The sequence below is a fragment of the Humulus lupulus genome, chromosome 5 (assembly GCF_963169125.1).
Source record: "Humulus lupulus chromosome 5, drHumLupu1.1, whole genome shotgun sequence".
NCBI classification, from domain to species: Eukaryota; Viridiplantae; Streptophyta; class Magnoliopsida; order Rosales; family Cannabaceae; genus Humulus; species Humulus lupulus.
In genome coordinates, this window is record NC_084797.1 from 208,009,873 (window position 1) to 208,081,961 (window position 72,089).

The following is a 72,089-nucleotide window of genomic DNA, read 5'->3' on the forward strand; positions in this document are numbered from 1 at the left end:
CATATGAACAATTTCATGGCATAAGAACAATTGCAACAAATGATACATAAGAACAATTGCAACAAATGATAAACATATAACACATTAAAAATTATACCTTAACATAAATTCAAATATTCTTAATATGTTCGCTACATAAAGCTAAAATATCAATATCCCAAAAGTACGAGTATATTGCAAGACAAAATACATAAGCAAAAGTTTTAAAACAAACTGATTCATAATTTGTTGATCATGGGCGTCCCTCCAAAATATTACACTTCATTCATTAGTTGTGCACCTGTAAGAGTGAAAAATATATAAAATTAAGAAAACAAATGTAGCTAAAATAGTTGAAAACACATGTTCATTCATTAGTTAATTTTATGCAAAGATACGTACCAAAGATATCTACCAAGAAACAATTTAATTGCATCCATTATGTTCATTTCCTATATATTTTGATGATATAATTAGTTACTACAGTTAATTTGTTGTACTATTTATAAATCATTTTTAAGTTGCATGAAATTTTACCTCATTGTAACTTTATTAGAAGGCCAAGCAACAGTGCAACCAACCGCTTCTTCAATTGTACTCATATGTGATGTTGGTCTCCATAAATATGCAGTAGGTTTCTTAGCAACATCAACCCAAACTCTCATTGCATTAGGCCCAAGACGAAGATGATGCACCTCACATAAAGGATCACTAGAAGACCATCGACCTTCTGCAACAATTTCTCCACTTCCATTCCAATCAAGTAAATTGCAAGCATTGTTTTCAGGAGTGAACTTCAGATTATTAACACTCTGTTACATGATAAAACATATATTTATTTATAGATAATATTGATACTTAAAAAATTAAAAGTGAAATGATAGGCAGTAATTAAAATTGTAGTTACCATAGGAGAAGGCATGTGTGACTCCGCTTCACTTGGTTGAGTAAACCCCTACAAGTTTGAGAATAATTTAGTCATTTATAATTTTCAATGAATAGAGTAAAATAAACAAAAGTCAATTAATTTAATTTACCTGAATGTTTACACTTTTTGCAATAGTATTAATAAGATTCATCATCTCAGACATTTTATTCTTCATCTCACATTGACTTGATTCCAATTGTGAAATATGGTCATCTCTTGCTCTTAGAATAGCTAACTTTGTATTAGTTACTCCCCTCCCATTAGCTAATGATCTACCATTCTTGTTAGGACCAAATATGATAGTGAGAGCATCTTGTACAGTATTCTGTGTTGTGCATGAATCTGGTTTTTCATTTGCAAGAACTTGTAGCTTCTCCTATAAATCATTTCAAGTTGACTGTTAAATAAGTCTATGTGCATACAAATACATATGTTTCTACAAACAAAGGGTAAATTACTTACAATAACTTCAGCAGCTTGTGCATTCACAGGTTCACCATTCTTCTTTGTGTGTGTCTTTAAGAAAGCTTGAACTCTTGTTACAGGTTTTGAGCTTTCCCTAATCTGTATCCAAGTACATTTTTCAGAAAGAGAACATATATTTTCTTATGTTTAGCTACCAAAAATATTTATTAAATTTTTACCATGTCATCCATTTTTCGAGCATATCCTCTCCTGCTGCATGTATGTGGGAGTTGTTTCTTCCTCATCTCTTTAAACTTATTGCTAATCGCCTAAAATAAATAAGAAATGAACCAGCGATTGAACATACAGAATACCAAACACTCTAGCAGTAAAACAAAAAAACTAAACCAGTATTCTAGCAATAAAACAGTAAACACAGTACACATAATAGTTTTTCAACAATAAAACAGTAACTATGGCAGCAAAGAAAAGAGTATGTAATAAACACTCCAACAGTAAACACTCCAGCAGTAAAAGAAACATACAGAACCAGTATTCTAGCAATGAAATAGTAAACACAGTACAACTCCTCCTGAACAGGGATGGGATGGTTGGTGGACTGTGAATGGTGATAATAGTGTCTCTTGAATAGCTTTGTCAAATAAATTTAGAAACACATTTTCAAGAAGAGAATTGGAAAAAAATAAATCATTTAAAGTACAAAAGTTTCATGAAAACAGGGCAGCAACTGCTCACATAATTTGAATACAATTAAGCCAATTGTAAATTTGGAATCTGAAATTTGTTTGTGGTTGCAAGAGTTCAAATTTAGAGCATAAAGATATTCTAAAAACTAACCATAATTGTAGTCTCAATGCAGCTCTTGAGGCCAATAGAGTTTAACTTTCATATGTGCATATCAAGCCAAGACAATCTAATGTTGCTAAGATTATGCAGAAACTACTAAGGATTTCTACTGCCTTAATTTGATCAGACCTGAAATAGTTTTAATTGACTGATATAGCATAATGCATTGTTCTAGAATAAGAATATTATATACTCCATAACACCAAGAAAAAAAATATCTTACTTATCCAATCTCTTGATAAACATTTTCACCTAACCAGATATTGAACTGGGTTTTGTTTTCTCTGTGAAAGCCTTAAAAAAAGAACCTTTATCTGGATCATCAGGACTAAGCCATGACAAAAGAAACTACACCCTTGGTTGACTTGCTCTTTTTGCAACCCAAACTGCCTTCTTGTCCTTATCATTCTTAAACCAGATTCCTATGTACTCATTGCTTGAATCACCATAACTGAAGAATTCTAGCTCAAACACCCCATTAGAAGAAACCAAGGTTTCATAATTATACAAAGTCTCTCCATTCAGTTTAAGGGTATTTTGTCTGTTATACTTTTACATCAAATTCATTCCTAACAATATTTTCATCGAGTGTAACAAGTTCAAAAATAAAAAAATAAGCATAACAGCCTCTTAAACTATTTGATTTAGTAAATTAGTTCCTAAATTATAAAATATAACAATTAAGTTCCTGAATACGATTATTTTTACTGATTGATTGTATTGCATTAACAAATTGATAAATATGATTGAGCAAAAATACAAAATACATCAAACTATGGCATCTTAAACTATAAACCCAAGATCTCTATATTGACCCTTTAGCAATGTCATGCAATATTTTCCATCAATAATGCGTAAAAAAATTCACATACATAAGACTTAATTACCATTATTTAACGAGATTAGAGACTTAATTACTATATTTTATAATTCATAGACCGATTTGGAAAGAGTTGAAATGCTAAAAACCCATTATACTTAGTATAATGTAATTACATTATTATTATATAGTTTTGGATTGGAGATGCAAAATCATATCACTTTCCAAAATAAAAACAACAAGCCATTCATTTGGAGTTTCAACACAAATGAAGATCAATGTTACATTACAGTCCAGTGAGCAAGCAAGGCACACTAGTAGTCTCTACATGTACAGCTAACAGGCAAACTCTCTACCACAATATAGGCCAGTCGTTTTCCTACTTCTAAAGGCAAAAAATGAGTTAACCAACGAAAAATTAAACAAATTGTCACTAGTCAGTAATGAAATTATTGACTTGGAGAGAAAAAAAAAAAGAAAAAAAAGACCAACGGTGGTAAGTCAATTTCTAACTGCAAAATTTATGCCCTCAAGTAATGCATAACCTGACTTGACTGACCTCATTATATTTATTATACCAACAAAATCCTGCCCCCTTCCCAAACACTCCATGCTTTCTTAGACCGATATGGGTGATCAAACGGGAGAAATCTCCTAGTATTTTGGTATGAAATTTTTTTACTATGTTTTAGCCTAGTTGCACATGTATCATTACCACAAATCGGGCAAGTTGTCTTGCCTTTGGTTGTACACCCAGCAAGATTTCCATATGCAGGAAAATCGTTTATTGTCCACAACAACATTGCCTTCAAATTGAAGAAGCTTTTGTCGAATGCATCATAAGTATGCACTCCATTATTCCACAATTTGTTTAAGTCTTCAATAAGAGGCTCCAAATAAATATCAATATCGTTTCCAGGTTGTTTACGACCTGGAATCAATAATGACAAAAATGTATTTTCGTCCCTCATGCACAACCAAGGTGGTAAATTATAGATAACAAGCATCACTGGCCAACAACTATAAGTGGAGCTTAGACTTTTATAGGGGTTAATTCCATCAGCAGCTAGTCCGAGCCTAAGGTTGCGTGGTTCAAGATTAAACTCTGGCCATCTTTCATTAATGGAATCCCAAGCAGGTGTGTCCACTGGATGTCGCATCTTCCCATCAATACTTTTATGAGTGAAATGCCACCTTAAGTTTTCAGCCATTTCTTTTGATCTAAACAATCTTTTCAATCGGGGTATTATCGGAAAATACCTCAAAACTTTGGCAGCCTCACCAACTTTAACATTCTTTGTGTGTTTATCAACTTTCCATCTAGAAACACTACACTTAGGACAAACATCCATTTTAGCCTTCTCCTTTCTAAATAAGCAACAATCATTAATACAAGCATCAATCTTTTCATATTTCAAATCGAAATTTCTCAAAAATTTCCTAACTGAGTACATGGAATCAGGAAGTACATTGTTTTTGGGAAACATATCACAAAGGAGTTCTAATAGTCTAGTAAAACTTTTGTCTGTCCAACCATTCAGATTCTTCAACCTATATAAAGCTACAATTGATGAAAGTTTTGTGTATTTCTCACACCCTTCATATAAAGGAGTTTCCGCATCCTCCAACTTCTTTTGAAGATCTTCGTTAACAAATTCATCGTCTTCACCACCTCCACAACCTATATTATTGTCCACATCATCCATGGCAGCAGTCGTGTATAAATCAAATGCATCCATATCATTCGAAACTTCGTCAACTTGAGTATCAATGGGTTGCTCTCCATGGTGAACCCAAATACGATAAGTTGGATCCATTCCGGTTATAACTAAGTGCTCAAAAACATCATCAACACAATGATGATTTAAGTTTCGACACTTCTTACAAGGACAGATAATTTTATTTGGAAAACCATAATTATTTTCTACCATTTTCACAAAGTCCCATGCCGCATCCGTGTACTCTTTTGTAGCTCTACATATTTAAAAAAAAAAAGAGATTAACCTTAATATATTTTCTTAGGCCTTCAATATTACTTGAAATTTAAAGTTATTTTTGAAATAATACCTGTTTAGTTTCACCCAATTTTTGTTCAACACTTTCTTCACTTAGCTGCTATCTAAGCTAGCTATATAAGTCCTAGTCTTCTTCATAATCAAAAAAAAAAAAAAATCAGATCAAGAGAAAAAAGGACAAAGATATTTAGTTGTTTATAAATTTATTTATATGTGAGGAGTGTGACATATATAGGCAAAGATACTTTGCCTTATAGGATTCATACTTTATCAATTGTTCAATAAAGAATATGAGATCAAGTTCGAAACTGGAGTAGAGACAAAGATCACAGTGATCTTTGTTCTTCAACCAATATAATTCTTGTGTTGGTTTCATTATGTCTTTTCTTCTTCTCTATTTAGTTTTCTGGGCTATATTCATTTTGGTTCACTTCTGTTTTTACTAACATTACATTCTGCACTCTACACATTTATTTAAATGTGCCATTGAATATGTTGTTCTAGTTTTGAGAAAGAGTTTCCTTTTAACTACTGACTTTGTTATTTGATCATGAGTATAACATTTAGAACAAGAGATAATACCAATACAAACAATAAATTTAGTTCAAGTTTGATTTAAACAGAATAACAAACAAATAAGATCATTCAATCTCTATAAGCATATAAGCCCATTAAGGATTAAACCTGATGCTCTACAGAAATGTCTTCTCTCTCTCTCTTTAACCTAAGGTAGAAATGTCTTCTCTCTTTATCCGAAGGAAAAGTACCTGCAACAATGCACAATATGTTTCAATGGGATTAAAAAAAATATGAGGAACAAGTTTGAGAGAATACAATAATGAGCAAAGGAGAGAGTTATTGTGCAAACATTAAAACAATTAATAGGCAAACGAAACCAAATATCTTGAATGGAAATGAAAATTAGTTTCACTTTCTTATATTTAATATAACTTGTAAATACTATAGATAAGAAAATGAAATTCAACACAAATCAACCAAAGACAACAAGTAGCTAACATTCTTTCAATACATATAAATACACAGATATAATAAACCCAACAACTATTTTTTTTAGGAAGACTAGTAGATGTTAGAATTGTAGAACACTCAACAAAAATGCATAAACATTAATATCCTAATATTTAAGCTACAATTAGAACAAGTTTTATCTTTCTTTCTTTCTCTACAAAAAGAAGAAATTAATTAAAATATCTAAAGAATATTCTATTGATTGTTTTTGCATATACAACAGCGACAAAAAAAAATTGTAATAGTATTGGGAGGGAGGGAATGAGCTTTTGAATATTCTTGTTCTTGATGTTGATGTAGTTTGAGTGACATGAAAACATGCATGCACAGACACATTTTGTACATTGATATCAAGTGAAACTATCCATAAACATAACACTTACTTTTTGGCAAGTCCACCCGTTGTTTATGTTCGTGGAGTGAATCCTGAATAACTGAAATCGACGAAACAAATAAGAATCGAGTCTGTGCATCAATATTCAGGATTAGTCCAGCAGAATAAATGATCATTTAAGCTTGTTAAGGCATAAAGGACAATTACAAACTAGTATGAACAAAAAACGCCAAGTACAGAAACACTATACCAACTTCAACACCAGCAAAAACACTCTCCAGAAATTCAGAACCCGTGTAAATTGCTTTTATTGTACTCTTGTTGTCCTGAAATGATTGAAACAAAACTCATATAAACTGCTTTTATCATTAGGCAAAACTAATAAGATCTTCCTGCTTCAAACAATTGCTAACCCAGTAATTCAGAGAAAAAAACAGCAATAAAATCCAGACCAATCAACCCAGAATTCAATTCCAGCCAGAAAACAGTAAAGAGAGAGAGAAACAATTTAGTGCCCATCAAGTGTTCTTGTATCAAAGTTGGTAGATAACTTTAAGATGGAAGTACAACTTTAAGTTTTCTGAATCCAATCATAGTTTTGATTTGTTTTCTTTAATTAGTACCATATAATTCACTCCAAGTAGAATGAAATAGCTCACTTTACCTTTATATTTGGATATTAAATAAAACTCATCATAGAGTATATGACAAAAATAGAGCAAACTCATATAAGAAAGTAGATAATATGCCAATATTGTTTTAGTTAGTTTACATACAAAGTATTGGCTTATCAATGTATAAATCAAAATCAAAAGAACAAAAAACAAGTAAAATAATTTTCAACAGCCCAGAAATTGTCTATTTGATAAAAAATAATTGAGAACAAATAAATAATCCCATAATTTCATCACGAGAGAAACCTCTAAGAAACCAACTCCACCAAAAATTGACTTAATTTCATTTCACCTACGAGAATCTCAGCTCAGTACATTATTAAAATTTCTTGAAAACCCAAATGCTGATAAACATAAATTAGATTAATCAAAACATAGATATGGAAATTAAAGAGTAACATTAGATACCTGATAGAGATGAAATGCGGAGAACCAACGAAGAGAATTTAGGGGGTGAAGTTTTCTTTCTTTCTTTCCTTTCCGTTTCTCCTTTCCTTTTTTCCTGAGAATTCAGGGGGGAAAAAAAAAGAGTATGAAGAGCAAGCACTGTATTTGGGTTGAAGATCGACAAGTAAAAGAGGCCAATTTTTCTTCTTTTTTTGAGCAAAGCCAACTCAAAAGATGCTTGGGAGACAAATCATTAGGGCACAATTGGAAAAAACTTGAAAAGAAAGTTGAAATTTTCAGGAAGAGAATTGAAGACATGGAAATGAAGAGAGAGCAAAGAAATGAGATTTTGTCTAAATGCTTGGAGTCTCTTTCATCAGCAAATGTGAGCTTGGAAAGGATCATAAAAAATGTGGCTGTAGAAAAAACTAATGATGATGATGATGGCAAGTTCATTAAAGGCATAGAAAAGAGTGATTCAATGCGTTTGGAATTGGAATTGACTGAAGAGCTATTGGTAGTTACAAGACTTGCTTCTGAGGCTGAAGAGAAGGTGAATGAGTACAAAGAATTGAGGAAGAAGGAGAAGAGGGAGTTGGAGAATAGTGTGGTGAGTTTGACAGAGGAGAATAGAGATACCAACAGTTTGCTGAGAGCAGCCTTGTTGGAGAAGGAAGCTGTGGAGAAGAGGTTGAAGGTGAATAGCGAGCATAAGAGAGTTGCCCTTTTGCAGATTGCGGAGTGAGGTTTGCAGAGAGTTGGTTTTGGGTTTATGATGGGAAGTGGGAACACTGAGCAATCACTAGAGAGTTTTTCAGGAACCAAGTCAGATAGCAGTGAGTGTGAAGAGGATGCAATATTTCGTAACTGTTTTTATTCGTATCTATTAGATTTTGCTGATTTTTGGTTTGTATTCTACAATTGACTTAATTGGGTAGTTAATAAAATTTATATAGATCTGGCTCCCCATTCCCCATGGTTTGTCTCACCAAATCATACCCGAGAGAATTTTGGTTCAGAATTTTCTTATATGATCACCACGCTCCATGCTTCTTATTGATTTATTTTATTGGGTCTAAAATCTGGACTTGATTTCGAAATTCTGACAGGATGATTTACTTATTTGTATGTAAACTCATACTCTGACGTAGAAAATAGGTGAATTTTTACTTTTTAAATTTTAGGCGGATTGGAGATCTAGACATATATGTAATTAAGATAGTGGGGTTGTTGAAAATATATAGAATTTTCCAGGATTTTGATGAGGTATAAGGGTGTGGCTCTTCTAGTAATTGTGAATTTTAGCTGTGGGTTCATTTCAAATTTTATAGAAATTACTTGACCTGTGCGTTGTGGTGCCTAGTTGAGCTTGTTAGTGATATAAGGTTGTAAATTTTCTATCCTCTCCACGAATAAAAGCCTGGTATGTATGTACTAAGATTACCTTACTTTAGTTGATTAAGAATGGCCAACACCAATTTCATTATTAGCCTGAAACTGGAACTAGATGATTGACCTTTGAGAATCTGACAAATGTTAAAACTATCTAATTACTGTCATTTTGAAATTTTCTTATTAGGCATCAACTATGGAGAGGATAATGAAGAATTTACGGCTTGAGATAACTAAGATGAGGCGATCTTTGGAAGAATCCAGGTATACCCTTTACCATTCAATTACTAAAGAGAAAACTACAACATTTTTAAAAACAATTCTATTTGTTCACATCTTTCTATGCCCCTTGGAGTTTCTTTTTGGTGTTTTCTATTACTTAACATCAGCACTATGCCCAGGCCAGACACCGATTGCAGAGTCTTACAGAGAAACAAGCTCAAATTATTGAAGAAAACAAGTTATACATCAAGGAGTTAGAGGAAAGAGAGAGAATTGTTTTTAAAAATGAGTTTAATGTATACAATTAGAAGAAACAAAAATGCATGCACTTACTTGCTTGGTAGAGGTGTACTTCGGAGCTGCTTGATTAACTGAGAGAGAGTGATCGGACGGGAGAGGCACCGGCTGAGAGAACCGAGAGAGACCCTTGGCTGTGCTGACTGAGAGAACCGAGATGCGGGTGGGAGAGGCGCTGGGTTCGTCTGGGTTCCTCTAAGAGAGATTCACAATGCGCGGGTGGGAGAGGCACTGGGTTCGTCGGCGCTGGGTTCCTCTGGGTTCCTCTGAGAGAGATTCACAATGAGCGGGTGGGAGAGGCACTGGGTTCGTCTGGGTTCCTCTGAGAGAGAGATTCACAGTGAGTGGGTGGGAGAGGCGGGTTCGTCTGGGTTCCTCTGAGAGAGAGATGGATTATGCTATGGAGTGAAAATGGAGAAATGGGAGAGACGGGTAACGTGGGAAGAGAGAGAGAGACGGGAATGAGGGAGGGGAAATGGGTTTTTCTTTGTCTTTTCCTTTTTCAATTAAGCTGCTTTGACAAAAAAAAAAAGAAAAACAATAAGCGCCAATGAAATAATACTCCCGCCAATTAATGAACAGTGTGCTGTATAGATTATGTAACTTTTTAATAGCGTTTTTTTAATAATGTCCAAATGCAATGCTATTAATGAAGCTTTTTCTTGTAGTGTTTGCCTCCATTCTTGTTAACTTTGAAAATTATTTATCGCTTCTAAGTATTGTATGAGTTGTTGCGCTGTCCGCTAAACATATATTTTCACCATCATTCTTGGAATCAAGTAAGGGATGAAAAATGTCCATTTCTTTATTAACCAAAAAAATATATATAATAAGTTCTAAATAGAAATACTTAAACATAAGTCCATAAAATTAACATACCAAATTAAAGTACTTAAAACAAAATAAATAACGGACAAATATGCCAAACATGACCAAATAAAATAACTCTAATTATGGACTTTCTCATCGCCAGTAGAAATATTCATATTGCCATTGATGGGATCATCAGCAAAAAAATCAGCAACATCCAAGTTTGTAAAATCCAAGGATTCATTGAGGAGTTTATCATCTTGATAGGCAAAGTTTGCTTCTATATTTTTCTCCTTCTCCTTCAAAGAGGCTTGATAAAGATCAACAAAATGTTTGGACGTAAGACAAGTACATGACCAATGTCCTTTCATACCGCACTTGAAACATAAGTTTTCATAAGTTTGTTGATTCTTATTTTGTGGACTCTTTACCTTATGTTCATTGCTTGTAGTATCAGCAAAGTAAAGGAGTTGTTATTATAATCACCACGTTTCCAAACATTACTTCGACCCTTAGTATGTCTGTGTCCACGTCCATGACCACAACCACGACTATGGCTTTGATTATGGTCACGACCACGACCACGATTGTCGGATATTATAACATTCACTTCAGGGAATAGGGCAAACCCAGTTGGGCAAGATACATGATTTTTCATCAAAAGTTCATTATTTTGTTTTACTACTAAAAGACACGAAATCAAGTCTGAGTACTTTTTAAAACCTCGTCCTCTGTATTGCTGCTGCAGGAGCACATTTGAGGCATGAAAAGTAGAATATATTTTTTCTAACATATCATTGTCAATAATCTTTTCTCCGCACAACTTTAATTTAGAAGTAATTTTAAACATTGCAGAGTTATACTCACTTACTGATTTAAAATCTAGCAACCTTAGGTGCAACCATTCATATTGAGCATTTGGCAGTATGCCTTATTTTGACATGATGCTTCATTTTCATCTTTGATGGTGTCTCCAAGACCCTTAGGATCCAAGTGGATTTCAGCATCAAGAATCCATGATAAGTAATTTCTTCTTGAAATATCAAGTGACACAAAGTCGAGTTTTGTGAGATTTTCTATGAAGAAAACTATCATAGAATAATATTCAAAGTATTAGAAAAATAAAAATTTGAGAAATTATATTGCAAACACTATTAAGAAATAAGTGTGATGTACCAAATAATTTTTTCTTGACTAATAAAATTGAATCTCTAATAGCATTAAAGAAAAACAAGTTAACTAAAAAAAATATAGGTAACATATATATAAGTTCATACATATATTAACACATAATTTTAATAAGGTAATATAATTATAATAAGGTAACGTGTAATAAGGTGATAACATTACTAGTAATTGTATAAGTCAATCATAATTATTAAAAGAATAATAATAAACATAATTATGAAAAGAATAATAATAATGTGTACCAAATCATATAAGCATAATTATTAAGGGAATAATAATAATAATAAATATTAAAATAAACTTAACATTGACATATACATATTATTATTCCTACATAAAAATAATTAATAGACATATTTATAATTAAAATAGCTGCTTAAAATTGTTTCGGTCAAAGGAGGATATATATCTCTTCTATATAAAAAGTGTGTAGATAACGGAAATTTTTGGTTTTAACAGTTTTTTATTTTTTTCCGTTAACTTTAACAGAATATTCTTATATTTAACCGAATATTCTTTTATTTAACAGTAGATTGTAAACATAACTTAAACTTAAATAAATAAATAATTAAAAAAATTAAAATAAAATATTTTTTAGATATTTTACAATAACAATTGTTTAAAAATAATAAAACCATACATTTTATAACTTAAATAAAATTTAATTAAACTTAATATCATATTAAACATATAATATATAATCTTTTGTTGTCACTACTAAATTAAAAAGCTATAAAAAACATAAACTTAAGCAAAAATAAATAAATAAATTAAAATAAGATATTTTAAAAATATTTTATGATAATTTAAATAATTAAATCACATTTATTTAAAACTAATAAAGACATACATATAATTATTTTATCTTATAAATTTTTGTGATAGTTTATTTTTTATCAAGTGATTGTAGTTCTTTTTCTTCATAAAATTCATCAAATGACATTGTGAGATATATTAGCAACTAAAAATAGTTGATGTATATATACTTTTGTCTACACTATCACTTTTTATATTCTTATTTTATTTCTATTATTAATTTCTTTTTAAATACTATTGTATTTTATATATATGTCATATAGCCGTGGAAATATATATCTATGTCAATGTTGTGTTTAGATGTTATATATGTAGATATTATTGATATAAATATTTATATATACTATAGAACTATAATTCATTCTATTATATATATATATATATTTTTTAAAATAGTGAACCAGTTTTTATTAAAATTGTAGACAATATTTACAACTTTAAAACTAAACAAACGTGCATTGCACGTTGCTTCTACCTAATATATATAGAGAACTTAACATAAATATGGAAATGTTAACTAAACATTAGATATATATGGACAAAAAAATAATTAAGCCAAATATGGGAATACACGCTTAAGACAAAAATATAAATATGGAATTCCCATATACTAACAAACCAGATTCCCATTTTTAAAAAAAAAAGCAAGGAAGACTAGTCTCCTGGCTTTTGTTTTTTTTTTTTCCTTAAAAGTGTTTGGAGAGAAAGAAAAAAGAAAACGCTACCAGGTTCTGTGTCTTCTTCTTCTTCCTCCTCCTCTCTAAAAGATCGATCAAAGCTGACCTAACCTAACCTTGAATCTCAATCTCAATCTCAATTCCAATCGCAATCGCCGAGATTTCTTTCCTCTAGTCGATGAGCTCTACCTGAAACTTACAGATAAGTTTAACACAAAACCTCAATTACCATGGGTCAAGCTTTTCACAAGCTTTTCGATGCCTTCTTCGGCAACACCGAGATGCGAGTATGTCTGCTCTTTCTCTCATTCTTATTTTTCCTGAATTTTTTGTTTGTTTATTTATTTGCAACTTATTATTGAATTGATGGGGAATTCGATTTGTTTTAGCTATGAATTTTGTTCCAATACGTAGTTGTTTGAATGAGTGATGATTTATTATCAGGATTCTTACTCTGCTGTACGACTTTTCCTTTTATTTTATTAGTTTTTTTTTATTTTGGAACTTGTAGCTGTTGCTTTCTGTCGAATATGATTCTTTTTTGAATAATATGGACATGGGTATTGATTGGTCTGTTGAATTTGAATTGAATTCAGTATTGTAGATTTCAAATATCATTATATGCTTTTAAGTACTAAGTACATTCCTCAGTTCAAACCTCAAACTTAATGATGTTGCTTTCGGCTTTAGATTTTTTTTAATCTTAATTCCACTTGCTTGACTTGTGAGGTTTTGTATTGTATTAGCTGTAAATGAGCTAGTCTTGTTTTTTTTTTCTCGTAGTGCTTAATAAGTTTGCTTTGCTTAATCTTCACGTTTAAATGGGTTGGCTTAGGTTGTAATGCTAGGTTGCAGCTGGTAAGACTACCATTTTGTACAAGCTTCACATTGGAGAGGTTTTGTCAACTGTTCCCACGATTGGTATGTCAATTTGTTTGTTTAAGTTGGACATGTGTGGTTCTATCTTCTATTTATGATGAAGCATGGATGTGACCTTGAACATGGTTATCTATGTGGTACCATGGAAGCTCTTAATGTTCCATGGCAGATACACCAGTAAGAAATTTATGCTTTGGACACTTGTTTATAATTACACACATTTAAGTTTGATTGATTTAGAAAGTTTCCTTTTTTAAACTAGAAAGATTCTATCTGATAAAAGAAAATTGCTGCTTTGTTGTTTGAGAATTTCACTTTGCAAAATTTATTGACATTGCTAGAAGACATCTATATTACAGAGCTTCATAACTCAATGGCTTTCTCATTCTATTTGGTCCTGTATTGTAATTTCACAAAATAATGATTTTGAGATGGAAAGTCTATGTGAATGGCTCTAGTTGTAGTTGTATATTTACCATATATCAACTGAATCTCCCTAATTTTAAAGCTTCCTTACACTTTATCAGATTTTTTTTTAGACCTAGGTGTAACCAGTTACAATAACGATTAATTTATATTCTTTTGTTTATATTTGATTTTGTTTTCGCATCTGACTAAGTAACCAGGTACCATAGCAATTGGTTCTTTTTTTTAGATTTGATTTTTTTTCAAACATCACTGTAACCAGTTATGATTATGATTAGTTTAGATTTTTTGTTTGAATCTGATTTTTTTTCCAAGTCTGGCTAAGTAATCGTTTACCATTCCAACTGTCTCTGTTTTTTTTTTTTCAGACCTAGTTGTAACCAGTTACCTTCAAGATCAATTTAGTTTATTTTTTTTCATATCAATTTTTTTTTCCAAATCTGTTTAAGTAACCAGGTACCACGACACCTGATTCATTTTATTCATATCTGATTTTTTTAGACCTATGAGTAACCAGTTACAATAACAATTAATTTAGATTCTTTTGTTTAGATTTGATTTTGTTTTCACACTTGACTAAGTAACCAGGTACCATAGCAATTGGTTTTTTTTTTAGATTTGATTTTTTTTTTCAAACCTCACTGTAACCAGTTACGATTATGATTAGTTTAGATTTTCTGTTTGAATCTTATTTTTTTTCCAAGTCTGGCTAAGTAATCGTCTACCATTGCAATTGTCTCTGTTTTTTTTTTCCAGACCTAGTTGTAACCAGTTACTTTCAAGAACAATTTAGTTTATTTTTTTCATATCATTTTTTTTCTTCCAAATCTCACTGAGTAACCAGTTACAATTCAGTTGATATTTTGATAATGGCACATTACTTAAAAAATAAAAATTATTTTTATAGTTGTAACCAATTACTACAACACCTCTTACATAATAAAAATGATTTTTATAGTTGTAACCAGTTACCACACATCATTAAAAAAATAGATAGTGGCATACGATTATTGTCACAAAAAAATCAAAATTGTTTTGATAGGGGTAACCAGTTACTGTGGATAAAATGTTGATTAAAGAAGATAAAAAATGGGAAAAAAGAAGAAGACATGAGAATAAAAAGTATGGTGATGAATGTCTCAGTTTTTTCTTTCAAATAATAATGTAAAAAAAATATTTTATCAAAAATAAATGATAAAAATTAACACAAATAGATTAAAATTATTAAAATAATCTCAAAATATAAATGATACTTGCTTGATGATGATTGATTTCTTCTCTTCTTTGGAGGAGCAGTGGTGGAAACAATTGAGGAAGTGAGAGTAGCAGTGGATGAATTAGGCTGCTGTAATATGCAATGCAAACACTTTCTAATATATCTCCAGGAAAATAAGATGAAGATGATGATGAAGAAGAAGAAGAAAAAGAAGACGAAGAAGATAAGATCAATCCAAATTATATGAAGACACATCCATATGAATTTGAAAACCCAGCAGCAACTTTCAAACAACTAAGAAAAAAAAATCAAAGCATATGAAGAGAAAAGAGAGATGGATATATAGATAGATTTACAAAATTTATTCAGAATACAAGTATAAGAAATAAAGAAACAAGCAAACAAAACTTTTGATTTTTCTGGGTTTTTTTTTTCCAAATCCGTTTAAGTAATCAGGTACCATGACGCCTGATTCATATTATTCATATCAGATTCTTTTTAGACCTAGGTGTAACCAGTTACAATAGAGATTAATTTAGATTCTTTTGTTTAGATTTGATTTTGTTTTCACACCTGACTAAGCAACTAGGTACCATAGCAATTGGTTATTTTTTTAGATTTGATTTTTTTTTTCAAACCTCGCTGTAACCAGTACGATTATCAATTTAGATTTTTTAGTAATGTGGCGGTAACCGGTTACTACTATCAATTTTAACTGTCATGGCAAGTACTCAAGTAAATTGTAACTGGTTACTGACAGATTTGGAAGAAAAAAAAAACAGATAAGAATACATCCAGTAAAGAAGAAGAATAAGGTAACTAGTTACCCCTATTAAAATAACTGATTGATAACTAATTACTGAGTCAAACCTAAACAAAATACTCAGAAAATAAAAAATTAATCTGAGAAGTAGTAGTAGAAGAAGAAGGTGGTAACTGGTTACCCCTAAAAAAAAAATAAAGTAAGGGAATCAATTGAGGAATATGTGTAAAACTGCATAAAACTCAAAATGATATCATTTTTTCCATGCTAACACTTGCGAAGATTGACTTTTTTTAAAATTTCAAGGCACATAAACCAAGTGAACCAAGTGAAAGTTGCTTTAAAATAAAAAATAATAATGAAAAAAAAAACTTGGGACGACTTCGTAGAAGTATAAATAGGCGTACTGTGAACAGCAAACGAAAGTTGTATATGTACAACTTAATTGGTTCTATTTCGTAAGCTTAATAATGAGGCAATTATTTAGTCTAATATGTCTTCTGCTTATCCTGTTTTGTTCTCAGTCAAACTTTTTCATTAGTTCCTCTGCAACACCATTAAGCCTTCTTCATGAAAATTATGCTTTGCTCCAATTCAAGAACTCCTTTTCCATTCTTTTGTGACAATATTTACACATCTTCTCTATCATCTAATTCTTTTGTGAATTTGTCATCCTCTGCGAGATATCTCAATCTTGGAGGTATTGGATTGCATGGTATTTTCCCAGAAAATATTTTTCACTTTCCAAACCTGCAAGAGCTTTACTTGGATAAAAATTATAATTTTACTGGTTCTTTTCCAAGGTCTAACTGGACCAGTCAACTTAAGAAATTAGATCTTTCTTTAACTGAATTCTCTATAGATTTAGCTCATCTCACACGAAACTCAAAGAATTTGAATACTTTGCTCCTCCGTGAATGCAAATTTATAGGAACATATCCTATTTTGCTTGGTAATTTCACACATATTATTGTCTTAGGCATCTCAATAAATTTATAATTATATATGTTTTTATATTATATTTGAGGAATATGTGTGTCGTTGGTTTCTGTTTCATTTTTTTTTTGTTCAGCTGTTGTTTCAAAGTTGAAAGAAAGGATAAAAATTAATACAAATAAATTAAAATTATAAAAAATAATCTCAAAATAATAAAAAATAAGTTTTAAAAAAAGTATAAAAGATAAAATATGGTTTACAAATAAACTTTTACAAATATATGGGAAAAAAACTCCCATAAAAATGTAAATAAAAAAAATATGCCGTAAAAAACTTTAAAAAAAAAATTGCCATATTTTTCAAAGTTTATAAAAAATTCTCATATTTGGTGTAATTCCCTCATATATATATATATATATATATATGGACAATTTCTCTATGGTTACCAACAATCATAATGACATGGCAAAATTGTGATTTGGTATAACAAGTAACCAACTACAAGTTGAGATTTTTTTTTTTTTGCAAAGATTTTTTTTTTTTTTTTTTTGCATTAACTTAAAATAAAATTCCATAAAAAAATGGTGAATTCCAACCAATAAAAGATAAGCTATATTTGGAAATAGATATATTTTACTTATTTCCTCCATTGATGAAATTGTTTTTCTTTATTCAAAAAAAGAAATAGAAGAAAATAAATCATAATTGCAAACAGATTATAATCACTAACCAAGACTAAATATTAGATTGCTTATCACTAACACTTTCGTGTAACTTAATTATACACTTTTTCTATTCTCAATCATTTTATTATGTCTATTGAAATTTTGCCTTCATATAATTTGTCATTAATTATTTTTGTTTCAAACTTTTTTTTATTTATTTTTTTCAAAATTTCTTTGTTGAATATCACTTACCAAGAGAAATGCGATATAAATTATTATTTTTCTTCTAAATAATCTATTTTAATAGAAGTTTTTTTTTTTCTTATGGACACTCAATAATGGAGTTTTGTTTTTCCTTATGGCCAATTTTGTTTTCTTGTCGTGGTCTTTTTTTAAAAAAAAAATTAATTAAATATTAACATCAAACAAAAAACCTCATTAAATAAAGCATACCTATGAGTTATAATAAATTGATCCATATTGAGTCAAGAAATTATTAATGGAATAATTATGGGTTTATGCATTTTTAGACCCTATGTTTTGCCTCATTACTTATTTGGACCATATATTTTGAAAAATTACTTTTTAGACCCTGTGTTTTCTAAAATAGTTCAAATAGACTCATAAACCCAATTTTGATTAAAGTTTTTTTTTTTAACTAAAATCACAAATAATTCATCAAACAAACAACTCAAAACAAAAATACAGACATTCTGCCTAATAACTGTGTTGTTATATTCAGTTTTTTGTTCATCAAAATCAGGTTTAGGGGCTTATTTGAACAATTTTACAAAACACAGGGTCTAAAAAATAATTTGTCAAAACACAGGGTCCAAACAGGTAATGAGGCAAAATACATGGACTAAAAATATATAAACCCAATAATTATTAATCAAAATGAGAAAGAAAACAACATTTAATGGAACAAATATTATTATTATTGTTGTTATTGTTATTTTTAGGTTCTTTTATATCATCATAAATGCCGAAATTGTATGAATGTGAGATATTTTGAGACTAATGTATTAAAAAAATTAATAATAAAGATATGTTCTTATTGGCCAATTATCTCATTAAGGAATAGAATATTTTTTTTCAAAAACAACCAAAATAATATCTGCTATTTAAAATAATTAATAAATTGACAATAGTCATTAAGTCAATATTAATAGTTTACGGTAAAGAATAAATTATTAATTAAGTGTCATTTCCCAAAGGCTTTCAAGATTAAATTACTAATGATAAAATCACTAATTAATTTCAAAGTTATAAGAAAATTTTAATAAATTTATTCTTTTTAATTTATTAATGTTAATAGAACACATTGGCTAGTTAGGAATTCAAAATTACAATTTATAATAACACACTAATGTATTAAAAAATCAAAAATAGGGTTATTATTAATTAAAAAATAAATTTTTTAATTTGGAATATATGAAAATTTATAATTATCAGTACCATCTTATCCTTTGATAACAAAACTAGCTATACAACAAGAACATAGAGAGATGTTTTAGGATCTACACTTCTCCATGTCTATATACTATGTGTTTGTCATCTTTGTGCATACATGTATTGTAACGACCAAAAATCACTAATAAGGCTTAAGGGCCTTGATTAACGTGCGGCGACGCGGGTGGGTGTCACGGCACATGTGGCCCTTCAGGCCTAGATGCTCTCTGACTTGAGGGGGCGCCGCGACTTGGTTGGCCAAGTCTGGACCCGCCTCCCCTTTAGCTTGGGAGTTTTCTCTCTGACTTGGGGCAAGTCGCGACTTCCTTAGCCAAGTCACGACCCACCTGGGAGTTTGGGTCATAGAAGTATTTCAAGTATTGTTAGGGCTCGGGGGTTCAAACCTAGGGGCTCGGGACAATTTCTACTAACCGGTTTAGTAGAAATTAAGGTCCCGGAGGCTAGTTTTGTTCCCTATGTATTTTATTTCTATTTGGAAGTTGATGGATATCAATGGCCCTTGTGACTAGGTTTATCATCGAGGCTCGAGGCTAAGGACCGTGCTCGGAACTAGTTCACCTTCTTCGCTCGGAATCAAAGGTAAGAAAACTACACCCATTTGTGTGGCTATGTTGGGATTAAGGTTCCCTATATTTGTATACAATGTTGTATGATTGTGTTATGCCATGTGAGCATGAAATAAACAGCCTAAAAGTGCCGGAATTGAAATTTGCGCACAGAACGCGGCTTGGCCATTGATAGCTGAGGTTAACTATATAATCATTCAGCTCGGCCTAAGCGAGCCGGAGTCAGTGGGATAAATAGAGGGTGTGGCCTAAGGGCGCCGACCCTGGGTATTGTATGATGTGTTTACGGTTGTTAATCTGATGTTTATGGCATGTTGAATATCTGGATGATAGATTGTTGATTTGTTGATTGATATCACTGATTATGTGAACGCTATGGTATGCTGAATATCTGGTTAATGTCTTGTGAATTATTTTATTACCGTTGTTGTTTATGCTCTGTATTATGGTTTCTTGTTGGGTCTTGGCTCACGGGTGCTACGTGGTGCAGGTAAAGGCAAGGGTAAGGTGGACCAACCTTGAATTGGAGAGCTCTGGGGGCGAAATGTACATAGTCAGCTGCTCGGCCGCCACGACCGATGTTACAGCGACGGGAGAACCTAAAATGCCTATTTTGCCATTAGAGTGGCTTGTGGTTGTATATAACCTTTGAAGTTTTGTAAACTGTTCTTTAAACCCTATTTTTTTTTTGGGATCTCATGTATCAAATGTTTATTTAAATGAAATTTATCTTTTTATGACCAAAATCTTTTAACCCTAATTCGATTATGGTTTTAGTGTCACATTTTTAACTAAATGACTTGATTAGCAAGTCTTGCACCTTTATAAACACACAGTGTAACGATCTTGGTTATCCAGGGTGTTACATGTACATATGCAACTCTCTATCAATCATCTCAATGAAATTAATTACGTACTTTTGGACTGAGAGAAAGAAAAAGATAGAGAAAGAGGAATGACAAAAGGTGACATCTCTTTCGCATCATTAATTCTTGGTTCGATCTTGATCTTCTTAAATGGAGATTCTACTTCATCGTCATTACATATTTTATGTAGTGACACATCACGAACTCCGTCACGATTATTGGAATAAGAAGCTAGAGAGTTATCTTGATTTTTGGAAAAAGTTGAATAAAAAATATTGATGATAGACATGATTGGTGATTGTGGACGAAACTTTATTATTATTATTATTATTATAGTGTATTATTTCAGTTTTGTGTTGTTTTTTTAGTAATTATATGAAATAATACAACAATTAAATTATTCATAAAAATTAGAGATATAATAAAATGTTAATGCAAATATAACCTTCCAAATTAATCAAGAAGTCATCTATTTCACTTCCAATCATTTTTTATCATTTTGAAAAATAAAATACAAAAATTTCGCCCATTATTGTTTGAAATTTATTTTAAGAGAATGAATTTCGGCCATTCAATGTAATCACCCAAAATAGAAAATTGAATGTAATTTTCTTAAAAAATTAAAATTTATACTTTAATGTTGTTACATATAGTTAAAAAAAATTGATTTTATATTATCTATACTATAGCATGTGTGAAATTTATTTTATAATACATTAGTCATAATTATAATTAAAAAAATAAATATTTATGTTATTTGATAGTAGTTTTTTTAACAAAAATAACATTAATGTTGTTACTAGTTATGAAAATGAGTTTATATTATCTATAACATACTATGTGTGACAATTATTTTTATGAAAACAATAGCCATAATAATAATACAGAAAATTAAACATTAAAATTTATGTTATTTGACACTTCCAAAACAAATATGACATCCAAATATGACATTAATGTTGTTACATATACTTTTGAAATTGACTTTATACTATCTATACCATATTATGTATGTTTGCTAAATTTAAAATACCATATTATGTGTGATATTTAAAAATATAATCCAAATTTTAATATTGTAGCGCTTAATAAAGTCATTATTATAACCCTTTCAAACATATATGTGAACTATTAGACTCTAGTTGTCCGAATGGTGGTCTTGGTGATGAGATCGATTGAGTCACTAGTGGTATGATTGGTGATCTTGGGGACAGGAGCTCGATCGAATGTTTCATTTTATCTCCAATAGGTTTATTTTGTCCAGGATGATGTCGAAGTATCATATCCAAGTTATACCCCGTATAAGTATATTGTCTGATTGGTGATCTTGGAATCTTGTACATTAACTTTCGAGCCTCATTCTGGTCTTTAGGGAGATTCCCAGTTTCGAGGTAGTCGATTATAGGTGTCATCCAAGTTGGTTGCGAATCAATCATGTCGACCTCGTTTGTTTCTGGCTCAGCGATACTTGGTTGTGGTAAGAACTCTACTAGGACCACATTGAGTGTGTCGGCTTCCTTGGTAGTCGCAAGTTGCGCTAAGGCACCATCATTCGAGTTTTGTTTCCTTGGGACCTGTTCGATCATGTAATATTAAAACTGTTCAAATGTTGTTTTTACCTTTTCTAGGTCTGGCTCCATTTTAGTCCCTCGAGCCTGACACTCACACTGTACCTGGTTGACCACTAGTTGTGAATCACAGTAATAGTGTATAGCTTTGGCTTTTAGCTTCAAAGCCACCTGAAGCCCTGCTAATAGCTCTTCATATTCAGCCTCATTGTTGGATGCTTCGAATCCAAATCTCAATGTTGAATGAAATCTATGTCCTGATAGGGTTATTAGTATAATACATGCCCCCAATCCATTTTCATTGGATGATCCATCAACATAAAGTTTCCACAGCTCTCGAGTTGGGGTTATCACTTCTTCATTGGATATTCCCACACATTCTTCTATAAAATTGGCCAGTGTCTGACCCTTTATTGTTGTTCTTGGGTGATATGTGATCTTGGACTGCCCGAGCTCAGCGACCCATTTCAATAGCCGACCTGATGCTTCAAGTTTTGACAGTATTTGCCTCAATGGTTGATCAGTTGGCACATGTATAGGGTGTGCTTGAAAGTAGGGTTGCAACTTTCGAGATGCGTGTATTAGGAAAAACGCGAGCTTTTCCATTAGAGGGTACCGTGATTCAACTCCTAAGAGTCGTTTACTGATGTAATAGACTGGCCTTTGTACTTTTTTGTCCTCCTGAACTAACATAGCACTACGGGGAGTTGGTTATTGTTCAAAGGAACTCCAGCTCCTTGTTGTAGTATCGGGTTGTAATTAATCCTATAAACATGCTGTAAGGGCTCCCTTTGGGCATTCAAGTGTAACAACCTAATCTCCAGGGACCGTTACGGTGTGCATTTAAACAGTGCTAAACTCGCTAAAGTCATTTGGCCATAATCGTGTAACTAAGTATGATTAACGGTGTAGGGTTAAAAATTTCGGTTAAGATATAACGTTTCACTAAAATGTTTACTATATACATTGGGATCCCAAAAATATAATTTAAAGGTTAATTATAGCAAAATATTTACAACCAGCCAACCTAAGCGGAAAAATAGGGTTTAACCCTAGTTCCTCTTTAAACCCTCGGCCGTGGCGGTCAAGCAGCTGCATATGTACACATCACCACCTAAGCTCTCCAACTCAAGGATGGTCCAGTTTTCTTTTTCCTTTACCTATGCAACATAGCACCCGTGAGCCGAAGTCAAGCAAGAAAACTCAATATGCTCATGACAAAGTAATAACATGTTACTAAGTCATAATATGTATGCCTAGCAGTAATAACCCTACTCATGCATGCAAGCAGGTACAAATAAATGTTTGTGAAGTCTTGCGCTCTGAGTAAATGACTAATAAGTCTCTCTAAGGTAGATGACTAATAAGTCATTCTTTAAACAGTTGACTAATAAGTCACTCTCTAAATAGATGACTGATAAGTTTCTCTCGGTCAGATGACTGATAAGTCTATCTTGGTCAGATGACTGATAAGTCAATCTCGGTCAGATGACTGATAAGTCAATCTCGGTCAGATGACTGATAAGTCTATCCTGGTCAGATGACTGATAAGTCTACCTCGGTCAGATGACTGATAAGTCTATCGCAGTCAGATGACCGATAAGTCAATCTCGGCCAGATGACTGATAAGTCAATCTCGGCCAGATGACTGATAAGTCAATCTCAGTTAGATGACCGATAAGTCAATCTCGGTCAGATGACTAATAAGTCTATCTCGGTCAGATGACTGATAAGTCTATCTCAGTCAGATGACTGATAAATCTATCCCGGTCAGATGACTGATAAGTCTATCCTGGTCAGATGACTGATAAGCCTATCCTAGTCAGATGACTGATAAGTCTCTCTCAGAGGTCCCATACCCTCCTAGCCATGTGACGTGTAGGTCACCTTAGCCTTTTTTGCTCTGGCTCAAAATAACTAGCCTTTAGACTAGACAAGCGCTTTTAGTTTTCATCGAACTTAAGGTCGGTCAAGCATTTCATGCTCAGGCGATAATGCTTATGTCGATTAGATCTAATCTTTATCGGCTTGCGTTAAACACGCTAAGACTGTCCTTGACTCATAAGTCAATGCCATATGACCAGTGCTTGGTACTACTGCCAAACTTGACAAGTAAGTCACAGCTTCACACTTAATACCGATACCATTGCCGATTCTGACTAATAAGTCAGTGCCATTCACAAGTGAGCAAGATTTTCTAAGCATTTGATATGCAATCAATGTCCACATTTAAACACTCAATATGCCTCAATAAGAACCATGCATGTCACATATGGGGTGCAATTTTTTTACCTCTAGTTTAAGCGAGAAATACGTTACTATTGACCCTTAATTTGGCCAACGACACGGAGTCAAATGTATGACAAAGTATAAAGCAAGAATGAGAAAAATGATCTAACGGAAAGGAAGAAAACACCAAGGAATTATAGTGGTTCGGCCCCAAAGAATGGTAATGACCTACATCCACTTAGTGATTTTGTTATTATTGAATCTCAAAGTCGTGGTCAAAGAACTAGGGTTCTTGTAACGCCCTGGTTACCCCAGAACAGTTACGGTGAACGGTGGACCGAAAATTTGACTCACTACCTGAGTCCTTTGGTCAAAAACGTGCTCTAAGTGTAATTAACGGGTTAAGGCATAAAACCAATAAAAAGGAAATGGAGATTTTTATTACAAACTGCTCTGCAGAGCTAAACAAAACGTTTACAAGCTGTTCTCAGTACAAAAAGGTCACTACTGTTGTAAAGTTACAATCCCGCCGACCTAAGCGGCAAAAATAGGGTAAACCCCCTAGTTCCTCTGAGAACACCTTGACCGTGGTGGTCAAGCGGCTGCATATGTACACACCACCACATCAGCTCTCCACTCAAGGCTAGGTGAGCTTCTCTTTCCCTTTACCTGCACCACATAGCACCCATGAGCCAAGGCCCAGCAAGAAAACATAACACTTTATATAACATTATCAATTGATTATCATTATAATCACACTGAGCGTAAAGCTTTCAAACAAATGGGTAAACACCACATGAGGTTCTGACAAACCACACTGAGCGACTGCCATGCAAGTCACTAATTCAGATGGAAGAGTGGCTGATGGGTAAGCCACTAGCCTTCAACAGGTTCTGGTAACCACACTGAGTGACTGCCATGCAAGTCACTAATTCAGATGGGAGAGTGGCTGCTGAGTAAGCCACTAGCCTCCAAGCGCTTATTTCATTCATCGACCCTCGGGGTCGGTCTGGCATTAATGCTCTCTGAGCCATTCAATGCTGGTGATCTATCAGATCAAAACTTGTTGGCTTGCGTGACACACGCTAAGTCCGTCCTGACTAATAAGCCAGCTCAAAGTGATCAGTGCCCAGTACCACCCCTGAACCTGACTAATAAGTCACAGCTTCACAGTTGATACTAGCACTCTTGCCAAACCTGACTAATAAGTCAGTGCCATGCACAAATGAGCAACATATGCTAAGCATTCTATATTCAATCCATGTCCATATTCTCACAATCACATGCCTCATGTATATCCACGCATGTCATATTTGGGGTGCAGTTTTCTTACCTCTGGTTCGAGCAAGAACGAATAAAAGAACAACCCTGAGAACGATCGACTTTTTGGTCCTTTAGCAGTTACCTGGTCATAACCAAAACATGGGATTCCATCAATAAAATGAATAATAAAAGGTTCCCAAACCAAAACCTAACCTCCAGGACCTCAAACACTACTCAACCGGGTAGTAGGTTCAATCCCGAGGCCTTAGGCTTGCATCCCCGAGCCAAAAAGCTTTCTTTGGCCAAAAATGCCTTAAGGGCCGCGGCCCTCCGTGGCCATGCCGCGGCCCGCCCCTCAAACAGAGGCGGCTAAACCCAGCAGCTCCCAAGGGCCGCGGCACACCCTGGCCATGCTGCGGCGCAACGCCCATTTTAGCCAAAACCCCTGTTTTTCTTCCTTTGCATTTTCCCTTGAAACCAACCTTTCAAACCCAATTTAAACACCACCCAAACCTCTCTCAAACACCCATTAAAACCCCTAAACAACACTCAAACTCTCCCTCATCATAACCCAAGTAAAACACCTCAAGAACTCCCTTTAATTCCAATTTTCCACACCTAAATCAAGAGCTGAAATCCATGAACGAAAACAGAGCAAAACCAGTAAAAAAATAATGATCAAAGCTTACCTCAAGCTTGGTATTGAACCCTCTCCAATGGTTGAACTATGTCTACAACCTCAACCTCCAAGTTTCCTAGCTTATTTCCACACCTTGAGCTCAAAACTCCAAAGAGGAAGAAGAGAGAAATGAACCTACGGGAAGGAGAAGAAACAAAACTCTGTTTTGGGTTCTGTTTCCCAGCCATCCATACATCATATATATCCTAAACACAAATGACCATTATACCCCTAGGTATAATAAAGCTTCTAAAACCAACTCAAGGGCATTTTTGACATTTTCCACCTACACCGTCAATGATAATTAACGCTTCCCAATTCCCGCTAATCTCAATATTCTCAAACACCAATATTTCACATTCTGTTACCCTTTGATACCCGGTAACACTCTAAACATTAAAAGCACCCCGAGACTCACCCCGAGCCCCGAGCTTAAGCCCGTTATGACCAAACCGATATTTAACATTCCTTGATTGTCTCATGCCAAATAGCTCGAACAAACCCACATTATAATGTGGTCTCAAATTATATCACCAACATGTGAATAAATAATCAATTTACCCTCAGCGGGTCAAATTACCATCACACCCCTGTAAAGAAATATGGACACATATGCATGCATTTCACGTCATATCATAATATAATCAACATATACATGCATTTAATCAATTAATAACATAATTAAGCAAGTACGGCCCTCCCGGCCTACTGTTCACGCCGTTAAATACATCGGAGAATTCGGGGCATTACAACTATCCCCTCCTTACTGAAATTTCGTCCCCGAAATTTACCTGAACAGCTCGGGATACTGACTCTGCATATCTGACTCCAGCTCCCAGGTCGCCTCTTCGACCTTGCTGTTCCTCCACAATACCTTAACCAAAGGTATTGTCTTATTCCTGAGGACCTTGTCCTTTCTATCAAGTATCTGAACTGGCTGCTCCTCAAAGAAGAGATCTGGCTCAAGCTCCAGATCTTCATAACTCAGAATATGGCCCACATCAGATACATACCTCCGAAGAGCTGATACATGAAATACATTATGCACGGCAGACAACGCCGGAGGCAAAGCCAATCTGTAAGCCACTTGACCTATCCTCTCCAGGATCTCAAATGGACCTACAAATCTAGGACTCAGTTTGCCTTTCTTCCCAAATCTTCTCACCCCTTTCCATGGCGAGACCCTGAGGAAAACATAGTCTCCTACCTGGAACTCCATGTTCCTGCGCTTGGGATCAGCATAGCTCTTCTGTCTACTCTGAGAAGCAAGCATTCTAGCTCTAATCTTCTCTATAGCCTCACTGGTCCTCTGTACTGCATCAGGACCTAAGTATCTCCTTTCTCCTGTCTCATCCCAATGAATGGGAGATCTGCACTTCCTACCATATAGCATCTCATAAGGTGCTACTCCAATGGTAGACTGGTAACAGAATTCTATCAAAGGCAGATACTTACTCCAAGAACCACCGAAATCCAGTACACATGCTCTCAGCATGTCCTCCAAAATCTGGATTGTCCTCTCAGATTGCCCATCTGTCTGAGGATGATAAGCTGTACTGAACTTCAATTTTGTCCCCATGGCTTTCTGCAAGCTTTCCCAGAACTTGGAAGTAAAAGTGGGGTCCCGATCTGACACGATCGACCTAGGTGCACCATGGAGCCGCACAATCTCTCTCACATAGAGATCTGCATGCTGATCAGTAGTCCTGGGCAAGCCCACCACAAAATCCATCGTGATGTCTTCCCACTTCCACTCAGGAATATCCAGAGGCTGCAGTGACCCTGCCGGCCTCTGATGCTCAGCCTTGACTTGTTGACATGTCAAGCACTTAGCCACATACTCTACTACATCTCTCTTCATCCTCGGCCACCAATATAACGATCTCACATCCTGATACATCTTCGTGGTGCCTGGATGCAAAGAGTAAGGTGTAGTATGAGATTCATCCAGAATCTCTCGCCTCAACGCAGTGTCTAATGGAACACATATCCGCCCTTTGTACCTTAACAAGCCTACCTCGGACACTGTATAATCTCTGGATGCTCCAGCCAGAACATCTTCCCTAATCTTGATCAGCTGAGGATCACTCAACTGACCCTCTTTAATTCTTTCTAACAGTGTAGACTGTAGCGTAATGTTAGCCAACTGGCCCACCAACAACTCTATACCAGCTCTGGTCATATCATCTGCTAACTCTCTGGCTATCAGCCTCATACCATGAATCTGCCCCGGACCCTTCCGGCTCAAGGCATCAGCCACCACGTTGGCTTTCCCTGGGTGATACAAAATCTCACAATCATAGTCCTTTACTAACTCCAACCAACGCCTTTGCCTCATATTCAAGTCCTTCTGGGTGAAGAAGTATTTCAGGCTCTTGTGATCTGTATAAATCTCACACTTCTCTCCATAGAGATAGTGCCTCCATATCTTTAAGGCAAAAACCACAGCTGCCAACTCTAGATCATGAGTAGGATACCTCTTCTCATACTCCTTCAACTGACGAGAAGCATAGGCAATAACCCTCTCCGATTGCATCAAAACACAGCCCAAACCCTGATGAGAAGCATCACAGTAAACCACAAACTTCTCTTGATCTGTCGGAAGGCTCAGAATCGGAGCTGTAATCAACCTCTGCTTCAATTCCTGGAAGCTGTTCTCACACTTATCTGACCACACAAACTTCTGGCTCTTGCGTGTCAGCTCAGTCAAATCACTAGCAATCTTCGAGAACCCTTCCACGAACCGCCTGTAATAGCCTGCCAATCCAAGGAAACTTCTAACCTCAGAAGCATTCTTTGGCCTTGGCCAGTCTCTGACCGCTTCGATCTTTGCTGGATCTACCTTAATCCCCTCCTTACTGACAATGTGTCCAAGAAAGGATACCTGAGACAACCAGAACTCACACTTCTTGAACTTAGAAAACAACCTGTGTTCTCTCAGTCTCTGTAGAACCAACCTCAGATGTTGCTCATGCTCTACCTCAGTCTGAGAATATACCAGAATATCATCAATGAAGACGATCACAAACTGGTCTAAGTAATCCCTGAACACTCTGTTCATCATATCCATAAAAGCAGCAGGGGCATTAGTCAACCCAAATGACATAACTAGAAACTCATAATGCCCATACCTGGTACGAAAAGCAGTCTTCGGTATATCTCCCTCCTTGACCCTCAACTGATGATAACCAGAATGAAGGTCGATCTTAGAGAATACATTCATACCTTGCAACTGATCGAACAGGTCATCTATCCTTGGCAAAGGATACTTATTCTTAATTGTCAGCTTATTCAGTTCCCTGTAATCTATACACATTCTCAGAGAACCATCTTTCTTCTTTACAAACAGAACTGGCGCACCCTAAGGTGAGAAACTAGGTCTGATGAAACCCATATCCAGCAGCTCTTGCAACTGCACTTTCAATTCTTTCAACTCAGCTGGGGCCATTCTGTACGGTGCTCTAGACACTGGCTCCGTCCCTGGTGCCAGTTCTATAACGAACTCAATCTCTCTGTGTGGTGGAAACCCTGGCAAATCCTCTGGAAACACATCCAGAAACTCACATACAAGTCTAGTATCCTCTGGTCTCACTGGCACGACCTGAGTGGTATCAACCATACTGGCTAAGAATCCAATGCATCCTCTCTGCAAAAGATCCCTGGCCCTCAACACAGAAATCATAGGAACACGGGGTCCATGCACAGTACCAACGAATACAAAAGGATCCTCACCTTCAGGCTCAAAGGTGACCATCTTCCTTCTGCAGTCAATAGTTGCCCCATACTTGGCCAACCAATCCATACCCAGTATCATATCAAAGTCAGTCATAACTAACTCTATCAAATCCACTGACAACTCTCTGCCCTCTACTGTCACTGGCAAAGATCTGACCCATCTTCTGGATACCACTATCTCTCGAGTGGGTAACAAAGTACCAAACCCCACAGCATAGAAATCACAAGGTCTACACAACCTATCAATAATGCTACTAGCAACAAAGGAATGTGTAGCACCAGAATCAATTAACACATGATAAGGGGTTCCTGCACTAAGAAGCTGACCTGTAACAACTGAGGGGGAAGCCTCAGCTTCTGCTTGAGTCAACGTGAACACTCGAGCTGGGGCCGAGCTGTCCACCTTTCTGGCTTCTTCTTTCCCTACTCGAGGGCAATCTTTCTTAAAGTGACCCACTACTCCACACAAAAAGCAGGCCTTTGCCTTACACTCCCCCAAATGGCGCCTCTTGCACCTAGGGCATTCAGGATGAGTCTTCCAGGCTTCACTGCCCCCAGGACGACCTATTGTAATACCATGAGGTCTCCTGTCAGGACCTGGAACTGGGAAAGTATCAGGAACCTTCCTCTTCTGATCACTGGGGCCAACACCCCTACCAGAACCAACAAATGGAGGACCTGGCCTCCTGAAATCCCTTCTGGCTACATTGTCACGCCAGATCTTAATCGCTGCAGTTTCAGCTGTAAGTGCCTTCTCCACCACCTGTGCATAAGTAGTGACTCCTGCCACAGTGGTGATGCGAACGTCACGGGCTAACCTGGGCTGTAGCCCCTGGAGAAATCTCTCTCTCCTGGTCCCATCAGTGGGCACCAGCTCTTTGGCAAACTTTGCCAAACGGTCAAACCTTAAGGCATATTCAGTAACTGATAAGTTTCCCTGAAGTAGCCTCATAAACTCATCGGCCTTCGCCGCTCGTATAGCATCGTTATAGTACTTCTCATTAAACAAAGTCTGAAATTCCTCCTAGCTCAGGAGCTTAACATCTTTGGTCTGGCCGACAACTTCCCACCATATCCGGGCATCTTCCCGAAACATATAGGTAGCACAGGCCACCCTCTCACTACCCACTACCTTCATAAAGTCAAGCATAGTGGTAAGCATGCTCATCCATTGTTCAGCTTTGATAGGATCAGCGCTGCCTTCAAAAACTGGAGGTTTCTGTTTCCTGAACCGCTCATAAAGAGGTTCCAATCTGTTTTCAACCCCAGGCTGCTGCCCAGTAACTGGCACTGACACAGAAGGTGCCTCTGGTAAATTAACCACTGCAGGCACTTGTTGCTGCCTCAGGAGACGAAGCTCCTCTCCCTGTTTCAACACTATAGCCTGCAAATCACTAAACAATTGTTGCCAGTTTGCAGGTGCTGACTGTGGAATCTGGGAATGGTCATTCTCTTGACCCTGGCTGTTGTCATTATTCTGACCCTGACCACTCTGGCCAGCTGTAGTGTCTGTCTGTTCCGGGTTCATTCTGTCACTGATACCTTACTGAAACAATAATAACCAATACGGTCAGTCAGGTAGTAATAACTAAACCTCTTGCCGCCTCACGGTCCAAGAACAAGCAGACAATTATCATATTCCACAGTCATTCAATATGCACAAACAGATACATGTTTATGGCACTCAGCACTCAGCATGTATCATATAACAGTTCATAACATTTCAGGGGCACAAGGCCAACACAGTGACTCATGCATACAGGTAAAGCATTTGCACCACATTTAGGCAGTTATGCACATAACTACATAAAGAGTTACCAAACCAAGAGTCGAGCTTGACTTCAGTGATGTGTGTACATGCCCAGCCAGTCTACAGGGACCTTAACCTTGGCATTGCTCTGATACCAAGTTGTAACGCCCTGGCTACCCTAGAACAGTTACGGTGAACGGTGGACCGGAAATTTGACTCACTACCTGAGTCCTTTGGTCAAAAACGTGCTCTAAGTGTAATTAACGGGTTAAGGCATAAAACCAATAAAAAGGAAATGGAGATTTTTATTACAAACTGCTCTGCAGAGCTAAACAAAACGTTTACAAGCTGTTCTCAGTACAAAAAGGTCACTACTGTTGTAAAGTTACAATCCCGCTGACCTAAGCGGCAAAAATAGGGTAAACCCCCTAGTTCCTCTAAGAACACCTTGACCGTGGTGGTCAAGCGGCTGCATATGTACACACCACCACATCAGCTCTCCACTCAAGGCTAGGTGAGCTTCTCTTTCCCTTTACCTGCACCACATAGCACCCATGAGCCAAGGCCCAGCAAGAAAACATAACACTTTATATAACATTATCAATTGATTATCATTATAATCACACTGAGCGTAAAGCTTTCAAACAAATGGGTAAACACCACATGAGGTTCTGACAAACCACACTGAGCGACTGCCATGCAAGTCACTAATTCAGATGGAAGAGTGGCTGATGGGTAAGCCACTAGCCTTCAACAGGTTCTGGTAACCACACTGAGTGACTGCCATGCAAGTCACTAATTCAGATGGGAGAGTGGCTGCTGAGTAAGCCACTAGCCTCCAAGCGCTTATTTCATTCATCGACCCTCGGGGTCGGTCTGGCATTAATGCTCTCTGAGCCATTCAATGCTGGTGATCTATCAGATCAAAACTTGTTGGCTTGCGTGACACACGCTAAGTCCGTCCTGACTAATAAGCCAGCTCAAAGTGATCAGTGCCCAGTACCACCCCTGAACCTGACTAATAAGTCACAGCTTCATAGTTGATACTAGCACTCTTGCCAAACCTGACTAATAAGTCAGTGCCATGCACAAATGAGCAACATATGCTAAGCATTCTATATTCAATCCATGTCCATATTCTCACAATCACATGCCTCATGTATATCCACGCATGTCATATTTGGGGTGCAGTTTTCTTACCTCTGGTTCGAGCAAGAACGAATAAAAGAACAACCCTGAGAACGATCGAATTTTTGGTCCTTTAGCAGTTACCTGGTCATAACCAAAACATGGGATTCCATCAATAAAATGAATAATAAAAGGTTCCCAAACCAAAACCTAACCTCCGGGACCTCAAACACTACTCAACCGGGTAGTAGGTTCAATCCCGAGGCCTTAGGCTTGCATCCCCGAGCCAAAAAGCTCTCTTTGGCCAAAAATGCCTTAAGGGCCGCGGCCCTCCGTGGCCATGCCGCGGCCCGCCCCTCAAACAGAGGCGGCTAAACCCAGCAGCTCCCAAGGGCCGCGGCACACCCTGGCCATGCTGCGGCGCAACGCCCATTTTAGCCAAAACCCCTGTTTTTCTTCCTTTGCATTTTCCCTTGAAACCAACCTTTCAAACCCAATCTAAACACCACCCAAACCTCTCTCAAACACCCATTAAAACCCCTAAACAACACTCAAACTGTCCCTCATCATAACCCAAGTAAAACACCTCAAGAACTCCCTTTAATTCCAATTTTCCACACCTAAATCAAGAGCTGAAATCCATGAAGTAAAAAAATAATGATCAAAGCTTACCTCAAGCTTGGTATTGAACCCTCTCCAATGGCTGAACTATGTCTACAACCTCAACCTCCAAGTTTCCTAGCTTATTTCCACACCTTGAGCTCAAAACTCCAAAGAGGAAGAAGAGAGAAATGAACCTACGGGAAGGAGAAGAAGCAAAACTCTGTTTTGGGTTCTGTTTCCCAGCCATCCATACATCATATATATCCTAAACACAAATGACCATTATACCCCTAGGTATAATAAAGCTTCTAAAACCAACTCAAGGGCATTTTTGACATTTTCCACCTACACCGTCAATGATAATTAACGCTTCCCAATTCCCGCTAATCTCAATATTATCAAACACCAATATTTCACATTCCGTTACCCTTTGATACCCGGTAACACTCTAAACATTAAAAGCACCCCGAGACTCACCCCGAGCCCCGAGCTTAAGCCCGTTATGACCAAACCGATATTTAACATTCCTTGATCGTCTCATGCCAAATAGCTCGAACAAACCCACATTATAATGTGGTCTCAAATTATATCACCAACATGTGAATAAATAATCAATTTACCCTCAGCGGGTCAAATTACCATCACACCCCTGTATAAAGAAATATGGACACATATGCATGCATTTCACATCATATCATAATATAATCAACATATACATGCATTTAATCAATTAATAACATAATTAAGCAAGTACGGCCCTCCCTGCCTACTGTTCACGCCGTTAAATACATCGGAGAATTCGGGGCATTACAGTTCTTGAGTTTCACAAACCTTGAATGTATTACAAAAAGACGATGAACAACTCACTATAGCTCCTTTTTCTCTCAATATTTCGCCAAAAGATTCAGGAATCAAAAATCCAAAAGTCCCTTTCTTGAGCTATTTCATGCATATTTATAGGCTCAAGAAGGGTTACATGTGTCAACATGCCCTATCTTTCCTTAATAATCGCGTATCAAGATAATAATGAAGAAATATTCAATGCAGTTATTATAAGATTACAACTTAAGAAGGAAATAAATTAGGCTATACGACCAACATGGTCGTATAAAAAATTAATCCTGACGATGCGGTGTGCTTCTAGTCGATAATCGAGCAGTACTTTCGCCACTTGTCAACTACGTGTGAGAAATTCTCGCCACGTCATCAGCAACCGTTTTTTGGGTGAACATTTGCCCCCCAAGTTTATTTATTGCAACCAACAATAAGTAAACTTAGGAAACCGACTCTTCGAATACCCCACAAAATCTGTCAGAACCGCCCATGCTTTCTCAAAAAAGGTGACCAATCATGTTTAATCAAGTCTTTTCGGTATCCCATGAATGTGTCCGACGACCATTTCACTTCCCCATGCTTAGAAAAAGTAACTCATGATTACCTCTTTTAACGTGTCGCAGTCACTATATATAATACCCCAAATCCATTTTTTCACTTTTTACTTTTCATTCGCCATTTTCTCGTCAAGAACTCCTAAGAACCTCGACTTTCAGAGCCCAGAAAACTTGAAGAGCTTCCATCACTGTTCTAAGGATCCTCCGCTCGGACGCTCAAAGTTGTTTCGTTTCAGACCCCTCTTTTCAACCAAGTAAGTTTCACGAACCCCTTGGATGTTTGAGATGCCATGCATAATGGTTTTTTGTGTATTCAAATCTGTGTTCCTGACTGTTCTTGGCCGAAACTATTTTGGGGTAGTGGGCATATTGATCGATGCTTAATAGGATAGTGAAACTACGTTTTGTAGGAGTTAGGAGCCAGTTTGGTAGTCGAGATTGTAGATTTAGGGCGTAAAATTGAAGCAAAAATTCGATTTTTAAGCTAGTTGAAAAACTGGGTTTTTCCCGCCCCTTCGGAGTCGAAAAATCTTTTTCCTGAAAATTTTTTTACTTCCGCTTTTCAATCTGTTTTTCAAACTGCTCGTATAGAACTTAGTGTTTTTGTTAGAATGTTGCTGGACATATAAAAACTTAATTTTTTTACGCGAGAAATGTTATTCCAACTCTCACCACAAGCTTTTAAGCTTTACGTCTTACCTCCCCCTTTCTCTGTTCGCAACTTTTCATGCAAGATTCGTGGGGAGGTGAAAGACCCATCGACGACGACTTACTAGCTCAACTGCTTGAGGACGAGGAGCAATCTTTGTTGCTAATACCATAAATTCCCTTTTCTCGCGCCACTTCAAACACTCCATAGACCCTCGTCCAAAATATGGGTCGAGCAAAATCTACAGCCCAGAAAAAGAAAACTCCTAATCCTTCAAATCAGCCTGCTCCTCGGGCTGAAATTCCCTCGACCAGTGGTCGAGAAGAAAACATTCCTGGCCCAAACATCCAAACTCATGCTCAACCCCGAAATGATATTCAACCAGATGTTGAATGGTATGTTGTACCCGAAAGCCCGGTAACGATCAGGATGATTACCAACTATATCAGAAAATATGGACTCACGAGGGTGACACTAGTCCGACCCACTCAAGACCAATGGGCGAACTTGCCTGGAGGCGCTTTCAGCGCCTGGTCGAGGTACCACATTGAGGCAGGGGCTACCTTGCCTCTTCATCCTTTTTTCCAAGGGGTGGCCAACTACTTCGGGGTCGCCCCTTTCCAAATAACTCACAATGGATATAGAATGCTTGTAGCACTCTATATCCTTTATAGCCACAAAAAATGGCCTGTGCCATCACCACATGAGGTTAATTATCTATTCGACCTCAAGTCTAACCCCAACCAAGAAAGCACGGGGTTTTTTCACTTTTGTCATTAGGAAACAGGGCGCACTTTCCTGTCCGACACCACTCACATATCGAACGTGGGGAAGTACTATCAGGAGTATTTCCTTACAACTGACATGGTCGCGAACAACATGGCCTTCACTCAAGGAGGTAACGTCTTTGTACCACTGGTTGTTAATTTTTCTTTAATTTTTTCTCTACACTTCCATAGATTTTTAGTGCCTTTCAGGCCCATGGTTCCGACTAGACCCTACTCCAAACATGGAGTTAAGATCAGCCCTCTTGGCCAGTATGACTGACGTGGAGAAAAGCGTCAAGCATCTGGTCACAGAGGCTAACCTTAGGTTGGTCGACCTTTTGGACCCTCATTAGGATATGAGGGAGTCAACAGCGGGGAGTGCTATTGGTGGAGAGGTTCCCGAGCAACACCCAGATGTGGAACAACCCCATCCGAGGAGGGCCACTGGAGTAACAATCAAGGAACCTTCCAGCACTCTGCGGGCTGCTGCTCCCCCCGCCCCAAAGGGAAAAGGAAAAAAGAAGGCCACTGAACCCCCCGCTCCCATCGACGAATCTTCAGATGAGAACGGTACTGATCTTTCACTCTTAGATAGTTTGCCAATTCCCTGTCAATTATTCAACGGGGATGGCAACTTTAAGTACACTCCAATCTTAAGTTCAGATTTCTTCCAAGCAGTAAGTAGTTCAGTAAGTAATGTAGCGACCAGTAGTTGTAGCTCGTGTACTTTACTCATAATCTCTTTACTTTAATTTTTAGCTTCGTCTATGTACCTTGTCTCATTGTTTGTGTTGTTTCTTTTTGTGCAGATATGTCATCTGAAGATGTGTTCGAGCATTACAAGGCTGCTGCTGCATCTTCAGGCAAGAAGAAGGACAGCAAGAGGACTCGGGGGGGGGGGGGGGGGGGGGGGAGCAGTAAAACCGCCCCAAAGAAGGCTCGAATTGAAGACCCTCCAGCCACTGTCCCTTCGAAGGAGAACACGCCACCTCCATCGCCACTCGAGCAGCCGGCCTCAACTCCTCCGGTCGACCATCATTCCACTCCTCCAACACTTGTCAACTAGCACCCTACTCCTCAGGTCCCTACCAGCCAAACACAGTGCACACAGCCTGAAGGCTCCCTATCCAGCATCGTGGTCAGCTCAGCCAGGGAGAGGATATACAAGCTCTCCAAGCACAAACACTATAACGACCCAAATTTACTAATAAGGCTTAGGGCCTTGATTAGCGTGGCTGAAGGGCAATAGGTGAATTATGGATATAATATGTGAATTTATGTGAATATGTGATAGAGATGCATGTTTAGTTGAATTAAATATGCATGTGGGCCCCGCTTGGATATAAGGGGTATGTTTGTGATTTTAGCCCGTTGAGGACATAAATGTGATAAATATTATATGTATGTGATATATATCTGTGTAGCACGATCCGAGACAGTTCTAGGGAGCAGTTAGCCAGAAAGTCACAATGGGGTTGAGAATCTGACTCAGGGCGAGTTGAGGGGTATTTTGGGGTATTAGGTGTGTTATGGGGTTATTGGATTATGGAAATAAATATCTGGAGATATATTTGAGGTTAGAATGTTTAGGAGGGAATAATGGGGAAATTTATCATTTTTCCCTCGGGGACGTTTTTGGTACCCCGAGCCTTGAGGTAACCTTAAAGCTTAAGTTAAATAAAACAAAATAAAGGAAACCCCTAGACTTTCTCTAAACCGACCCATTCCCTCTTCATTTGCTCTATTTTCCTACACTCTTGAAGGCTTAGTAACATCTTGGAGAAAGCCAGCCAAAACTAAGGATTTGAAGCTAAGGAATTGGGCTGATGGTCTTGAGGAATTAAAGCTTGGAACTTAGAGAATCTACACAGAGACATAGCTCATCAAGGTAAGCTCCTAATATGTTGTAGTGTGTCAATTTGCAGCTGGTTTTAAGGTTGAATACTAGAGTTTGCATGTTAGCAAAGTTTGGATTTGTTCTTGATTGCTTGGCTGAGTTTTGGGGCTGGTCTTTATTAGGTTTTGATGTTGAGATTGTGTTAGAATCTTTGTGATAGTTAATCTGGATTGTTGGCTTGATTTTGGGGGAAATTGGACTGGTTTTTGGGGTGGAAGTGTTGAGTTTTTCTGGGTTCAAGGGGTAGGGCCACGACTCTGTTCTTGCTGAGCCGCAGACCCTTTGAACTTGGGGCGTCAGGAAATTGGAGGCACGCCGCGACGCCCTGTAGAAAGGGTCGCAGCGCGTGTGGGAAAGATTGAGGCTAGGCCTCGGGTTGAGCTGGGGGCCGCAGAATGAGTCCTTAGGGTCGCGGCGCTTAAGGTACTTTTCAGTTTTTAAGAGGATTTAGGCTCGGGAATTCACTAGTTAAGGCTTGGGATGGATTTTATCACCCGGATTGATAGAAATCTATGTCCCGCAGATTACAATTATGGTTTGAAACTATTTATTGGATTAGAGTTTGATAGGCGGACATTGTTAATGTGTTGTGACTAGGGCTTCGACGAAGCTCGGACTAGGGAACTGTGCTCGGGGCATCGGTGCTTGGAAAGCTCCGGATGCATGTAGTGCACCAAAAAAAATTTTTAGATTATTTAAATTTTGTGATTTATTTTATTTAAATGTTAAGTGTGATGAATTGTTTTATTTAAATGTTGTTTATTTTATTTAGTTGTTGTTTGTTTTATTTGATGGTTTGTTTAATTGTTAGAATTGGTTGGTATAATCTTTTGAATTTAAAATTGTTAATTGTTTGTTTGGTTAATTAATTTAATAAGTGAATAATTGTGTAACATGTTTATTTTTCTATTAGTGTTATATTTTAAATAAGTGTGATAATTGAGGTAATTATGTGAGTTATGGTTGAATGCACTAAGGTGCATGGTAGATAGTGATGCACCCTAGTATTTTAGTGTGTGCTAGTATATGGTAATAGGGTGCACATGTGTGGATTTTCTACACATTTTATAATTGCCATTTATTGATATTTTTGGGTAGTTTATTTTAATAAGTAGGAAATTAAATAAATAAAAAAAGAAAATAAAGGATATGGAGAGAGGGTGGACGTGTAGTGTAAGATATTAGGGGATTGTTTGATATTTTTTTTCCATTTTTCTTTTAAGAGAATAAAAATTTAATTGGATGAGGATAGACATTTTGGGAAACTATCATTTGACTCCAATCCTTTATAATAAAAGAAAAATAAAAAGGAATTATGAGAAAATAAAATAGAAAAAGGAAACTTACCATTTTGTGTTTGTGAGGCTTTATTGAGAGAGTTGAATAAAGGGGAAAGGAAAGGAAGAGAAGGCATTCTTCCTTGTGGCTGTCATGACCTAGAGAGAGAGAGAGAGATAGAGAGAGAGAGGGTGGTGTGTAGAGAGAGAGGGAGAAGAAGAAAGAAAGGAAGAAAGAAGAAGAAGGTGAAGAGGAACCCATTTTAGAGTATGTTTTCTTGTATTTTTGGTTTGTCAAATCTCTTTTCTTGATTATATGTTATTGACTTTGTTTATTTGTTGTGTGTGATTGGATTCTTTCTCCTCCTCATGGTGGTTTTCAAATAAAACCCTAGGCTTGAACAAGGGGTGTGAAGTTTGGGTGTTGATCATATTGTGTTCTTGATTTTACAATCAAGAGAGGTAATGGTCTTTCTTAGTCAATATATTGGTTTTGATGGGTTTATCTTTGAGGTTTTTGATGGTGATGCTAATGGTTGATTATTGTAGGATTGATGATTATGATTTGTATTTTTAAGAGAATATGATTTGTTTAAAAAGGGTTCATGGGTATGATTGAGAAAATGGATTTGATAGGGTTTATAATGAGGATATATATGTTATGTTTATATTGCTATGGTTATCTTTTTTTTAATCTTTGATTTATGTAAAATGGTAAATGATGATTTTAGAAATATGATAAGAAATATGTTAAGATTGTTATAAAGGCATGTTTATGAGATATGGTGTTGATGAATTTATGTATGTTATTGCCATTGTTATTGTTGTTGGATTTTCATGTATAGATTCAAGGAATAGAAAATTTGGTTTTATAAGATTTCATGTGAATATGTTAGTAATATTCTTAGAATTATGTATATAATAAGAGTATGATGAGATTTTGGACATGTATGATTTTATGTGAAATTTTTGGGATAAAAGATGAATCTCATGAGAAATTAAGCTTGCTGATTTTTATAAATAATTGGGTAAAAGTTTGATTTAAAAATGATTTGCATGCATAAGTAATGTCCTTGATGTTATGTTAATTTTATGAAATTAAAAAGGGTAACTCCATGAACTAACCCTATTCAGCCCTATATTTATAACTCTAACCCTTAGTTAAAGTTTTTCACATTTTTAACTCTTTAAGACAAAATTACCCCTTTTGTTAAACAAACCAAATAAAACTCTTTCAGATTCTTCCCCTTCCCCCTTCCCGTCAATTGAAAACCCTCCCTCCCAAACCCAGATTTATTCCCGTCGAAGCTGCGGTGGTACTCCGGCCAGCACCCACCTCGTCCCTCCTCCCACTTGCGTCATCATCTCCACAGCCACCAGCCCCTTTTACACTCTTGGTCCCGAACCCACGAACCCATCCCCTCCGCTTGGTCCCGACGCTGAACCCACCCACATTTCAGCCATATCGTCGAGCCCACGTCGCCGGAGCCCAAGGTTTACAACACCTAAGACCCCACACTCCCCTTGCAAGCCCGATACCCTAGCCCAAGGTATTGTTGTTGGGATCCCTTGTTGTTATTATGACTCCTTTGTTTATTTTGAATTTGTACTTTGGTTAAATTTCTAACTACTTGAGGCATGTTTTAATTGGGAAATAAGGAGTGAATTTAGTGTGAATTTGGTGTGAAGTGAAGTTATTGTGAACCATATGTAATTTCAGTGTGAACAATGTGCGAAATTGGTGTGAACCATGTGTGATTGTGGTGTGAATTTAGTGTGAACCATGTGTGAAGTGAAGTTGTTGTGAACCATATGTAATTTCAGTGTGAACAATGTGTGATTGTGGTGTGAACCATGTATGAAGTGAAGTTGGTGTGAACCATGTGTGATTTTAGTGTGAAGAGTGTGTGAACAATGTGAGAATGATGTGTGAATTTGGTGTGAATGGTGTGTGAACCATGTTCTGAACTTATGGTGAATAATGTGTGAGTTATAAAAGGAAACTACACTAACTAACCATATTAAAAGTGATTCTTGAACCTTTTCTTGATTATAATAAGCCATTATTAGACTTATTTCCTTGTAGTGAGGCAAGAGTATGATGAGAAACTTGTACATACTGTCAATATCAAATTGTCATGTCTTATTTTGAAGTGTTGAAATAATTTCTAAGTGATGTGTATTATGGTATGGCCTCGGCTGAAATCATGAATATATATACATATATTTCTTTAATATAACCAAGAAAAGGTTGACTAGAATGAGGAATGGGACTGTATTTTGGGAACTTTTGAGGAAATAATATTCTGGTTGTTGTGGGGTATGCACTATGATTAGGCTTGTTTTAGTTATAATAACTGTTATTTAAGGATGTCTCTCACATTAGTTACCATATGTACTAAGTGGTCAAGAGTAAGACATAGCTTATGGCAATGCTGGCCAGAGTTGCATTTGGTTCTGCAATTGTAGCCAAGGTGGTTTAAAATTAAGGTGACAACTAGAATTTGCAGTTGGTACACGTGGGGCTGCAGAATTGGTTTGACAATCATTTTCTGATGTGTTTTAATCATTACACCTCTGATGCAAATGATTGGCTGAGTTATGGAAAACTTGTACGGTAGATGGCTGGTGAAAAAGGTAGAGAATAGAGAAAAAGAGAGAAGAGAAGCTCTGTAACTCTTTGAGAATAGCGAATTGAGATGGCAAGACTAGCAAAATGAACTTAGGAGACCTTTATGCTCTGAACTCCCCTGTGTTTTCTTTACTTGTCATTGTTGCAGTGTTTGGTATTTTGGTTTTGGTGTGATTTGGTTGCTGTAGAGTTTCTAAACTAGTGTACATAAAATGTACCTCAATGGTAAATTTTTATATGACCCCACAAATGTATTACCGAAAATATATATTTTTACTCTTGTTGTAAAAGTTGTTTAAATGTGGAATGGATAAATCTTAGTCACTTTTATCTTATTAAGTTATGTGTGAATTGGGTGTGAATTAAGTGTGAATCAGGATTGAAATATGTGTGAATCGGGATTGAACTACGTGTGAACTGTGTGTGAACTGTGTGTGAACTATATGTGAACTATGTGAGGTTGGTGTGAATTTGGGTGAGCTATGCGTGAACCATGTGTAAATAATGTGTGAACCGTATGTGAAGAAAGTGTGAATATATTTGAGTTATGTATTAAGCGCTTATTTAATTTACCTTTTCAGATGTCACTCCTCATGCTTCCTACTGAAAGGCATTATCCAGCAAAGGCTGCGTATAGGGGAGGGAGCATTATGAGTACAATAATAGCGAAGTTCACGACATTTGACTTGTTGGAACGAGCGAAACAGTCACCATTCAAGCAATTCTTCTTAGCTCCGCCTCTATAATATTCTGGAGTTATTATTCACCGGTTACTGCTTAGGAGAGTTGTTGGTAGAGGAAAGAACGAATATTGCTTGAATTTTAATATTTGTGGTCAGAATACAAGGTTTGGAATTAGTGAATTTGGTTTGATCACTGGATTGAATTGTGGAATTTCTCCGGATCAGGCAAAGTATAAAGAAATGACCAAGAGTAAAAGACTTCTCCAGACATACTTGAACAATAAAGAATGTTTGTCTTCTGAAGAGTTGGAAGATGGATTCAAAAGGTGCGATGTGAAAGAAGACGTATGGAAATTAGGTCTATGTTTTTTGGTAGACTCTCTTTTATTATCTAGTGAACCAAAGAAGAAATGCTTTATTGATGTCCTTTCCATGGTGGAAAATGAAAATGACTTCTTCAACTATCCTTGGGGGAGATTATCGTACGAGAAGACATTATTTGGCTTGACAAAAGATATGGAAAGGCTAAGGAATAAATACTTGAAGAATGTTGAGCAAAAGAGAAAAAGACCAGCACCTCAGTACACAATTTATGGTTATGCCATTGCTCTGCAATATTGGGCCTATGAAATTTTCACAAAGTTATCTGCATTTGCTGATCAACAACCCCTTGCCTTTCCAAGAATGCTTAGCTGGTCAGCGCATAAAATGCTGAAAGAGAAAGATATTGAAGGTGTATTTAAGAAAAAAAGTGTAAGTCGTTAAGATTTTATTTGATTTTGTGATTTATAAGTAATGTTTATACCTTATTAATTTATTATTTTGTTGCAGAATCTTGTGAAGGCCATGCTCAATCCAAGACCCGAAGAGAAAGAATTTCATGACTCTATTATTCAAGGACCAGATGAACTACTCATGGGACGTGTTATTAACTTTGTAGACGATGATGTGGAATTGGAGTTTGAAAGGGAAGAACGTGAGGAATCTCCCACAAAGCTCGATGTAGCAGATGGGCATCGTCACGAGCAAGACAAGAAAGAGATACCAACTCCAATTAACACCCACCATGAAAAGATGTTAGCTGATATTGACACTTTGAAAAGTAACCAACAAAGAATGGAGGAGAAGTTGGATTATCTAATTGAATTAGTGCTCTCGCAACGTAAAGGTAGTGATTCTGAGGATTCATTATCAGATGAGCATCTTGCTTCACCACACCATACATTTATTATGGAGCACGTTGTTGGAGAAGATAGCCCTAGCTGTAAGGTGGTATCTCCTGGAGATATGGCTGGGGTGTAATTCAAGAGAAGGAGGGTTCCAACGAAAATAATTTTTGGTTCCGAGTTTACTGATCCAACTAAGAAGAAAAAGAAAGCAAAGACAATTGTAACTGATCCTTGTGAAATTAATCCCCTACAGCCATATGACGAAAAGCAAATGAGACATTTTAAGAAATGGGTAATTGGTTTAAAAAAGAATGATAAGCCTATTTCTCTCTTGGCTGGTTCGTGCACTGTGAAATGGTTTATTCAGCTACTTACACCACGTACATGGCTGGACGGACTGGTAAGACTACTGAAATAATTTTTTTTTTAAAATATATATAATTTGAATGTACATATACTTATAATATTTGGCATGCAGCACATTGATGCAGCTTTAGGGTTGATGAAAGAACGAGTGTACACTTACAAGAAGCCTTACTCCGAAAGATTCACCATCGTGGATTCTATGTTCCAACAGTTCTTCGAACCACATTGGGAACAATTCAACAAGAAGAAAATCAAATCAAGCTACATTTGGCCACAAGAAGTGCTTGATTACTTGGTAGGTGATGATAACAATTTCAAAAGGAGTTGGAAAGACATTGACGAAGTGTTTACCCCAATTAATTTTTCTGGGACACATTGGGTGTTGTTAGAGATATCATTGACAAGCTGTCTTATAAAAGCTTATGACTCTGATATCACTGTGGTCTCCAACAAGGAGATTGAGAATAAAATGAGCAGATGGGGAAAAATGCTACCATTTCTAATTCAATCCAGTGGGCTGTTAAGCCATAGGAAAGATGTCCAACTACAAGCACAGAAAGTGCGTTTTGAGTTCACAAGACTTGGCACAGAAAAAGTGCCACAAACCAAAACTAGGTATAACTCTGTTAACCATATTTATATTAAAAGACTTTGGTCTTCCAATAATCAATATGGTCTTCCAATAATTAAAAAACTTTATTTCCTTTGCAGTGGCGATTGTGGGGTATATGTCATCAAACATCTGGAGTACTTGCTAGCCAAAAAACCGCTATCCGAAGTAAATGACGACAACATGGATTTCTTTAGAAAAAAGACTTGTGTAGATTTGTTTTACCATAACTTACAACCATAGTTGTCTTTTATTTAAATATATGTATCTTACTTTTGAATGTATGAAGAAACTATGTCAACTTCATCTCATTAAATGGTATTGAATGACTTCGTTTATTTCATCTTAATAGTGGAATGGATAAATCTTTGTCACTTTTATCTTATTAAGTTATGTGTGAATTGGGTGTGAATTAAGTGTGAATCAGGATTGAAATATGTGTGAATCGGGATTGAACTATGTGTGAATTAGGTGTGAACTAGGTGTCAATTATGTGTGAATTATGTGTGAACCGTGTGTGAATAATGTGTGACTATGTGTGAATTAGGTGTGAATATGAATTAGGTGTGTCCGAAACAACAAACTTTAACACAAAAAGTCATATTACTGAACCAATCTAAAAATTCAAATTCCGCAATTGAAGAGTACAAAGTAAAACAATAAAAGTACAAACTAAGCATGTCTAGACGGCGGGGGACAAACAGTGGTGCACGTCACTCGATTGTGGCCCAGGACACCACATTTACTACATCTATGTTGTTTTCTATTCTTCTCACCCTTTGATAAACGTCGTTTCTTCTTTGGGCGACCAGCCTTCTGCTTCACTAAAGGAGGAGCTATCATCATACTTCCTATGTCATTTGGTATCACCCAAGATTCTTCATTACCCAGCGTATATACAGATCCACCATAGGATGACAACCACGCTTCAACTATGTAGAATCTGGAGCATAAACTATATGGACTAATGCCACGATCTCGAGCACTAGCTAGAGCGTGTTCACAAGGAAGACCTGTCAAATCAAATCTTCTACAACTACATGTTTTCCTCCTCAGGTCGACATCTCCATCAAGATCACCATCCAATACTGTTATTTCATACTGACTAGACGGAAAAGAGAATGAGGTAGTGGACTTGTCTGCTAACTTTCGCAAATCAGCTTCCACTTCTGTGGCAAGAGGACTTGTAGCCGCTGATGCTGCAGTTCAACGCTCGAAAAACCATTTTTGTAAAGTGTGCTTCATAAATTCCATGAGACAAGTAATTGGGCACCCACGTGCCTCAGCAATGACATTGTTCCAGCTTTCAGCAATACCTGTAGTCATTAAATTATATCGATGACCAGGAAAGAAAGAATGAGCCCACTTTTCAAAACCCACTTGATTCTCTAAGTATTGAGCAATTGCAAGATCTTTGAATTTAATCTTCTCAAAATGGCGTAAAAACTCTCGCTTTCTATAAGCTTTCGCTGCAAGGAAGAATTCTTCATGGCAATGGTCAGTTTTGAACTTCGCACGGATATTCATGCTAACATGATGTATACAAGCACCGTGGTGTGCCTCAGGAAAATTTTTAGTCAAGGCACTTGCTATACTAGTATGTCTATCAGACACGAATACTAGATTCTCCACTTCACCAATCGCTTCCTTCAACCTCAGTAGAAAATACAACCATGAGTCATTATTCTCTGAGTCAACTACTGAAAATGCAATTGGATATATTTGCTTGTTAGCTTCTTGTCCCATGGAACATAACAAAGTACCTCCACACCGAGTAGTCAAGAAGGTTCCATCTACACATATAACTGGGCGAATATATGTTTTAAACCCCATTATAGAAACACCTAAGGCCATGAAGTAATATTTGAACCTACCTTCATTGTCCATCTGCAAATGAGTAACAGTTCCACGATTTTTTTGCTCCATCATGTATAGAAATGAGGGAAGTTTCTGAAATGATGATTCTGGTGTACCTCTTATGTAAGCCAATGCATGCTTTCGACACCTCCAAGCTTTAGCATAGCTCATATGAACTCCATATGATAAACTCATATCTTTTACAATTGACCTTGGCTTGTAATTAACATCATCACCCTCAAATTTTCTCCTTATGACATGTCCAATAAGCCATGGGGATGCCTGACGGTGATCTTTATGTCGAACATCCAATGAGCATGTGTGTTCACCGAAAAATTAACGAACCTCGAACATATTGGAATAACCAATTTTGTAGCCCTCAACCTCCATTTGCATTTATCATCAACACATACTGTACATCATATATTTTTCGCAGACTTTTTTACTTTAAACTCAAAGTTTTTCTTTAATGCATAAAGATGGAGTTTCATCTTCAACTCTTGCTTGTTCTCAAATATTTGACCCTCTTTTATTTCCCACGAATTGATACTTGAAGAAGATGTCAGTAATTGAGCTGTTGAGGCTGAAGTAGAGCATTTTTCCCCTTGATTCAACAAAAGTGGAGTACTCCATAGATTATCTTCACCAACCTGTCTTACTTTACGACCTCTATTATTTGAGGAATCATGGCTCTTCAATACTTCATTGGAGGTTTACTGTTGTAAATTATGCTTCACAAGTACATCATTGCAGGTAGACCTATCAATATTTTCATTATCATCTGAGCTTAATGCATCATTATTATCATCATCACAAATGTCTTCATTGCCATCTGCATCATTATTATCACCATCACAACTGTCTTCATTGCCATCTGCATCATTATTATCATCATCACAACTGTCTTCATTGCCATCAATGCAAAAATCATTATTCACTTTGGTTTCAACTGGAGGAATAGTATACAACTCACGTGTTTCAGTAACCAAAGGATCATTACTTCTCTTCTCTATAGTAGACACACATAGGGGTGTCCGATGATTGATAGATGTTCCTATCTCATCAAGAAAAAAAGCAACATCATCATCATTACTAATTAAAGATGGAGGGATACCTTTACTTCCAAAATGATAGATTACATTTAAGTCAAGATCAATACGAGACTTGTCAGCTCCGATTAAAGTATACAATTGATCAACAAGACTATTGTAAGTGATAGTCTTTGGCACCTTCATACCCTTGCTTTGTTTAGCACTAAATGACCAACCTTCATTCAAAACTTGTTCCCACGATCCATTATATAACACTACAATATTTATATGTGTTTGACCTGTATAACATATGACAAAAGGTTCGAAATCCAAAAGTTATTAGGTAAAACTAGCCAAAAGAAACAAGAAATAAATGTGTGAACCAAGTGTGAAACGTGTGTGAACAGTGTGTGAACTGTGTGTGAACCCATAATGAATTATGTGTGAACCAAGTGTGAATCATATGTGAACCAAATGTGAATCATGTGTTAAGTACTCGTGAACCAAGTCTGAACCAAGTATGAATCATGTGTGAACAAAGTGTGAATAATGTGTGAACAAAGTGTGAACGCAGTGACCTAAATTGCAAAAATGTGAACCAAGTGTGAACAAAGTGTGAATAATGTGTGAACAAAGTGACTTAAATCGCGAAAATCATTCGAAAATTCGTCATCTCAACATAAAATTATCTCTTTTCACAGATTTTTTAGTGTATAGTAGTTCCAAAATTCTATTTAAACTATTACACAAGACACCCATAACCTATAAATAAAAAAATACTTACTCATTATAAAATCAAATGTTCAATCTTCTTCAAGTTTGGGAGATGATTTTTATTTAATCTTCTTCAACTTGGGTGAGAAGAAAAGAGATGTGGGAGATAATGTCACTTTCTAAATCTTTGTGCAAAAAAATGGTGATGACCTTTGAGATTTGATGATTTGAGAGAGAATATGTTTGCTATATTTTGTGAGAGTAGATCATTTCCATGGCTGCTAGGTACGTGCAAGACAAATAAAAGAGAGAACAACTTAATATCTATTGAAGGGTATTGATGTCTTTTTAAGTGCCTATAAGGTCATTAATGTGAGAAACATTAATGAGAGGTTATGGTTATAAATATATAGTGAAAAAGGGTTAATTCATGGAGTTACCCATTAAAAAGGGGGATTTTAAGCCATATTAAAATGATATTTTACTCAAATAATTACCTACAGAATTTTTATTGAATTTTTGAGAAAATCTGAGTTTTTAAATTGAATATGGTGATTTTTAAAGATAAAAATAGTTGCTGGAATTTTTGTAAGAAAATGTGAAGTGAGTTTCACTAAAATGAATTTGATGAGTTTTTAGAACAAATTATTTTCCTAAGTTATGGTAATATTGAAAATGGTATTTTAAAATGGTAGGAATGCATATTTTGATAAGTTTTGATTTTCCTTTATTTTAATTGAGAAAAATATTTAGATTCTATTTATTTGTGATTTTTGAAGAAAATAAGTGGTGGCTGAAAATTTGTTTTAAAAAGGTTAAAAATAGTTATTTAATTGTCACATATGGATTTATGTTACATAAAACTAAGTCTTAAATAATTTAAATAAAAATATATTTTCCACACTTAAAAATATATTTTCTCACATCATTTATGTAACACAATAATAAAATTTATTTTTCTAAAGAAACTTATTAAAAATAGGTATTTTAATTAATTCCAAGTTTTTGGTTAATTCCTTGTAATTTGAGATTAATGAATGAAATTGCCACATATTTTATTTTTAAGCTAAATCAAATTATTTTATAAAATAAAATAATGTTTTGAGAAATTTAATCAACTTAGAAATTTTAAGAAAAATAAAGCATGTTATATGTCTATTTTTTAAACAATAAAAGTAAGAAATGTAGAATTATCGTTTTTGAAAACATCACAATTACGTAATGTTCCCACGTGTGCATGTTACATGCAACTCCACTTTTACGTCCAAAATTATGTTTATTATTCAACTAAGTGGTTTTTATAAAAGGGTCATGCATGTAAAATAGGTAAAATGAGCATTATTCTTTTATGGCTTTATGTGTAGTTAAGGATAATTGCATGTTATGTGTAACTGTTATTATGTGTGAATGGCCCAAGCACATGTGAGTTGTATGGAAGGGCAAAATAGTAATTTTATGAACCTAAGAAATGTTGTTTTGATTATGATATAGGCTCGTTGAAAGATTGTGAAAATTTCTTAGCTTGGACCTGAGGTAAGGAAGTTAGATAGATTCTATGATTTTATGCTATGAATGGTAAGACTGTTGTATGAATGAATTGTTATGAAATATGAATGTCATAATGTGATGATATGTTGAATATGATATGTGTATGGATGTTAGATACATCAAACAAGTTACGATGTTAGATACATCAAACAAATTACGATGTTAGATACATCGAACGAGTTACTATAGCTAAAAACGTAACTCCTAGGGCGGACGCGCCGAGGTTATTCAAGGACCAGAGACTCCTGTTTACCTCATAGGGTGACATGGAAAACTAGCGAGCCATGCTCATCATGTATGCTATATGATTGTGATATAATGATATGTTACGATTACATTATGATATGCAATGATGATATGTTACGATTATGTTATGATATGTAATGATGATATGTTACGATTATGTTTTGATATACCATGATGTTTTAGATGAACGTTGGTGTTTGTATTTGTTGTATTCTTACTTGCTTATTTGTTTGTACTTCCTTACTGGGCTTTTAGCTCACCCCTCTTACTTTCCTTCCAGGTAGCAAATAGGATTTCTTTATGGCACGCGTGGTGACGTGAGGAGTTCTATCATCATGGGGTGTATGGCGTGGGGTAATCCTATGGATGGAAAAACGATCATCGTAGAACGCCATTTAAATTATGTTTTGTTATAAGAGACTTTTCCTAAATTTTCAGTGGGACTCAGTTATTTAATTTTTGTTTATTTTGAACTTTGCATAAAATTTATGTTTTCTTTTAAAACTAATGGCGCCAACTTGCATGGTTTTAAGAAAGTCCCCACTGAGACTTTGATAATGAGTGGTATTCTTTTACAAACTATGTTATGCGAATGTTTTTTTTAAGTATTAGCTTAGGGCGTTCTTTACAATGCAGTTAAGAAAACCATTGTTCCCATAGAGCTTGTATGCAGGGCAGAGCCCAATATGTTGTATTGCAGGGCGTAGCCCTTTTTTTGAATTTGTTCATGTTCAGTATATGTTTTATTATGCTATGAATGCAATTATGTAAATGTTCGGCGAGAGCCAGGAACGGCGCAGGCCGAGGTCGGCAGGGGCCGGGAACGGCGTTAGGCACGTGGAGTGCAAGGCCGAGTGCGACAAAAGGTCGGGAGCAGCGTTGAGCACATGGAGTGTGAGTTGCCAGGGCGAGACCCTAAAGGATACTTGGGATATCCTCACGATGTGGACCGCGAACCCAGGGCCTGGTATAGTGCCTGGGACGGCATGGTCGTATGTGCTTTGCCTATTGATATATGCTAAGTGTTTGTTATGCATATGTGTTCTGCTTGTGAGGGTTTTCTTGTTGGGCTTCAGCTCACGGGTGCTCTATGGTGCAGGTAAGGGCAAGGGGAAAGTCGACCAATCATGAGTACAGAGAGCATGAAGTGGCGTGTACATGTTTGGCCTGCCTGGCTGCCACAGCCAGTGGATTTTGGGAGATGGTTGTACTAAAACCTAGATTTTGTCGTCTAGTCAACTTTGTTTGTACTTATATGTTGTAAATATTTCTAAACAGTTTTTTGGATCCCAAATGTCAAACACTTTATGATTTACAATAAATGGAATTATTTTCAAAGTTTATAACTCTGTTTATGATTTAATTACACTTTTGACTTAAAACCTCGATTAGCGAGTTAGATGCACGTTTTAAACTCACTTATTAACGGCTCTAAGGCAGTAAGGCGTTACAAACACAGTCAAGAGGCCATTAACGAAACCATTTCCATGGAGACTGACCAAATACTCAACCAATGGCTGAATGAGATTGTTAGCGTACATTACCTCCTGATGCTAAATAATTAGCTTTTGATTTTCTGCCATCGCCTTACCCTTTTCACCTGTCTGTAGGGATTGCTGACCATGACCGCTGGCTGGCACCGTGCGAGTGCAATGGTGTCCAAAACTAAATTTTTTGACACCAGGCTTGCTGAGGCTAAGTGTAACGCCCCAACTCCAGGGACAGTTACAGAGTGCCTTGTAAACAGTGCTAAACTCGCTAATCGAGTCATTTGGCCAAAAACGTGTAACTAAGTATGATTAGCGGTTTAGGGATTAAATTTTTTGGTTAAGATATAACGTTTCATTAGAACGTTTATTATATACATTGGGATCCCAAAAATATAATTTCAGAGTCTATTACAAGAAAATATTTACAACAGGCCGATCTAAGCGGCAAAACAGGGTTAAACCCTAGTTCCTCTTCAAACCTCGGCCGTGGCGGTCGAGCAGCTGCATATATACACATCATCACCTAATCTCTCCAACTCAAGGATGATCCAGCTTTCTTTTGCCTTTACCTGCACCACATAGCACCCGTGAGCCGAAGCCCAGTAAGAAAACTTAATATGCTCATGAACAGTTATAACATGTCATCAGATCATAAGGCACACGCCTAGCAGATATAGCTCTAGTCAAGCAGGCAATAAATCCATGTAATGATGGGTATCCAGGATAAGAAATCCTGCCCTCCTGAGTGGATGACTATCAAGTCAATCTCAATCAGATAAGTGAGTTAACACTGGTGATTCCAGTAACCATACCGGCTAATAGCCCTGAATAAAAGAGTGACAGTGGTACAAGTCACTAAGGTGGGTTCCGCTCCCTTTATAAATAAGTGATCCTTTCACTAGTTTACACATGATAGGTGCATGATTATTAGTCACCAACATAATCTTCCTCATAACCCTAGAGTCATATCTATGGAACATTGTTCCCTAGCCATGTGACAAGCAGTCACCTAGGCCTTAGGCCCTGGCTCTGAGTAACTAGTCCTAGACTAGCCAAGCGCTTATAATTTTCATCGACCTTCAGGTCGGTCCAGCATTAATACCCCATATGAGTCATTCAACGCTGATATCAATTAGATCTAATCTTCATTTGGCTCGGCATTCATGACGCTATGCCATTTCTAACTCTTAGGTCAGTATCCCTGACTAGTCAGTACATATACAAGTAAGCAGTGCCACCAAACATATATCATATGTCAAATATCCAAATAAAGGGCATTCAGCATGCTTACTCAATAATTACTAGCACAATTAGGATCATGCATAAACATAGAGGCTCAAGCTCTGAACAATATCACACTCAGTATACAAAGCATGTCCTAATCACATGTTTCTCGTGCATTACATTTAAGCATCTAACATGCATCAAAAATAGCCATGCATGTCACATATACATAGGGTGCAGTTTTATTACTTCAGGTTCGAGCAAGAACTAGTAAAAGAACAACCCTTGAGAACGATCAATCCTTTGATCCTTTAGCGGTCACCTAGTCATAACCAAATATGGAATCCCATCAATAAAATAAATCATAAAAAGGTTTACAATCTAAACCTCACTCCCGGGATCCATCCCACACTCTAGGGACTCTTAATCTACCTAAACGGGGTAAAGGAACCAACCCCCGAGCCTTAAAAGTCCTCCCGAGCCCTAAAATAAGCTTGCTGGAAAATACACTAGCGATGGGGCACTGCCTAGTGGCGCTGAGAACCCCAGAATCAGCCCTGCCTAGTGTGGCGTGCTGACCCTTTGGCACACCCACATGGGGCCATTTTGTAAATGAGCATTCCTTGGTGCTTGATCATTAGTCAAGTCTTGCACCAAGCAATCTCATGGGATAGGGTAGTGGCAGTTTTGTAATATTGCATATGTCTCCCAGACAAAAATCATATATGTTCTTCGGAAGACTTTATTTCTCTAGAATGCTCCTTAGGGGGAGGTGACCTAGTGACTTAGGGAAGCACCATGGCCATCAGCAGATAGGGGCCAAAGCTGTGTACTCCCTTGCCCTATCAAGGCTATATATTAATAAAACAACATTTATCCATACTTGCCCCTGTGAGCTTCCTTGTTGCTTATGTGTTACTTGTTGTTATCTTCGTTGGGTCATTGCGTGCCACTTGCCTTGTTGTGTGGATGTTCCTAGGAATGACTTGCTTTGTGCTTGCTCATACTTTGTTATTGTCTGTTGCATGTCCGAGATGTGTATGTGGCTAACCGCTGAGTTTGTTTGCCTGTAGGTGTGTGTTTTAGGCTAAGTTGCTAGCTTGAAGAGTCTGCAAGTGCCGCACGTTCCGTCTAGTTGGAGTACCCAAATAGCCGACCCGTGACACCTAGCGCTGAGGCGCCAAGAATGGCGTTGGGGCGCCATCAACAAACCAGAAACTTTTCTGGTCTTCTCCCCTGCGATTTCCCCTGAAAAACAAACCTCCAAACCAATCCCAAACATCATCAAAACATCAAATTCAACCCCCAAACTTCATCTACATCACACCCTCATCAAAACCCAAGCAACCAAACTCAAGAACTTCCATTAATTCTCAACTAACACATCAAAATCCTCAACTGAAAACTTAATAGAAAAACAGGGTATATAAGATTTTCATGGCTGAATTTCCTTACCTCAAGCTTGATCTAGACCCCCTTCAATGATTGAACTAAGTTCCTAAGCTCCCACCTTTGATCTCCCAGCTTGTTACCTCAAGTTGGCTTCAAAAATTCCAAAGGATGAAAGAGGAGAAATGGTGTACGGGTGAGGGAGAGAGATGAGGATGATGATGCTCTGTTTTTACAATTTTCCACAGCCTTCTAAACTCAAGGGCTGATATATATCTTAGGGGTGAAAAGACCATTTTGCCCCTAGATCAAATAAAGGCTTCTAAAGACTCCCAAGGGTAAAATCGTCATTTCCTGCCTATCTCGTTAATTATAATTAACATCATCCAATTCCTGTTATTCTCAATATTCTCAAACACCAATAATTCATATCCCATTACCCTCTAATTCCCAGCAACGTTCTAATCACCAGATTACCCTGAGACTCACTCCGAGCCCCGAACTTAATCCCGTTATGACTAGACCGAAAACTTGCATTCCATGATCGTCTCATGCCGAATGGCTCAAACCAATCCACACATAATGTGGTATTATTTATAATTCACCCACATGCACGAAAATACACAATCACGCCCTAACCGGGCCAAATTACCAAAATGCCCTTATAATAAAATGTAGACCCATATGCATGCATTTACCATCATACAATAATATAATTCACATAAACATGCATATAATCATTAAATAGCATAATAAATCAATTATAGCCCTCCTAACCTCCTAATCAAGGTCCTAAACCTTATTAGGAAATTTGGGGCATTACACTAAGAAAGCGCTTGAGGGGAAAAATGCTGACCTGCTCGAGAAGAATAATGAGCTAACTAAGCAGAACGACGAGCTGCTTGAGAAGAGTGTGGAGCTGTCCAAGCAGAAAGAGGAACTGCTTTAGCAAAAAGCCACTCTGACCGAGGAGCTGCTGGAGGTTTGGGACGCCTTGAAGAAATCCAATGAAGACAAAGAAAAATTCAAGGAAAGTGCCAAACTTAACTACCAACAATTCGTACAACTTGAGCTTGATTTGATTGCGAGCAGGCAGGAGACGGAGGAGCTGGAAAAGCGCGTGAAGGAGCTTGAGGAACTTGAAGCCAAGAACTTGGAGAAGTACAAGGAAGCCACTCATCTTTGCTTCTTCGAGTTCTGGAAGCACAACCGGAAAGCTAACTTCAGCTACTTGTTAGAACGCCTGAGGCGGACTCTAATGTCTCAATGTGCCATTCGCCTGGAGGAAGAAGAGAGGGCTAATGTTCCTACTTCCCCAGAGATCTCTCTAGCAACAGGGATAGATGGTGCAGACAATGAAGCTGGCGCAGTTGTCGACCAGGACACTCCTCAGGACCCTCAAGCCTCTTAGTTTTTTTTCCCTTTTTTATCTTTTAATCTTTTGATTACACGACCTATGGGTCGTGATGTAAAGACATTAATTTTTTATTGCTGCGTGGGCAGTTATTTTCCTTTTAATCGAACAATTACATCCGAGCAATACTGCTCGCGGTGTAAAGTAATTCGTTTTTTATATTATAATACATTTTCATTTTATTATAACATCTGTTCGCATGACCGAACTTAGCATAGCACTTTGGTTTGATTTAACAAAATACAAAATTTTGAAAAATACTCTAAGTACCCTAGCATACTTTCACTTATTTTGCTCATGGGTTTTCATACCTTTTGATGATATGATTTGCTTACTTGTACCTTATATGCCCCCCAAGTGATCGAGGAGCTTTAGGTCCTTAGTCACTTGCCTTGACCAAAACCTGTTTGAACAATATTGCTCGGAGCAAAATAATTGAAATTGCAATATAGCAAAACAACACAAGTAATGATCAAATACTTGTAATAAATACAATAATTGGCAAGAAATGACTGGTTGCGCACAGTCCCTTATATTTCTCATAATAAATGGACGAAACATGTTTGTACGAGTGATCAATAAGATCTTACACTTATAAGCGATCAGTCACGTAAAATGACTAACCCTTTTTCAAAACTTGTAAAAAGTAAAATTAATACAAGCCAATTCTTTAAGAAGAATTGTTTATTGATAGTACTTGCACAGGTGTTCTCCATTCCAATAGCGAGGAACGAGATCTCCGTTTAAGCGAGCAAGTTTATAAGTGCCTGGGTGAAGGACTTCTTCAATCTGGTATGGCCCTTCCCAATTAGGTCCGAGTACTCCAGCAGCTTGGTCGTGAGTGTTTAGAAAAACTCTTCGGAGTACAAGATCTCCAACGCTGAACTTTCTTTTTCGCACTTTAGAGTTGAAATACCGGGCGACTTTTTGCTGGTACGCAGCTACTCGGAGTTGGGCTTGCTCACGTTTCTCATCGATTAAGTTGAGGGATTCCATCAATAGTTGGTTGTTCGAGCCTTGGTCGTACGTTATTCTGCGATGAGAAGGCAGTTCTAACTCAACAGGTAACATAGCCTCATATCCATAAGCTAAAGAGAATGGAGTATGGCCTGTTGCTGTTTGATGGGAAGTTTTGTACGACCAAAGAACTTCAGGAAATTGTTCTGGCCACACCCCCTTAGCTTCTTCTAGTCTTTTCTTTAGTGTATCCTTTAGCATTTTATTGACTGCTTCAACTTGTCCATTTTCCTGGGGATGAACGACTGAAGAAAAGCTCTTAATAATACCATGTCGCTCGTAGAAGTCCGTGAATAAATCACTATCAAACTGGGTGTCGTTATCTGAGACGATCTTCCTTGGCAATCCATAGCAACAAACGATATTTTTTATCACAAAATCCAAAACCTTCTTGGTCGTTATGGTTGCGAGTGGCTCGGCTTCGACCCATTTGGTGAAATAGTCGGTGGCAACCACAACATACTTGATGTCGCCCTTCCCTGTGGGCAAAGATCCGATCATATCTATGCCCCAAACTACAAACGGCCATGGACTTTGCATCTGTTTAAGCTCATTAGGGGCTGCTCATGGGATTTTGGATAACCTCTGGCACTTGTCGCACCTCCGTACAAACTCCATCGAATCTTCATTCATCGTGGGCCAAAAGTATCCTTGCCTCAGTATCTTTTTTGACAAGCTTTGCCCCCCACCGTGGTCTCCACAAAAGCCTTTGTGTACCTCTTTCGAAATACACCTGAGGAGTGGCATTGAATATCCCCTTCGGTATAAGATTCCATCGACCAGGATATACCTAGCAGCCTATCACCGAAGGGTCCTGTCTTTGTTTCTATCCGTTGGTAATATGCCTTGCATTAGATACTCTATATATGGTGTCATCCATGCATCCATCATCTGGATCACCATAGTGGGCTCCTCTGTTTGGATGCTTGGCATTGTTAGCCGCTCAACCGACACTATATTCAGAGTATCAGCATCCTTCGCGCTTGCTAATTTGGCCAAAGCATCGGCATTGGAATTATGGTCGCGAGGTACTTGCTGGAGACTGTATTTGTCGAACTGAGCTAGTAGATCTTTTGTTTTGTTCAGATATGCAACCATCTTTAAACCTCGCGCCTGGTATTCTCCCATTACTTGATTCACCACCAGCTGAGAATCACTGTTGATTTCAAGCACTTTTATATTCATGTCCCTGGCTAACCGCAATCCAGTGAGTAGTGCTTCATACTCGGCCTCATTGTTAGAAGTAGTGAAGTCAAACCTGATTGCGCAGTGAAATCGATGCCCCTCCGGCGTTATCAATATCACTCCTGCCCCAGCGTGGCACTTGTTAGAAGAACCATCTGTAAATAATTTCCACGTGGGAGCTTGGTTTTGACATTCAGGCTCATTAGGCTCTTCAATCTACTCGCCATCCGTAAGTTCAGTGAATTCTGCAATGAAGTCAGCCAAGGCTTGTCCTTTTATCGCTGCTCGCGGGAAGTAAGATATATCGAACTGCCCAAGTTCGACTGCCCATTTTAACAATCTACCTGCAGCCTCTGGTTTTTGCAGGACTTGTCGTAGAGGCTAGTCGATCAAAACCGTAATTGGATGAGCTTAAAAGTAAGGTCGCAGCTTCCTGGAGGCCAAAACTAGGCAATAGGCTAGCTTCTCGATGGGCGAGTACTGTTGTTCTGCTCCAATTAGCCTTTTGCTTATATAGTAAACAACCTTCTGCACGCCTTCTTCCTCCCTTACTAAAACACACTAGCAACGTATTCCGTGATCGCCAGGTAGATGAACAAAGTTTCTTTATCAAGCGGCTTTGACAGGATGGGTGGTTGCGCTATATAAGTTTTTAGTGCTTGAAAAGCTTGTTCATACTCCTCCGTCCATTCAAACTTTTTATTGCCTCTAAGTAGATTAAAGAATGGGATGCACTTATCTGTTGACTGTGAAATGAATCTACTAAGAGCGGCAATTCTTCCGGTTAAGCTTTGAACATCCTTAATCTTTGCTGGCAATTTGATGTCGATCAGGGCTTTAATTTTCTCGGGATTGGCTTCAATTCCTCTCGAGTTAACTATAAATCCCAAGAACTTCCCTGATCCTACTCCGAAAGAGCATTTAAGGGGATTTAGCTTCATCTTATATTTGTTCAAGAAGCTGAAGCACTCCTGCAAATCTTTTACATGCCCTTCTGCTTTCTTCGACTTGATCAACATGTCGTCAACGTAGACCTCCATGTTTGTGCCGATCAGTTCCTTAAACATGTGGTTGACGAGTCACTGGTAAGTCGCACCAGCGTTTTTCAACCCGAAGAGCATCACTTTGTAACAGTAGAGCCCCGTATCAGTCCAAAAGCTAGTGTGATTCTCATCAGGGGGATGCATACTAATCTGATTATAACCGGAGTACACGTCCATGAAAGAGAGGATCTCATGTCCTTCCGTGGCATCGACCAGCTGGTCGATTCTTGGGAGTGGGAAACAATCTTTGGGGCAGGCTTTATTTAAGTCTGTAAAATCCACGCATGTACGTCACTTTCCATTCAGCTTGGGAACTAGCATGGGATTAGAGACCCACGATGGATAAAATGCCACCCTGATGAACCCATTCTCCTTCAGCTTCTCGACTTCTTCTTTTAAGGCCCTTGATCTATTTTTGTCGAGCAACCTTCTTTTTTGTTGCACTGGTGGAAAACTCTTATCGATGTTTAGGACATGGTTGATGACTGCAGGATCTATCCCGACCATGTCTTTATGCGACCAGGCAAAGACTTCCTGGTTCCTCTTTAAAAATTCCACCAGCGCTCATTTTGTTGTTGTCTCTAAGTTTTTACCGACTTTCACAACCCTGGTCAGATTTTCTTCATCGAGTTGGACCTCTTCGAGGTCCTCGATGGGGCCAAATTCTTCCTCAAAATCCCTAAAGCGAGGATCTAAATCCCTATCCTCACTTTGGGCAACACCCTATTTGGTGACATTATCACCCGAGTGGGCCTGAGCATCAGTTGCCATTTGCAACTCTTTCCCGTTAACATCACAATCAACTACTATAAAAGTAGTGAGTAATGTCCTATTAGCAGGGGCAGTACCTGCCATAACTGGAAGCCTAATCGACCCTGTTGGGGCGAGCCCTTCACCGGAAAAACCATAAATGGTTTGGTTGCATGACTCCAGGTCTTTGACGGACAACTTCATCCTTTCCAGCGAAGACTTGTCTAGGATGTTAACTGAACTCCTTGTGTCGAACAACACCCTTTTCACCATCATGTTGGCAATTTGCACATCTACGACCAGCGGATCGGAGTGTGGGAATCATACGTGTGGGGCATCGTCATCAGAGAAGGTTATCAATTCCTCCTCTGTACGAGCCTTTTTTGGTACTCGATCTTCCACACTCATCATCTCAATGTCCTGGTCGTGGCGTAGGGTTCGAGCGTATCGTTCCCTTGCCTTCCCACTGTCTCCTGCAAGATGTGGGCCTTCGCAGATGGTGAGTAAAGTGCCTGCCACAGGAGCTGGCTGTAGAGGTGGCGAGCGTTGGCGTGCAGGCGCCTGCTCGTTGCCACCTTGAGCCTTTCGCCGAGACCCTCCTGCGGCTCGCACATATCTTCTCAAATGTCCCTTCCTGATCAGGAACTCAATCTCATCTTTCAACTGATTACACTCATTGGCATCGTGCCCGTAGTCGTTGTGAAAACGACATAACTTTGTTGTATCTCTCTTGGAGATATCTTTCCTTATAGCTGCGGGTCGTTTGTAAGGCACGCTTGAGCTGGTCGCCTGGTAGACTTCAGCTCGGCTTTCAACAAGGGCCGTGTAGTTGGTGAATCTCGGCTGATATCGATTGCCTTTGGGGCGCTTACTCTCAGAAGCCGATGGTTCATTGTTCGCCCGCTTTCCACCATTCCTACCATTGCCATTCCCATTGCCTTTGCCGTTGTCATTGCATTTTTCCGACCCGTTGGTGGCTTTGGCGGGTTATTTGGGCCCCTTGTCTTTATTTGGCGATTTCCCTTCGTTGGCAATCGCATCTTCAAGCTTGGTATATCGATCAGCCCGATCCAAGAACTCTTGGGTAATTCTAACCCCATGCTTTCTGAGGCTACTCCAGAGGGGTGAATGGTGCCTAACTCCAGCAGTTAGAGCCATCATCTTACCTTCATCGCCCACTGTTTTGGCTCCAGCTGCAGCTCGTATGAAGCGTTGGACATACTCTTTCAAGGGCTCTCCCTCTTTCTGTCGTATCTCGACCAGCTGGTTGGCCTTTGTGGGGTGTACACGACGCGCGTAGAACTGTCCATAGAATTCCTTCATGAACATTTCCCAAGATACTATACTATTAGGAGGGAACTTGAAGAACCACTCCTGAGTGGTATCAGATAGTGTCGCAGGGAAGATCCGGCAGCGGGCATCTTCCGACACTTTTTGTATGTCCATTTGTATCTCAAACTTATTAACGTGAGATACTGGGTCTCTGTACCCGTCTAAATTTGGCAATGTAGGCATCTTAAACTTACTAGGGGTTTCGGCCGCAAAAATCCTCTGTACGAAGGGGGTGCCCCTCCTCCTATCGTACTCGATATGGGACGTTCGTCCCCCGACCAGTTGTTGTACTGCCTGGTTCAGAGCATCAATCTGAGCCTGAACTGCTTCCAGGACTGCTGGGGCCGCCGATGCTGGGGGAGCGTACTCATCGTGCCTCTCATGGCGATCGTTAAGTACGTCCCTAAGATCATCGTCTCTTCGTCTCTGCTCGCTAGCTCCTAGCCAACTAAAGACGTTCGGTTGCCTGGGCTGCCCCCCAGCATTGTGGTTAGCTGGCCTATTTTCTCTAGGTGGGGGGCTTCTGCCTCCACCTATTTCTTCATTTCTCCACCCAGCACTCCCTCTGCCGAAATCAACTTCATTATAGCCAAGGCCATTACTGAATTGTGGCTGACTATGGCGCGACCGGCTGTTCATGCTATTTCCTCCTCGGGGTGGCATCTCTCGAGTGTCAGGGGGAGGCCTGTGCTGGTCATTGGGTCCCCGTGCGTTGTTATGCCGTGGGGGCCCCTGACCGTAGAGCCTGACTCTGTGTTCCTTTTGTTGGCAGAAGGACGCTGTCCCCTGCTCGGTAGATTCAGCTCTTCACCCCCTAGGCGTCTAGGGTTGTGGGGCGGTTGCCCGACCCTATTTTGCCTCGGGCGTTGGGGAGTGCCTCGACCAGCCTGGGATGGAGGCTGCTGCTTAGGATCCCTAGGTGGGACATCATCCTGAGCCATAGGTGGCTGCTCTGGCCTTTGAGGGCTTGTCGGTTGGAGCGGAAGGCTAGGATTGGGACCTCTTTGAGGTGGCATGTTTGGTGGCTGATCTGGATGGGAGGCTGGCGCAGCTTGATTCCTTGCCAGTTGGATGGCTACTTCAAGGGCGGCCATGGCATCCCTCTATCGATGATCCATCTTAGCCTACAGCTCACTTAGCTCCTGACACTGGCATTCTATTTCTCTTTGCTGCAGCGCCATTGTCTCCGCAGCATTCTCCTGATTGGCCATCAAATTGGCCAACTCATCTTGCAACACTCCTAGCGTTGCCCTCAGCGTTTCGGAGTCTAGTTCCTCCTCATCAAACTCCAAATGTGGTTCATTCTCAGCCACATTTGGGGGAGGAGGTTGGGATGGTGCAGCGCCAGCAGCCTGCCCAGTTTTCTTGGATGTTTTCGCCATTAGATTCTTTCACAGCTCTTTCCCAAACTCTCAATGAAAGCACCAGAATGTTGACCCTTGATTTGGCCAACGACACGGAGTCAAATGTACGACAAAGTATAAAGCAAGAATGAGAAAAATGATCTAACGGAAAGGAAGAAAACACCAAGGAATTATAGTGGTTCGGCCCCAAAGAATGGTAATGACCTATGTCCACTTAGTGATTTTATTATTATTGAATCTCAAAGTTGTGGTCAAAGAACTAGGGTTCTTGAGTTTCACAAACCTTGAATGTATTCCAATAAGACGATGAACAACTCACTAAAGCTCCTTTTTCTCTCAATATTTCGCCAAAAGATTCAGGAATCAAAAATCCAAAAGTCCCTTTCTTGAGCTATTTCATGCATATTTATAGGCTCAAGAAGGGTTACATGTGTCAACGTGCCCTATCTTTCCTTAATAATCGCGTATCAAGATAATAATGAAGAAATATTCAATGCAATTATTATAAGATTACAGCTTAAGAAGGAAATAAATTAGGCTATACGACCAGCCTGGTCATATAAAAAATTAATCCTGACGATGTGGTGTGCTTCTGGTCGATAGTCGAGCAGTACTTTCACCACGTGTCAACTACGTGTGAGAAATTCTCGCCACGTCATCAGCAACCATTTTTTGGGTAAACAGTTACGAACGACCCTTGAGAACGATCAATCCTTTAATCCCTTAGCGGTCACCTAGTCATAACCAAATATAACTTCCAATTAATGAAAATCAACCATAAAAGGTTCTTGTCCTGAACCTCACTCCTGGGACCCCGAATTGTACCCAAATAGTGAGTAGATTCGATCACGAGCCTTAGGAATGGAAATCCCCAATCCAAAAACTCTCAAAAGTGCCCAAAATGTGCATCAGAGAAAACAGGGTAGCGCTACAATGCTGCCCCCCTAGCGCCCCAGCGCTACAACCAGGATTGATTTGACCTGGCTAGCGCTGTAGCGCTCCCCCTTGGGCGCTGTAGTGCTAGGACCAGTTTGATCATTCCTGGTTTTAGCCTCCTTCGATTCCTCCATTTCCAACCTGAAAAACAAGCTTCCAAACTCCATTTAAACCCCCAATTGAACCCAAAAACCATCTACACATGACCTAGGCATCATAACCCAAGTAACCTTTGCCAAAAACCCCATTGAATTCTCAACTTTCCAACTCAAGAACCAAACTGAAAAACAAATGAAAAAAAAAAAAGCAAGAACAATAGATTCTATAGTTAAAAATTTACCCCAAGCTCAGAATTACACCCTCTTCAATGGGGGAACACAACCCTTGCTTATCAAGACTTGACTCCCTAGCTTGGCTCCTCAAAATGAGCTTCAAAATTCAAAGGAAAATGGAAGAGAAATGGTGTACGGGAGAGAAGGAAATGGTGCTCTGTTTTGCTTAACTTCCACAGCCTTCTAATGGCTAAATATAACCTTAGGGTGAAAAGACCTAAGTGCCCTCATGCCTAATTAAAACCTTTAACAACCACCAAGGGCAAAATCGTCATTTCCTGCCTATCTCATTAATCATAATTAACACCCTCCAATTCTTGTTATTCTCAATATTCTCAAATGCTAATAAATCATATCCCATTACCCTTTAATTCCCGGCAATGATCTAATCACCAAATTACCTCAAGACTCACCCCGAGCCCCGAAACTAACCCCGTTATGACCAGACCGATAACTTGCATCCAAAGATCGTCTCTATAAGGACCAATATTTTGTGTATGACAAATTAGGTTCAGTTGCGTCTGGAATGGACTTTTGTTATGTCTGGAGTATATGTGTTTTTAGTTAGAGTCCACGTCAGCATGTGTGTAAGGCAAGTCTGTTAGTGTACAGCTGTTAGTTAGTTCGGGATTATACCTAATTGCAGCCAAGGTTATATAAGGGGCTGGGCAATTAGTTATAACCAACTCTCTTTGTTCGAAAGCTTTGATTAGGAGTTTTTGCTCTGTTTTCTTTCTTCTTCTTTCATTGATTTTTTGCAGGTGTTTTCAAGAAACTCCATTGAAGATAGCTGGAGGTTTCTGTGCAAGCTCCTGGATCAAGCCGTAATTGCTGAAGGAGTTCAGCTGGGTCTTGAAGGTGTAGATCCGAAGGATTTTGGATTTGAGAAATTGTTGAAGGGAGTTCAACACTGAAGCAAGGGGATCTTGCATTAATAACCAAGGGATTTGGTTGATTAGGGTAATAGCTTCATTGTATATTGAGATAGTTTGTACTTATTTTACATATTTAGTCTTGAACTGGTTTATGTAAAATTACTTCTGAATATAGTGAAAGTTCTTACCCTGGTTCAGGGAACCCAAGCACTAGTCGGCTGAAATGTGTTTTCAGTGCAGATGAAGCTTGTAATTCTTGTGTGTCAACTCTTATAACTGTTTAGTTAATATACAAGCATAAATCAAGATAAAGATTGTAAATCTGGAAAGATAGGCTAAAACTTAGGTTTTTCAGTCTCATGCCGAATGGCTCGAACAAATCCACATTATAATGTGGTATTATTCATAATTCACCAACATCCATGAAAATACACAATTATGCCATCAACGGGCCAAATTACCAAAATGCCTTTATAATGAAATGTGGACCCATATGCATGCATTTATCATCATATAATAATATAATTCACATAATCATGCATATAATCATTCAATGGTATAATAAATCAAGTATGGCCCTCCCGGCCTCCTAATCCAGGTTCTAGAACTTATTAGGAAATTTGGGGCATTACATCAAGTGTGCCCTTAAGTCCGGGTTTGGCTGGCTGTACTGCCCTCGGTTCTAGTTCAGGTGGTCTCAGAGATCTGGACCATTATTAGGATAGTTTTCATAATATCTTGGTTTGGTATTGTAGACACTCACCGACCTACTATGATTCTAACTACCTTCGAGGAAACTTATTGTCCTCTAATGCTGCTGTTGAACATGGTTTCAAGGTGGACTATCCACATGTACCCTGATCCTAGTGGCATGTATCTCGACATGTGACTCCTGATGGTTGGGGTTGTCATGGCTATCTATGCCCTTGATTTTCCCCCATTAGGACCTTGCGATTATCTCTTTGTTCGGACCTAGCTCTAGGGTTCCTGTCTCGGCTAACACTCCTTGCACTTTGGGTAGGTCTTTGAGGTGCCCCCTCAGTAGTTCGAGGTCCACTAGGAACATGTTGTGGTATGTCTCAAACTGGTGAGGGAAATCTAATTGGAGAGGAAGGATGTCTGATCGGAGATGGTGGCAGTCTCTCATTATTCAACACTGGCCTTGCAGGTTCTAGGTTATTATTCCAAGCCGCTTGTGGGGCAGCTCTGTTATTCCCAATATCAACAGGAATTCCTCTAGTCGGGTTGGTACGTGTTGGGTTTCAACATGAAACCCTTGTCTGGTTAACTCCAGCGTTCGCCTTAGCTCTTCCTGTTCGATTTTGTTGAGCTCTCTATTCGGCCATTCTAGCTGCAATACTACCCCGAAGACGTCCCTTAGTCCTTCATGGGGTTGCTTGGGCTTCAGCTACCCATCTTGCCATTTCTTCGTTTAACCAAGTTGCCTCAGCTAATCTTTCTTGCAACCTTTGGTTCTCTAGCTCCACCATTGGGACATATTTCTCAAGATTGTAGTAATCCTGATTTGGTGGCCTGGAACTTTGACTAGGTCTCGCGATTGACCATGGTCCTGCAATGTTGATGGCACACTCCCTTCATCTGGGTTTGATCATTGACTGGCTGCTTACCTGGGCGTTGAGGGTGTTCTTCATTACAAGGAGTTTTCTCCTCATAGATTTTGGGCAGTGGCCGACCACTTCTTGATCCAGGGATATTACTAGTTGGTGCAACCATTATAGTAATGAAAGACCGAAAGAATGTTTAATGCTCTCAATGAAAGCACAAAAATGTTGACGACGTTTTTCGTCAACCAAAATTAAATAAGAGGAATTAAGCACTTATGAATAATAAGGAAGAAAAGAAAGAACAAAGAGTTTTTACGTGGTTCAGTAGTTAAATCTACATAGTCCACGAGTCATTATTATTGATACAATCTGCGTTAAAAGCTTTGAGAGTAATTTCAGAGAGCTTCAGTACAGAATTTGTGCGTGAAAATAAATAACTACAATTCAGGCTATTTATAGACCTCGTTTACAAAATAAATCTTCCCTTAATTTTAGAGAAGTTACATAATATCTGATTTAAATTCAAACTACAAAAGAATTAAAAAATACAATTTGATATTTAAAATATCAAATGTTCCTTAATAATAGGGCTGTTAATATACGACTATAACAAACTCCACAAATGTAGGGAATTGTAACTGCCTATTTTGCTAATCTAGCGCGCTTTCGAGCTTGCACAATGATTCGAGGTTGACGTTACATGATTATCCACTACCTTGTAAATCAGGCTTTCGAGACTAATCTTCGGAGCGAACCTTCTTCTTTGAGCTCACATCACGTGTTCGAACCGTGCCAATGACGTGGCATTTAGGGGTGTGATGACTAACATATGTGATCGTGTCACTTCTTTCATATACTCAATCTCCACTCTTACGAGCCTTCAGTTCGAAACTGTTAACTATATCTCAAAATTTGGGGTGTAACAACTAATTTTGATTTTTTTTATTGTAATATGTTTCTTTTACCTCTATTTGATAATATATTTTTAATTATATTTAATTCGACTATTAATTTTAATTTTTGTTTTGAATTTTTTATTACCAATTGAAAGATAAAATTAATTAAAAATATAGTTTAAATAACAAAATATAAATGAAAAATGTTTATTACTATATATAATAAATATTATTTAAGGATCCCACGTTTTTTGAATAGATAAATTAATAAAAAAATTATTTTTTTATGTCAATATTTAGTTAATTTTTTTTTTTAATAATGAAAAGAAAAAGAAATCGACCATTAAAAAATCTTCCATGAAATATTAAGAAGAAATGGTTTTAAAGATGATGAAAATAAATAAAAATAAAATATAAAAATAATTAACAAATTTCAAAAAAAATTATATGGTATCAATAAATTTCAATTTTTTTAGTATATAAAAATGAAAATGGTACTATATAGGTAAGAGATATTAGTTGGATAGAAAATAATTTATAAAGATGATAAAATTAAAAGAAAAATACTTAAGTTTACAATTGAGATTAATTAAGCAAGTAACATTAGTTGAAAAGATAATGACCATTAACTGTTCCTAATTATATCTAGAATAAAGAATAAATCTTAGAATGATTTTTATATAATTATTTTTTTTAATTAAATGAATGTCATTAGGTAATCCTTCTAAAAGTTTGAAAAAATTAATGCTAATTTTTTAAAATATTAATTAACAACTATAAATATTGATTATTGTATCTTAATTTAAAAACTAATATTAAAATAATCATCCATGGATAAAAAAATCAGTAATCTGTATTATTCAGTAAATAATATTTACTTTGGTTAGAAACTCGTGCTGATAACGTATTATGAAACTATTGAGAATAAACTAAAATATAAATCAGAAAAATAGATAAATAAATAGTAATGCAAAAAAAAAAGTGAAATCTTATGTATCATTTCAATAAGAAAAGATTCTTATTTATATAGATAAATGTGTCATAAAAAGAAATCGGGTAACTATCTTCAATAAAATTAAGAAGTATCGCTGATATTTAACTTTAGTAACATAGTAATTTTTGATTGTTGACATTCATATATATATATATATATATAATATTTATTACAAATATAAAATTATGAAACCTTTATTTTTTAATAATAATAGATGGAACTTTTGTTGTTATGCAGTTTGGGCTTTTCAGATGGGCTTAATTATCTTCGGATGACTATTGAAGCAGCTTCTAGATCCATACCATCCAAAACATATATATAACTTATAACCAATAGGAAACTGCTCGACTCACACTTGTTCTTCTCAGTCTCAATCCTCTGCCGATTCCTTCCAAATCTTGAAAACCCTACGAAACCAAACGCAGAATCTCTCATCTTCCAACAATGGCTACTTTAGATGAAAGTCCTGCTGCAAAGAGGTGGCTTCCTCTTGAAGCTAATCCCGATGTCATGAACCAGGTCTTTATTTTTTTTCCTTTTCCAGATTTTATCTCTCAAACTTAGTAATCGATTTTCAAATTTTGAGTTTTTTTTTTTTCTTTCTTTCATTTATTGTTTATGTTATGAATATATTCTGAGTCTCAAGTGAAGATTCTTTGGAAAAATTTGCTTTAATTGCATGGAAGGTTTTAAATTTTAAGAACTTCAACTCAACCTGCCTTATGGAAGGGACTTGGACCATAATGAGTTCGCTACAAAGTTTTCTGAGAAGAGTGAATGCCTGTTTATTCAAAATTTCCAAAAGAAATTAAAACAAAAAAAAAAAAAGTTCTGGGTTTTGCTACTGCTGGGTGGGTGTCTTGCAAAAAAAAGAAAAGAACAAAAGAAAAAGAAACTTTAGTTTTGGTGGTTAAATTAGCCGAAATTTAAAGATTTTTCCTCCTATGAGTTGTGAGTTTTAAAGTGCCACTTATAGTAGGATGGTCTATGCTTTAACCTTGTGAAATAGAAACTTTGTGATTGAATGTACGGTGAAGCATATTTTAAGTAAAAGGAATCTTCGTTTTAGCGTGCAATTTTCATGATGCAGTTCCTATGGGGGCTTGGTCTTCCGGAGACTGAAGCAGAATGCTACGATGTTTATGGATTTGATCAAGAACTTTTAGAAATGGTTCCAAAGCCTGTATTGGCCGTGCTATTCCTTTATCCTATAACCTCACAGGTATCTGTTTTAATTTTCTTTAGTTTATTTCTGATTTTCTTATATACGGGAGGATGGTCATTTTAAAAGTTTTAACTGTATCCAGAGTGAAGAAGAGAGAATGCTACAGGCAAATGAAATGAAGGTGAGTGGTGCTTACATTTAATCCTAGCATTTATGTAAAAAATTTGGCATTAAAAATTGGTTTCATGTAAAACAATTTGTTGGTTATAGGAACCTCATGGTAAAGTTTACTTTATGAAACAAACTGTGGGAAATGCTTGTGGAACAGTTGGACTTCTGCATGCTGTTGCAAATATCACTTCAGAGATCAAGCTTCGTAAGTTTTGTCTACGGATTTTTTCTTTCACTGATGATATTTGCTGCATATGCATATGGTGGTCGCGTAACATTTTGTTATTTAAATGTTATGGCATCTTTATAAGTAGATTTTAATTTTGAGTTATTCTTAGAACTGACCACTTCAGACTTGTTCTAAGCTGTTTAAACTAGATTGAATCAGATTTGTTCAAAGCTGTTTAAAATAGTTCGAATCACTTCGAACAGCTATGCTTGTTGTCAGGACTTTTCAGCAAAAATTTATTTCTCTTCCATTGTTTCACCTTAGAACAACTCAAAGGTTTGGAATAAAAATATTTTGAAACACACCCTTGTCATTTAAAAAACAAAATCACGTAAAAGACTTGCAGGGATAGTTCTTCATGTTTTTGAATAGCATTTTCTGATTGCATTTTGTTTTATCCCTATAATAATGAATCTTAACTTATCTAAGCAATCGTTTCATTATTGTTTATTGTACAAACTATTTTGGCGTGCTTTGTTGTTATTTTCAGATGATGGGTCATTTTTAGATAAGTTTTTCAAATCTACTGCGAGCTTGGGTCCATTAGAGGTTCTACTTCTATATTTGGCTTCATCATTTGATGTATACCTACATAATTCCTTTCTTCTGTCTCATTCTTGCATGTTTATATATGTGTAGCGAGCACGATATCTTGAGAATGACAGAGAAATGGAAGTTGCTCATTCCATAGCAGCGACTGCTGGTGAGACAGAGGTAAGGTGTCTAAAATTATAGGTGATTAGGCTTACATTTATTTTGACCTAGTGAGGTTTTGTTTTTAAGTTAAAAGAGTGCACATTAGGAAGAAATACAAGCATTTGATTGATTTGGTTTACCCATTTATATTTCGGACTGTCCTCTCCAATCTTTATCTCCAAAAAGTTTTTTCAGTTCAATTCCCTCCACCCAAAAAAAAAATGACAACTAAAAGTAATGTGATACATTTGTTATTTAGTTTGTCCAGTTGTCTCTCATTTTACCACTTTTTCTTTGCAGGCTTCTGATAATGTGAATACTCATTTTATCTGCTTCACATGTGTGGATGGTACATTCTTTGTTGGTTCTCTATCTCTGTGTGTGGGTTTTATAGTATCAAAATGTATTCCCGCTGAAATTATTAGACACATTCTGAAGAATTTTTAAGTGTATATAGTATGACTTACATACCAAACCTTTTCATAGGTGTTCTGTACGAGCTTGACGGAAGAAAGACAGGACCAATCTCTCATGGTGCATCTTCCCCAAGCACTCTTTTGCAGGTATATATGCCTGTACATAAATGATTTACTGGGTAATTGGGATGCTATTATATAACTTTGGTAAAATGGTTTCCTATTGTTTCATTTTTAAATGTCTATCCATTGAATGTGGCCTTGATGCAACCAAGTCCTTTTTCGTTTGTTGCTGTAACCTAGCCAGTTCTCCCAACTTTTTGAGCCTGTTCCACTGGTAATTTTTCTTGTTTTTCACTTGAACAGGATGCTGCTAAAGTCATACTAGGCATGATACAGAAAAATCCCGACTCACTCGACTTTAATGTCATTGCCCTTTCGAAGAAATCTCGTTGAAGTTGCTACTGCGAGATCATCCGAGCCCCATATGGACGGTTTAAAATTTTAGTGATGTAACTGTGCTCAAGGGATGTCGTTTTCGTTTAGGTCACTCTGTGCTTCAAGTATTTCCAGTTATTTTGTGGGCTAAATACTGGAGTGTTTATTATCCTCAGGCTCATGGTTTTGTTGACATGATACAATTGTCATTTTGTTTGTTGCTTTAGATGGTAGTAGGTACACAACTCATCTTAGGGGCATGTTTGGCCCAGAGAGAGAAATAAGGTAACTGTGTTAGAAAGTTCTCGTTTAGCTTAAATTGAAGAGATTTTTTTTAGCAAAATGGCAGCGATACAATGTTCTCAATGATCGAAAGCACCTCACATATGTTGACTTGCTTTCTTTACAAGCATATTTCTGCCCTGTTTATCTGTTTGGCCTCATTCATACACAAACGTGTCTCAAGTGTACAGTTCTACAAAGCTTCTCTCCTAAAAATCTTTAAAGATCTTATTTTTATTTTAACTACAAAGTATATGCCTTAATCCTTATATACTTCAAATAAGCAATTTTATTCTGAAATCGTCTTGCTCGGAATTTTTTTATTATATATGTAATTATTAGTAGTATAAGCAGATTAGAGAGCAAGAGAAAATTGGCTTGGAGCTCAGAACTTAAGCAGAAACGGCATGGTAGTGCGGTGAGAGGAGTATGCACTTTTTTTTCCCTAATATAATTGGAGTGGG

The 72,089-nt window shown here is 37.3% G+C and overlaps 5 protein-coding genes and 1 long non-coding RNA gene across 7 annotated transcripts; 4 read left to right on the plus strand and 2 right to left on the minus strand.

Moving 5' to 3' along the window:
- Window positions 1-261: 261 nt before the first annotated feature.
- Window positions 262-1,177, minus strand: LOC133779907 (uncharacterized). The gene is made up of 5 exons (XM_062219805.1): window positions 1,017-1,177; window positions 887-934; window positions 517-791; window positions 382-390; window positions 262-280 (listed from the first exon to the last, which is right to left on the minus strand). Exons 1-5 carry the CDS (start codon window positions 1,080-1,082, stop codon window positions 262-264), a joined length of 417 nt encoding a protein of 138 aa, XP_062075789.1. The 5' UTR covers window positions 1,083-1,177.
- A 2,136-nt stretch (window positions 1,178-3,313) lies between these two features.
- Window positions 3,314-6,896, minus strand: LOC133779908 (uncharacterized). Its single transcript, XM_062219806.1, has 4 exons — window positions 6,813-6,896; window positions 6,615-6,703; window positions 3,715-4,973; window positions 3,314-3,384 (listed from the first exon to the last, which is right to left on the minus strand). The coding sequence occupies exons 1-4, from the start codon at window positions 6,894-6,896 to the stop codon at window positions 3,314-3,316; spliced, it is 1,503 nt and encodes a 500-aa protein (XP_062075790.1).
- A 32,470-nt stretch (window positions 6,897-39,366) lies between these two features.
- Window positions 39,367-50,864, plus strand: LOC133833948 (uncharacterized). Its single transcript, XR_009893225.1, has 4 exons — window positions 39,367-39,834; window positions 39,962-40,028; window positions 50,120-50,161; window positions 50,703-50,864. It is a non-coding gene; the product is annotated as an uncharacterized LOC133833948 (long non-coding RNA).
- On the plus strand, window positions 40,853-44,183 carry LOC133777658 (uncharacterized). Its single transcript, XM_062217351.1, has 3 exons — window positions 40,853-41,116; window positions 42,780-43,634; window positions 43,713-44,183. The coding sequence occupies exons 2-3, from the start codon at window positions 43,122-43,124 to the stop codon at window positions 44,181-44,183; spliced, it is 984 nt and encodes a 327-aa protein (XP_062073335.1). The 5' UTR covers window positions 40,853-41,116; window positions 42,780-43,121.
- LOC133833947 (uncharacterized) lies at window positions 43,977-45,394 on the plus strand. The gene is made up of 3 exons (XM_062263524.1): window positions 43,977-44,450; window positions 44,529-45,031; window positions 45,128-45,394. The coding sequence occupies exons 1-3, from the start codon at window positions 44,322-44,324 to the stop codon at window positions 45,267-45,269; spliced, it is 774 nt and encodes a 257-aa protein (XP_062119508.1). The 5' UTR covers window positions 43,977-44,321; the 3' UTR covers window positions 45,270-45,394.
- Window positions 50,865-68,565: 17,701 nt separating the features above from the next.
- Window positions 68,566-71,757, plus strand: LOC133778097 (ubiquitin carboxyl-terminal hydrolase 3). 2 transcript variants are annotated; one of them, XM_062217922.1, is made up of 9 exons: window positions 68,566-68,747; window positions 69,319-69,450; window positions 69,536-69,574; window positions 69,664-69,769; window positions 70,284-70,342; window positions 70,433-70,507; window positions 70,790-70,892; window positions 70,976-71,052; window positions 71,272-71,757. In XM_062217922.1, exons 1-9 carry the CDS (start codon window positions 68,673-68,675, stop codon window positions 71,359-71,361), a joined length of 756 nt encoding a protein of 251 aa, XP_062073906.1. In that variant the 5' UTR covers window positions 68,566-68,672; the 3' UTR covers window positions 71,362-71,757. The 2 variants fall into 2 exon arrangements, with proteins under 2 accessions (XP_062073906.1, XP_062073907.1); XM_062217923.1 differs by having other exon boundaries at window positions 70,790-70,838.
- Window positions 71,758-72,089: the final 332 nt, after the last annotated feature.

Coding starts and splice junctions, on each gene's coding strand:
- LOC133779907 (XM_062219805.1), bottom strand. CDS start 1,082: ATGAAGAATAAAATGTCTGAGATGATGAATCTTATTAATACTATTGCA. Junction 935..1,016: donor CAAAAAGTGTAAACATTCAG/GTAAATTAAATT, acceptor TCAAACTTGTAG/GGGTTTACTCAACCAAGTGA. Junction 792..886: donor CACACATGCCTTCTCCTATG/GTAACTACAATT, acceptor ATCATGTAACAG/AGTGTTAATAATCTGAAGTT.
- LOC133779908 (XM_062219806.1), bottom strand. CDS start 6,896: ATGGGCACTAAATTGTTTCTCTCTCTCTTTACTGTTTTCTGGCTGGAA. Junction 6,704..6,812: donor TTGGTCTGGATTTTATTGCT/GTTTTTTTCTCT, acceptor CAATCATTTCAG/GACAACAAGAGTACAATAAA. Junction 4,974..6,614: donor GAAGTTGGTATAGTGTTTCT/GTACTTGGCGTT, acceptor TTAAATATGTAG/AGCTACAAAAGAGTACACGG.
- LOC133777658 (XM_062217351.1), top strand. CDS start 43,122: ATGACCAAGAGTAAAAGACTTCTCCAGACATACTTGAACAATAAAGAA. Junction 43,635..43,712: donor GTGTATTTAAGAAAAAAAGT/GTAAGTCGTTAA, acceptor ATTTTGTTGCAG/AATCTTGTGAAGGCCATGCT.
- LOC133833947 (XM_062263524.1), top strand. CDS start 44,322: ATGAGACATTTTAAGAAATGGGTAATTGGTTTAAAAAAGAATGATAAG. Junction 44,451..44,528: donor GTACATGGCTGGACGGACTG/GTAAGACTACTG, acceptor TTTGGCATGCAG/CACATTGATGCAGCTTTAGG. Junction 45,032..45,127: donor GTGCCACAAACCAAAACTAG/GTATAACTCTGT, acceptor TTTCCTTTGCAG/TGGCGATTGTGGGGTATATG.
- LOC133778097 (XM_062217922.1), top strand. CDS start 68,673: ATGGCTACTTTAGATGAAAGTCCTGCTGCAAAGAGGTGGCTTCCTCTT. Junction 69,770..70,283: donor CACTTCAGAGATCAAGCTTC/GTAAGTTTTGTC, acceptor TGTTATTTTCAG/ATGATGGGTCATTTTTAGAT. Junction 70,508..70,789: donor CGACTGCTGGTGAGACAGAG/GTAAGGTGTCTA, acceptor TTTTCTTTGCAG/GCTTCTGATAATGTGAATAC.